Source organism: Pseudophryne corroboree, chromosome 3 (genome assembly GCF_028390025.1).
Source record: "Pseudophryne corroboree isolate aPseCor3 chromosome 3, aPseCor3.hap2, whole genome shotgun sequence".
NCBI classification, from domain to species: Eukaryota; Metazoa; Chordata; class Amphibia; order Anura; family Myobatrachidae; genus Pseudophryne; species Pseudophryne corroboree.
The window spans coordinates 368,704,178-368,776,266 of record NC_086446.1 but is presented as its reverse complement, the minus strand read 5'-3'; the positions used below and the strand labels follow the sequence as shown (position 1 = coordinate 368,776,266).

The window sequence follows — 72,089 nt, the reverse complement described above, 5'->3', positions numbered from 1 at the left end:
CAGTACGTGATCCAGTTACGCACCCTTTCCTCAGAACTGAACTGGAACGAGGAGGCTCTCATTGCAGCTTTCTGGAGCGGTCTCCCCGAAAAGATCAAAGATGACCTCGCAACTCAGGACGTACCTGATAAGTTGGATAAACTAATTTCTTTATGCAATAAGTTAGATCTGAGGTACAGAGAACGCTGTATGGAGAGGTTGCGGTCAGATCGCCCTAAGCCTAGAGTTGTTCTTCCACCAATACCATCATCACCAACTGTGGAAGAACCCATGCAGATTAATCGCTCCCACCTCTCCAATGAAGAACGTCAGAGACGGCGACAAGGGAACCTCTGCCTGTATTGTGGTGCATCTGATCACTTTGTTAAAACTTGCAGTCTACGTCCGGGAAATGCCCGCTCCTAGTTTGTGCTGGAGAGGTCAAGCTAGGAGAATTCTCAAAATTACATACCAAGAAAGAGTCTGTCCTGTTAACCCAATTGGAGCTCCCTTCTTCTTCTCTTCTCATCCCTGCACTACTCGACTCCGGAGCCGCCGAAAGCTTCATTACGTCAGCTCTGGTCAAACGATCTGGAATACAAACGGTTCCTTTGGATCGTACCATTTCTGTTACCGCAGTGGATGGAAGTTATATCCCAGAGGGTATTATATCCTTTCGTACTATTCCTCTCAAGATGAAGGTCGGAGTTCTCCTTTCAGAAGAAATCTCTTTCCTTGTAATTCTTAAAGCCTCTCATGAACTAATCCTAGGGTTTCCATGGTTAATCAGACACAATCCCCACATTGATTGGCAAACTATGGATGTTCTCTCTTGGGGACAAGACTGCTTTCAGAACTGTTTACCTTCAGTTAGACCTCTCTGTTCTTCCAACCCTTCCAGCCTTCCTGTGGAGTACCAATCTTTTCAAGATGTTTTCAGTAAGCATGGGGAGGACACCTTGCCTCCGCATCGTACTTGGGATTGTCCCATTGAGCTAGTACCCGGTAAGACTCCTCCCCGAGGTCGAATTTACCCTCTCTCACTTCCCGAGACACAGGCCATGTCGGAGTATATACGGGAGAACTTGGAGAAAGGGTTCATCAGGTCTTCTACATCTCCGGCGGGAGCAGGGTTTTTCTTCGTCAAAAAGAAGGATGGGGGGTTGCGGCCCTGTATTGACTATAGAGGTCTCAATGACATAACAATTAAGAACAGATATCCGTTACCTCTGATTCCAGAACTGTTCGACCGTGTTAAAGGAGCTACTGTATTTACTAAGTTGGACTTACGGGGGGCCTACAATCTTATATGTATTCGCCCAGGGGACGAATGGAAGACGGCATTTAATACCCGCGACGGCCATTACGAATACCTGGTAATGCCTTTTGGCCTATGTAACGCCCCAGCCGTCTTTCAAGAGTTCGTTAACGAAATCTTCAGAGATCTCCTCTATGACTGCTTGGTAGTGTATCTGGATGACATCCTCATTTTTTCTAGGGATCTGAAGACCCACCGGGAACAAGTCAAAGAAGTGTTAACTCGTTTACGAAGGAATCAGTTATTCTGTAAATTAGAGAAGTGCACCTTTGAAGTACCCACAATTCCATTCCTCGGTTACATTCTTTCAGGGCAGAGGTTACAGATGGACCCCGCTAAAGTCCAGGCGATTCAGGATTGGGCACTTCCAGCTACCCTTAAAGGAATTCAACGTTTCCTGTGGTTTGCTAACTTCTACCGAAGATTCATTCAAAATTATTCTTCTGTCATAGCTCCTATAACCGCATTAACTAGGAAGGGAGCTGATCCTGCCAAGTGGTCTCCGGAGGCTTTTTCATCTTTAAAGGAGGCCTTCATGACTGCTCCAGTTCTTCGACAACCCGATCTCAGCCGTCCGTTCTTGGTGGTGGTTGATGCCTCTACTGTAGGAGTAGGAGCAGTATTATTCCAGCTTTTCGAGGACAAGAAGGTCCATCCTTGTGTGTTCTTCTCACGAAGATTCTCCCCCGCTGAACAGAATTACGCTATTGGGGAACAGGAATTACTGGCAATTAAGTTGGCCTTTGAGGAGTGGAGGTATTTGTTGGAGGGAGCTCAGCATCCAATTTCGGTGACCACGGATCACAAGAACCTCCTGTATCTACAGTCAGCCCGATGTCTGAACCCACGCCAAGCAAGATGGGCACTCTTCTTTACCCGTTTTAATTTTAAACTCAGTTACCGACCAGGTTCCCTCAACAAAAAGGCAGATGCATTATCTCGCTCCCTAAGTTCAGAAGAACCCTCTGACCGTTCAAAAAAGCAATTTATCCTGGAATCCACCTCTTTTTCTGCAACTAATACCTCTCCACTTCCTCCTCCAGAGAAGATCTTCGTTGCACCAAATCTTCGCAAAAAACTTCTTACATGGGCTCACTCCTCCTCCTTTATGGGCCATGCGGGCGGTCATAAGACACTTAAATTCATTCAGCGCTCCTACTGGTGGCCTCATCTCAGGACTGACGTTCAGGAATTCGTAGCTGCCTGTCCAAAATGTGCCCAGCATAAAAGTCCCAAAGGTCCACCAGCCGGGTTACTCCATCCTTTGTCGGTACCACTAAGACCATGGACGCATATTTCTATGGACTTTATTACAGATTTACCTATGTCTGGTGGGCGGAACACCGTATGGGTCATAGTTGACCGATTCTCTAAAATGGCACACTTTGTTCCTCTGGCTAATCTTCCATCTGCATCCCAGTTGGCAAAATTGTTTATAGCAGAGATCTTTCGACTCCATGGTCTACCCCAGGAAATCGTGTCTGATAGAGGTCCTCAATTTGTGGCCAGGTTTTGGAGATCCCTATGTTCTGCTCTTGGCGTGAAATTAAACTTCTCCTCAGGATATCATCCTCAAACGGATGGTCAAACAGAGAGAGTGAACCAGGATCTGGAGACTTTTCTGTGTTTATTCATGTCCTCCTCACAGGACGACTGGCTGGACTTCCTCCCGTTTGCAGAATTTGCCCATAACAATCTTTATCACTCTGCCACAAAATCTTCTCCATTCTTCATTAATTATGGTTACCATCCAAGAGTTCCTGACTTCCAACTTCTGCCTACGCTCGAGTTTCTGGCCGCAGAGTCAACACTTCGTCAATTTACTGAAGCCTGGAAACAAGTTCACAAGACTTTGCTCAAGACATCCAAGAGATATAAGACCTATGCAGATCTGAAACGAAAAGCTGTACCAAACCTTAAGGTAGGAGATCGGGTTTGGGTTTCCACACGTAACCTAAGATTAAAGGTTCCTACAAAAAAGTTTGCTCCCAGATTTATTGGGCCTTACCCAATCGAAAGAGTGTTGAATCCTGTGGCTTACAAAGTGAAATTACCTCCGCAGTTAAGAATTCCTAATGCATTTCATATTTCTCTCTTAAAACCACTGGTACTTAATCGGTTCAGAGCCGCTCTGCCTAAATCACCCAAGATCCAATCAGCACATGGAGATGAATTTGAGATTCACAAGATCCTCGATTCTCGCAGACGTTATGGTCGCATCCAGTACCTTGTTGATTGGAAGGGGTATGGGCCAGAGGAGAGATCTTGGGTAGATGCAGAGGATGTCCATGCTCCAAGACTTCTTCGGACATTTCATGCCAAGTTTCCAACTAAACCACATAGGTGTCCGGAGTCCACCCGCAAAAGGGGGGTAGTGTCAGCGTCCGGAGTCTTACCGGTACACTGGGGCCGCGGGGCTGGCTTCCTTGGCGTTGTGCGGGCAGTGGCGGAGGTGGGCTGCTGCGCCGGATCCGTGGGCAGCAGTAGCGGCGGTGAGGGGGTCCGCTCGTGGCGGCGGGACGCCGCTACAGCGGGTCGCTCTTGCTGAACCGTTGCTTGGAGGCCAGGGGCAGTGAGCAATGTGGCTTTGCAAAAAGGCCTGCATTTCTGGGCGCTGCCATGTTGGAGACCAAGTTTTAAGCATAGTTCCTGTTTCCTGTTTCTTCCAGCCAATCCAGGGGAAGCTCTCCCTATAAAAGGGGGCTGGTTTAGGACAGGGATGCCAGTGCTTCAAGTTACAACCCTGTTGTAGGTGCTTTAGCCTGTGCTCCCAGGATTCCTGCTGTATCTTGGTTCCTCCTGATCCTGCTTGGTCGGTTCTCTGTTGCTGCTGCAGCCCTGCCGTTTCTTGCCTGCTACTGCCTGTGGAAGCGCTCCTGGAAAACCGGTCCAGTAAGACTCTTTGGGCACAGTCGGCCCCGGGTCTTCTGCCTTGTCTTTCAAGCCACACTCCACAGATCTCCTTCACCAGCCACGCCTTTGTACCACTGACCACAGCCTGCAGATTATCATCTTCAAGCCTCGTTTTCCAAACCACAGTCCACAGTCCTTGTCTCCAGCCACGTTTTCAACTACCATCCACAGTTCCACAGTTCATCATCTACAGTCTCGTCTTTCGAATCACAGTCCGCAGTTCTTCACCTCCAGCCACGTCTTTAACCATTGTGCTTCAGCCTCGGTTCTCTACCTCAGCCCTGTACATAATAAATACTTTCCATTGACTCTCAAACCTCGCCTACGTTCTTCATTGCTCCGTGTCCCATGCGAAGGAACTATATCCAGCCCCCTCATCTGGTTCATTCACAGCCTGCTACCTCCTCGGGAAAATCTCAGCTGCCGGATCCTCAAACCCTGCCAGGCGTGACAATTCAGACCCTTTTCCATTAAGTTAATGGAAGCCCTGGACAACAAAATTGCATTCATGTCCTCCTCCCACTCCCTTCCCAAACACTAATTTTTTTTTTTTCTATACAAATGTACAATATATCACAAGTATGATGAGCAGGCAGGTAGCGGGCATTGGCGGCATTGGACTGAGATGCAAATTAGTGGCGGAGGGCTGGGTCAGTTGATGGTGGGTGAGTTTGTAAGCCATTGGCGGTGGCAGCAAGCAGCGTCTCAGGGCAAGTAGCGGGCATTGGCTCGGCGGCGGTAGGGGCCATCGGCAGGATTCGGCGGACATTATGGCTATAGTGCCTCACCAGCCACTAACCTCACCGCACGCCACTGTTAGCCATTAACTGCCTTAGATGCCCATTTATCATGGATGACATATTGAATGCGATCTGGGCGGGATCTTAACATTGAGGCTAAATATAGTATTAATGGCACTACACTGGAAACTTCTGAGGAGGAAAGTGATCTAGAAGTTACTATTTCAGGTGACTAAAAGGCAGGTAAGCAATGTAACAAAGCAATGAGGAAGGCTAGTCAGATGCTTGGCTGCATAGTGAGCGGAATCAGCAGCAGAAAGTAATAATGCCACTGTATAGGTCATTGGTACGGCCTCATCTAGAATACTGGGCCTAATTCAGACCTGATCGCTAAGCTGCGTTTTCGTACAGCCTGCTTTCAGGTCTGAACTGCGCATGCGTATGCACCGCAATGCACAGGTGCGTCGGTCCGCAGTGACGGGGATTGACAGCCAGAGACGGGATGGGTGAAAAGAGCGATCGCACGGGCGATTGCAAAGTGACTGACAGGAAGAGGCCGTTTGTGGGTGGCAACTGACCGTTTTTAAGGAGTGTCAAGAGAAACGCAGGAGGGACCAGACGTTTGAAGGGACCCGATCATCGCACTGGAAGAGTAACTACTGGCTGTGCAGAGACTGCACATACTTCTGTTTGTGCAGCTCTCCCGCACATGCGATCGCACCCCCGCACATGCGATCGCACCCCTGCACAGGCGGCGACTACCTGATCGCAGGGATGCAAAAAACGCACCCTAGCGATCAGGTCTGAATTAGGCCCAAGGTGTGTTCTAGATGAGGCTGTACAGACTATACAAAGAAGGGCAACTAAAATAATACATGGCCTACATCACAAAACATACCCAGAAAGACTAAAAAAATCTCAATATGTATAGTTTGTAGCAGAGAAAGGAAAGGGGGGACAAGATAGAAACTATCAAATATATCAAGGGTTTTAACAAAGTTCAGGACATCATTCTTCAAATGAAGAGAAGTAGTAGAACACGAGGACTTGCACTGAAACTGGAGGGAGGTACGTTCAGGGGAAATTGAGGAAAAATGACTTCACAGAAAGGGTAGTGGACAAGTGGAATAGCCTCCCATTAGAGGTGGTAGGGGCTAAGACAGTAGAGCAATTTAAACATGCATGGGATAGACATAATCATATCCTTACACAGAAATGAGGATCAAATAAGGGTTGAGGTAACAATATTGTAAAAAAACAGGATTTTAATACCTACCGGTAAATCCTTTTCTCCTAGTCCGTAGAGGATACTGGGGTTCACTTCAGTACCATGGGGTATAGACGGTTCCGCAGGAGCCATGGGCACTTTAAGACTTTTCTAGAGTGTGAACTGGCTCCTCCCTCTATGCCCCTCCTCCAGACCTCAGTATAGGAACTGTGCCCAGGGAGACGGCCATTTCGAGGAAAGGATTTACGTTAAAGTTAACGGTGAGATTCACACCAGCTCACACTTCAACCATGCCGCACAGCATGGCATTCAACATAACACACGCCAACGGGCATGAACTATTGCAGCAACATGCTGAAAATAATTTTAACACAACACCTGTGTAACTACAACAACTAACCACTGCAGGTAAAGAACGCACTGGGCCGGGTGCCCAGCATCCTCTACGGACTAAGAGAAAAGGATTTACCGGTAGGTATTAAAATCCTGTTTTCTCATACGTCCTAGAGGATGCTGGGGTCCACTTCAGTACCATGGGGTTATACCAAAGCTCCAGTACGGGTGGGAGAGTGCGGATGACCCTGCAGCACCGATTGACCAAACTTGAGGTCCTCATCGGCCAATGTGTCAAATTGTAAAACTTAGCAAACGTGTTTGCCCCTGACCAAGTAGCTGCTCGGCAAAGTTGTAACGCCGAGACCCCCCGGGCAGCTGCCTAGGATGAGCCCACCTTTCTAGTAGAATGGGCATTCACCGAATTCGGTATCGGCAATCCTGCTGTGGAATGAGCGTGCTGAATCGTACCCCTGATCCAGCGCGCAATGGTCTGCTTAGAAGCAGGACACCCAATCTTGTTGGGAGCATACAGGACAAACAGAGCCTCTGTTTTCCGTCTCCGAGCTGTTCTCGCGATATAAATTTTCAAAGCTCTGACCACATCCAGAGACTTTGAAGCAGCGAAGGTGTCAGTAGCCACTGGCACCACAATAGGTTGGTTTATATGGAAAGAAGAAACCACCTTCGGAAGAAATTGCTGACGAGTTCTTAACTCAGCCCTATCTTCATGGAAGATCAAGTAAGGACTCTTGTGAGACAAGGCCCCTAACTCAGACAACCTCCTTGCGGATGCCAAGGCCAACAGCATCACCACTTTCTGTTAGGGTCTCCTGCCCTGTGCTGCCACGTCGTCATGGCAACCGGGAGACAAGTGCTAGTGGAGTAACCTGAGCGCAGCTGATACTCCGGTTCGGGTCTTTTGCTGTGCAGTGGTTATAGGCTCTGTGCACAGCAGGGGATCCGGTGCTGGTTTTTGTGCTCACAGTCTGTGAGGTCTGAGTGGGGCGTGGACAGCACCTGCTTTATAAGGCCTCTTTTCAGGGTAAGCAGATGCTGCTGAATCTTTGTTGGTTAGTCAGTTCATGAAAGTTAGCCAGTGCTGTGTAGCTTTGTATTTGTTTGTTGCTTACTGCAAATAGGCCTGGGGATTTGGTATTACACTCTGCCAATCCAGACCTAGCAGTAAGACTGGAGTCAGTCGTTTAGCTTGCTGGGGTTCTGTTACCACTCTGTGAACTTAGCAAGTTTGCGGCTGTATTCTAAGACTTGCCTGTCTAATCCTGTCTCACTGTGCTAGGTGTCAGGGGTCAGTTTAGTGGCAGTAAGCTAAAACCTGTGCACTGCAAGTGAGAAATAGGATTGTGGAGACTCTCCTTGTGTCTATCATTCCATCTCTGACCAAGGAGTTTACTGCCACACCCGTTGGTAACCCTTTAGGGTTTTGCTGTTGCCCTTAGCAACAGCATTTCGGGTTCTCTATGTATTAAAACACAACATCTTGCTTTTTCCATCTGTGCAGTTCTAATACAAAGGAGATACCCAGTTCCTTAGCCTCTGGGCTTCTCTGTTCACTTTGTGTGTATTTTGTTACCCTATTACCTTCTGTGTACGTTATGTCATATTCCCCAGTTTGTCTGTGAGTCCATTTGTTTTGCATAACAGTTCAAACACCAGTACATTCCTGCAGACACTGGAGTGCATAACAGTTCTGACACCAGTACTTTCCTGCAGGCACTGGTGTGCATAACATATTCAGCAGCCTAATACTCCTGTTGAAATTTTGTGGGAATATGGAGCATACCCCTCAAAATACGTTGCAACAGGTGGTCGATCAGGTGCAGGTCCTGACTCGACAATTTAATGATTTGTCCATTAAAATGCACACCTCCCAGGCTGCTGGTGGAGCTCCCGCAGCAGCAGCACCTGCAGGGGTTAAGGAGCCGAAAGTAAATCTCCCGGATCGTTTTTCTGGAGATCGCTCGCAGTTCTTTTGTTTCAAGGAGAGCTGCAAGCTATACTTCCGGCTTAGGCCTCAGTCTTCTGGGTCGGAGATTCAGCGGGTGGGCATAGTGATTTCCTTGCTACAAGGAGACCCACAGGTCTGGGCATATGGGTTGCAGCCTGACTGTCCGTCGCTTAAAAGTGTTGATGCTTTTTTTACGGCACTGGGCATGTTGTATGATGACCCTGACAAGACGGCCTCAGCCGAGGCTCAGATTTCGATCCTTAAGCAAGGGCGAAGGCCAGTTGAGGTTTACTGTACGGAGTTTCGGAGGTTGGCCCATGATACCCAGTGGAATGACCCAGCCCTGAGACACCAGTACCGAAGAGGTCTTTCTAACCAGATAAAGGACCAACTGGTACAATATCCCTTGCCTGATAGCTTGGATCAGCTCATGCAGTTATCCATCCGGGTGGATAGACGGCTGAGAGAGCGTAGGCTTGAAAGGGAGACTGAGATTTCCTTCCTTCCCAAGGGAACCTCAGACTCTGAGGAATTTTCTGAGGAGCCTATGCAGATTGGGGCTACCCGCCTCTCCTCGCGTGAGAAGACGCGGAGGAGACAGCAGGGGTTGTGTTTGTACTGTGGGAATAAAGGTCATGTGGTAGTATCATGCCCAGAAAAGCCGGAAAACTTCAGGGCCTGAGGGTGATGGGAAATATCCTGTCAGGCCAGAAGTCAGAATTTCCCAAGAAGACTTTTATCATTCCGGTGACCTTGAAGATCCTCGGTCAAACTGTCAAGACTGAGGCCTTTGTGGACAGTGGGGCCGACGGGGTTTTTATGGACCGCCAATTCGCCCTGAAACACTCTGTTCCCTTAGTACCCTTGGCATCGGAAATTGAGATTTGTGGGTTAAACGGGGAACCATTATCCCAAGGTAAAATTACCTCTTGCACTAGCCAGATTTCTTTGTTTATTGGAGCCACACACTCTGAAAAATTGTCCTTTTATGTGACTGTCTGTACTTTTGCCCCATTGGTGTTGGGGTTACCCTGGTTAAGGGCCCACAATCCTCAATTTGACTGGGTCTCTAGGGAGATTCTTAGTTGGGGTACTGATTGTTTCAGGAGTTGCTTGAGCCTTCCAGTCAGGCTCTCGCAGCTAAGTTTGCCAGGATTGCCAGGGTGTTATGCAGATTTTGCGGACGTGTTCTCCAAAAAAGTTGCAGAGGTACTACCTCCCCATCGCCCCTATGACTGTGCCATTGATTTGTTGCCAAATGCTAAGCTTCCCAAGAGCAGGTTGTACTCCCTGTCACGTCCTGAGACTCAGGCTATGGCAGAGTACATTCAGGAGAACTTGGCTAAGGGATTTATCAGACCTTCACAGTCTCCAGTTGGGTCGGGGTTCTTCTTCGTGGGTAAAAAGGACGGTTCGTTGCGACCCTGCATCGACTTCAGGGAATTGAACCGTATCACGATTAAAAACTCATACCCACTGCCTCTCATTTCGGTCTTGTTTGACCAGCTTCGTACTGCCACCATTTTTTCTAAGATTGACCTACGCGGTGCGTACAATCTAATCCGAATAAGAGAGGGGGATGAATGGAAGACTGCCTTTAATACCCACTCAGGGCATTATGAATATTTGGTGATGCCTTTTGGGCTCTGTAATGCCCCGGCAGTCTTCCAGGATTTCATGAATGATGTGCTCAGGGAATATTTGGATAGATTCTTAGTTGTATACTTAGATGACATCCTAATCTTCTCCCATTCCCTGGAGGAACATCGGAAGCATGTACGCTTAGTCCTCCAGAAACTCAGAGACCACCGGCTTGGGGCGAAGCTGGAGAAGTGCGAATTTGAAGTTCAGCAAATCGCATTTCTAGGATATATTATCTCCCCAGAAGGTTTCCAAATGGAGGGTTCCAAGGTACAGGCAGTCCTGGATTGGGTGCAGCCCACTAGTTTGAAGGCGCTTCAGCGTTTCCTGGGCTTTGCAAATTTTTATAGACGATTTATCGCTGGATTTTCGTCTATAGTGGCGCCCTTGGTGGCACTCACTAAGAAAGGGGCGGATGTTGCTCACTGGTCTTGTGAGGCTAAAGCGGCTTTTGCCCGTCTCAAAAGGGCATTTGTTTCGGCCAAGGTGCTGCGACACCCAGATCCAGAGCGTCCTTTTGTGGTGGAGGTGGATGCCTCTGAGATGGGTATTGGGGCAGTGCTTTCTCAGATGGGAGTGTCTGATAATCGCCTTCATCCCTGTGCTTACTTTTCCCGTAAATTTTCGCCTGCCGAGATGAATTATGACGTGGGTAACCGGGAATTGTTGGCTATTAAGAATGCACTCGAGGAGTGGAGACACTGGCTTGAGGGGGCTAAGTTTGTGGTCTCAATTCTCACTGACCATAAGAATCTGGCATATTTAGAGTCAGCGAAGCGTCTCAATGCCAGGCAGGCACGATGGGCTTTGTTTTTTGCTCGCTTTAATTTTTTGATAACATATCGCCCTGGGTCAAAAAACATCAAGGCTGATGCGCTCTCGCGGAGTTTTGCTCCAATCCAGGAGACCACCGAGGAGCCGTTGCCCATTGTTTCCCCATCATGTATTAAAGTGGGCATTACCCAGGACCTCTTATCTTTAGTCCTTAGAGCACAGGAGCAGGCTCCTCCAGACCTTCCGGTAGGTCTTTTGTTTGTGCCTCCTAGGTTAAGACAGCGAGTGTTCCTGGAATTCCATGCCAAGAAGTCGGCAGGTCACCCGGGTATTGCCAGAACTCGGGAGTTGCTATCTAGGGCGGTGTGGTGGCCCTCGGTGGCTAAGGATGTGGATCAGTGGGTTCGGGCATGTGACATCTGTGCCCGAAATAAGACTCCTAGAGGGGTTCCTGTTGGCCCATTACATCCACTCTCTATCCCATCTAAGCCATGGACCCACATTTCAATGGATTTTGTGGTGGACTTGCCCAAATCCTCGGGGATGACAGCCATCTGGGTTGTCGTTGACAGGTTTTCGAAGATGGCGCACTTCGTTCCACTGGTTGGGCTGCCATCAGCCAGACGCCTGTCTGAATTATTTATGCTGCATGTTGTGCGTCTCCACGGGTTGCCACTTGATGTGGTCTCTGACCGCGGATCCCAGTTTGTGGCCAAATTCTGGAGGGCATTTTGTTCCGATCTCCAGATTTCTGTCAGCTTGTCGTCAGGCTACCATCCGCAGTCTAATGGGCAGACTGAAAGGGTGAACCAGTCCTTGGAGCAGTTCCTCAGGTGTTATGTCTCCAAGTGTCAGACTGACTGGGTTGCTCATCTGTCCATGGCGGAGTTTGCCTATAACAACGCGGCTCACTCTGCTACAGGGATCTCTCCCTTCCTTTGTGTGTATGGGCATCATCCTAAGGCCAATTCTTTTGACCCCCTGGACTCCACGCCTGGTGGTTCCTCTGTGGTTTCGGTCCTTAGAGGTATTTGGCGGAAAGTGAAGAAAGCCCTTGTGTCTGTGTCATTAGTGACCAAAAGGGTTTTTGATAAGCGGAAAAGACCCTGCAGCTTCAAATTAGGAGACTTCGTCTGGTTGTCTACCAAGAATTTGAAGTTGAGACAGCCATCTCATAAGTTAGGGCCCCGGTTCATCGGCCCTTATAAGATCACCAGGGTTATCAATCCGGTGGCATTTCAGTTAGATCTGCCCCGTTCTTTGGGTATCAATAAAACATTTCATTGTTCCCTTTTAAAACGGGCGATTAGTAATCCTTCTTCCAGTGGAAGACCTTCCCCTCTTCTGATACGTGGCCAGAGGGAGTTTGTTGTTGAAAGGATTCTTGACTCCAAGGTGGTTCGGGGTCGGCTGTCATTTTTGGTGCACTGGAAGGGGTATGGCCCGGAGGAGCGGTCGTGGGTGCGCAGTTGTGATCTTCATGCCCCCAGACTGATACGCTCTTTCTTCTCGCAGTTCCCCGATAAACCCGGTGGTAGGGGTTCTTTGACCCCTCGTCAGAGGGGGGGTACTGTTAGGGTCTCCTGCCCTGTGCTGCCACGTCGTCATGGCAACCGGGAGACAAGTGCTAGTGGAGTAACCTGAGCGCAGCTGATACTCCGGTTCGGGTCTTTTGCTGTGCAGTGGTTATAGGCTCTGTGCACGGCAGGGGATCCGGTGCTGGTTTTTGTGCTCACAGTCTGTGAGGTCTGAGTGGGGCATGGACAGCACCTGCTTTATAAGGCCTCTTTTCAGGGTAAGCAGATGCTGCTGAATCTTTGTTGGTTAGTCAGTTCATGAAAGTTAGCCAGTGCTGTGTAGCTTTGTATTTGTTTGTTGCTTACTGCAAATAGGCCTGGGGATTTGGTATTACACTCTGCCAATCCAGACCTAGCAGTAAGACTGGAGTCAGTCGTTTAGCTTGCTGGGGTTCTGTTACCACTCTGTGAACTTAGCAAGTTTGCGGCTGTATTCTAAGACTTGCCTGTCTAATCCTGTCTCACTGTGCTAGGTGTCAGGGGTCAGTTTAGTGGCAGTAAGCTAAAACCTGTGCACTGCAAGTGAGAAATAGGATTGTGGAGACTCTCCTTGTGTCTATCATTCCATCTCTGACCAAGGAGTTTACTGCCACACCCGTTGGTAACCCTTTAGGGTTTTGCTGTTGCCCTTAGCAACAGCATTTCGGGTTCTCTATGTATTAAAACACAACATCTTGCTTTTTCCATCTGTGCAGTTCTAATACAAAGGAGATACCCAGTTCCTTAGCCTCTGGGCTTCTCTGTTCACTTTGTGTGTATTTTGTTACCCTATTACCTTCTGTGTACGTTATGTCATATTCCCCAGTTTGTCTGTGAGTCCATTTGTTTTGCATAACAGTTCAAACACCAGTACATTCCTGCAGACACTGGAGTGCATAACAGTTCTGACACCAGTACTTTCCTGCAGGCACTGGTGTGCATAACACTTTCCAAGTGAGAAACTTCAACAATATCTCCTGTAGAGGTTCAAACCAATCCGATTGAAGGAACTGCAACACCACATTAAGAACCCATGGTGCCACTGAAGGCACAATGGAGGTTGGATGTGCAGAACTCCTTTCACGAACATCTGAACTTCTGTAAGGGAGGCCAATTGTTTCTGAAAGAAAACGGACAAGGCCGAAATCTGTACCTTGATTGAACCCAATCTCAGGCCCGCATCCACACCTGCCTGCAGAAAATGGAGAAAACGTCCTAACTGAAACTCTTCTGTAGGAGCCTTCTTGGATTGACACCAAGACGCATATTTTCTCCAAATACGGTGGTAATGTTTAGACGTTACTCCTTTCCTGACCTGAATCAGAGTGGGAATGACTTCTTTGGGAATACCCTTTCGGGCTAGGATCCGGTGCTCAACAGCCATGCCGTCAAACGTAGCCGCGGTAAGTCTTGATACACGCACGGCCCCTACTGCAGCAGGTCCTCGCGAAGAGGAAGAGGCCGAGGATCTTCTATGAGCAACTCCTAAAGATCTGGATACCAAGCTCTCCTTGGCCAGTCTGGGACAATGAGGATCGCTCGAACCCTTGTTGTTCTTATTATTTTGAGAACTTTTGGTATTAGTGGAAGTGGAGGATAAACATACACCGTCCGAAACACCCACTGGGTCACCAGTGCATCCACTGCTATTGCTTGAGGGTCTCTCGACCTGGAACAATATCTCTGAAGCTTCTTGTTGAGACGAGATGCCATCATGTCTACTTGAGGAACTCCCCAAAGACCTGACACCTCTGCGAAGACTTCTTGGTGGAGGCCCCATTCTCCTGGATGGAGATCGTGTCTGCTGAGGAAGTCTGCTTCCCAGTTGTCCACTCCCGGAATGAAAATTGCCAACAGAGCTCTTGCATGTCTTTCTGCCCAGAGGAGGATCTTTGTCACCTCTGCCATCACCACTCTGCTTTTTGTTCCACCCTGACGGTTTATGTACGCGACTGCTGTTACATTATCCAACTGGATCTGTACGGGTTGTTCTTGAAGAAGATGCCCTGCTTGTAGAAGGCCGCTGTAAATGGCTCTCAACTCCAGAACGTTTATGTGAAGATAGGTTTCCTGACTTGACCATCTTCCTTGAAGCTTTCCCCCTGTGTGACTGCACCCCAGCCCAAGAGACTTGCATCCGTGGTTACTAGGACCCAGTCCTGAATCCCGAACCTGCATCCCTCTAGTAGGTGAGAACTGTGTAGCCACCACAGGAGCAAAATTCTGGCTTTGGATGACAGGATTATCTTCCGGTGCATGTGTAGGAGGGATCCGGACCACTTGTCCAACAGGTCCCACTGGAATACTATGGCATGGAATCGGCCAAACTGTATGGCTTCGTAGGCCGCTACCATCTTCCCCAACAACCGAATGCATTGACGAATCGACACTCTTGTTGGTTTCAGAATTTGTTTGACCATTCTCTGGATTTCCAGAGCCTTTACTACTGGAAGAGATACCCTCTGTACTTCTGTGTCCAGTATCATCCCCAGAAAGGACAATCTTGTCGTCTGTTCCATCTGTGACTTTGGAAAATTTATGATCCAACCGTGTTGTTGAAGTACTGTCAGGGAGAGTGCAATGTTCTGCACCAACTTTTCCCTGGACCTCACTTTTATCAAACGATCGTCCAGGTAAGGAATTATATTGACTCCCTTCTGTTGAAGGAGGACCATCATCTCCGCCATCACCTTGGTGAACACCCTCGGTGCTGTGGAGAGTCCAAACGGCAACGTCTGAAATTGGTAATGACACTGCTGTATCGCAAATCTCTGATAAGCTTGATGTGGAGGATAAATAGGAACATGTAAGTAGGCATCCTTTATGTCCACAGACACCATGAAATCCCTTTCCTCCAGACTGGAAATCACTGCCCTCAGAGATTCCATCTTGAACTTGAACCTTTGCAGGTAGAGATTCAGATTTTTCAGGTTTAGAATCGGTCTGACCGAGCCGTCCGGCTTCGGAACTACAAAGAGGCTTGAATAAAACCCTTCCCCTTGTTGTGACAAGGGAACCAGGACAATGACTTGATCCTGACATAATTTTTGTATTGCTGCAGCTACTACTTCCCTGTCTGGGAGAGAAGCTGGTAAGGCCGATTTGAAAAATCGGTATGGGGGAACGTCTTGAAACTCCAGTTTGTACCCGTGAGACACAATTTGTAAGATCCACGGGTCCAGGCCAGATTGAACCCAGAACTGACTGAAAAGTTTCAGACGTGCCCCCACCTGAGCGGACTCCTGCAAGGGAGTACCAGCGTCATGCTGAAGATTTGGCAGAAGCAGGGGTTGATTTCTGCTCCTGTGATCCTGGAGACGCTGCAGACTTTTTTCCTTTTCCCCTTCCTCTACCTGCAAAAAAAGGGGAACCTTTTCCCTTTTTGTATTTATTGGGCCGAAATGACTGCATCTGAGAGTGATGTGTCTTTATCGCCGGCGCAGGAGCATGAGGCAAGAATGTCGACTTACCTGCGATAGCCGCAGAAACTAAAGCATCCAGCCCATCTCCAAACAAGGCCTCACCTTTATACGGGAGAGCCTCCATATTCCTTTTGGAATCTGCGTCAGCATTCCATTGGCGAATCCACAACGCCCTCCTTGCTGAAACAGCCATGGTAGCGGCTTTTGATCCCAAAAGCCCAATATCTTTCATGGCTTCTAGCATATACGCAGCAGCGTCTTTCATATGACCTAACGTTAGGAGAATCTTGTCTCTATCTATTGTGTCAATGTCTGATGACAAGTTTCTGACCACTTTTCAATAGCACTAGTCACCCACGTACAGGCAGTGGTAGGCCTGAGTAGTGTCCCATTGGCCACATAACTAGATTTTAACGTAGTCTCTAACTTGCGGTCTGCCGGCTCCTTTCGGGAAGCCGTCCCAGGCGCAGGGAGAATCACCTTTTTTGTTAATCGTGACAGGACACTGTCTAAAACGGGGGGGGTGACTCCCACCTTTTCCTGTCCTCTGCCGGGAAAGGATAAGCTACCTGAATTCTTTTGGGAATCTGAAATTTCTTTTCAGAGTTTATCCACACTCCCTCAAAGAGAGTGTTCAGCTCATGAGATGGAGGAAAAGTTACGTTAATCTTCTTTTCTTTATAAAAGTAAGCCTTCTCCTGAGGTAAAGGAGGGGGCTCCGTAACTTCTAAGACCTCCTTTATAGCCACAATCATGTACTGAATGTTTTTCGCTAATTTTGGATCTATTCCCCTGGAATCACTAGTGTCGACACAGGAATCAGAGTCCGTGTCGGTATCAGTTTGTACTACTTGTGCAAATTACCTTTTATGTGACCCAGGGGGTCCCCTGTGGATGAAAAGGCAGAACTATTAAAAATCACATCTTCCACGGATTTTCTCCAGGTTTCTGCATGAGACTCAGACTTATCCAATCTCTTACTGATATGATTCACACTATCACGTAATTCTTTCACCCATTCAGGCTCGTGGTGTGCCGGCAGCGCCACCACATTACAACTCTGTGTCCCTAAAATGGCTCCCTCAGGGGAAGAGCTCCCTGCCTCAGACATGTCACACACATGCACAAACACACCACAGACACACCGGGACTGGGGACAGACCCACAGTAAAATCTGTCAGAGGTACACAGAGAAGATTTGCCAGTTCACAACTCAGCGCTATTTATAAAATCCCTGTGTAATATAAAATGTCCATAGAGACCTGTAGTGCTTTTATAATGTCAAATTTACAATACAGCACCAATTTACACTATGCCCCCCCTTATTTGCCCCTGATACTTGGTTCAGAAGTGGAGGAGGACCAGCGTTTTCTTCCCCTGCAGCTTGCTTGGAGAAAATGGCACTGAGCAGTGTGCTGGCTGACTGAGGAGGATGCCCCACCCCCTGTAATGGCGCGTTTCCCCTCAGACTTTTTCACTGAAATATTTATACTGGCGGGGGTGTAGGCTTGTGCCACGGCCCAATATGCTACTTATTGCCAGTTAGAGTAGGTTTTCATGCTGCCCAGGGCGCACCCCGCGCCCTGCTGTGCGCTGTGTATGGGTAGCATGGCCGCGCAGCGTTCCCGCTCGCTGCGCGGTACCTTGAGCCGTCACGATGACTGGAGGTCCCTCTTGCAGATCTCCGGTTCTAATACTCACCCGTCTTCTGACTTCTGGCTCTGTTAGGGTGGTGATGGCATGCTGTGGGAGTATGCGCATAACCGCAGCTAGTGTTCAGTACCCTTCAGGAGCTAATGGTGACCTGTCAGCAAGAAGCAGAGCCATGAAACTCTTCAGGAAGTTGGTTCCTACTTCTTCCCCCTAAGTCCCACGAAGCAGGGAGACTGTTGCCAGCAGTCTCCCTGAAAATAAAAAATCTAACATAAAGTCTTTCAGTGAAACTCAGTAGAGCTCCACTGGAGTGCGACCAGTCTGCCTGGGAACATTTTCTAAACTGAGGTCTGGAGGAGGGGCATAGAGGGAGGAGCCAGTTCACACTCTGAAAAAGTCTTAAAGTGCCCATGGCTCCTGAGGAACCGTCTATACCCCATCATACTGAAGTGGACCCCAGCATCCTCTAGGACGTATGAGAAAAAGGATAGACTAGATGGGCCAAGTGTTTCTTAACTGCCATCAAATTCTATGTTTCTATGTAGCATACATATATGATTAAATATATGGGGGCAGATTTATTAAGCTCAGTGAAGTGATAAAGTGGAAGGTGATAAAGGGATAGAAGCAGTATCTTATTTTCTTGAATTATCCGATTATTGCGTGGATTTAAAGGCTTTTATCTTGGAAGGTATAAAGCTTATATTAAGAAATAATTATTTTATATTTAATGGTAGTTATTATTTTCAGCGTGTGGGGATTGCTATGGGCACCATGTTCGCCCCCAGCTACGCGAATCTCTTTATGGCCTACTGGGAAGATCTTGTAGTATGGCCTGGAGATGAGCTAGGGGTGGGCCTGGTGCTGTGGCGTCGGTACATTGATGATTTACTGTTTATATGGGATAGGAGTCTAGAGGAATTAAATTCCTTTATTGAGTCCCTTGGGAGAAATTCATTCAATATTAAATTGACCACAATAGTGAGTCAGAAAGAGATAATGTATTTGGATATATACATTTATATAGAGAATGGATGCTTGAATACGAAACTATATCGAAAACCCATTGACTCTAATAGTCTCATTGAGCGCTCTAGCCAACATCATAAGCACTGGCTCAATGGGATACCATATAGTCAACTGTTAAGAGTCAAACGGAATTGTACTGATTCAAATGTTTGTGAGGAGAATTGAGCAATCGTTTCCTTGAGAAAGGGTATACCATCGAGACGTTAACAAAAGCTCAGGAGACGGTCAATAGAATAAATAGAAATTACCTAATATATGGTACAAAGAAAGAGAAATTAAAAGATAGTTTTAAATGGTCCTTTATTTCCAATTTTAACTCTCAGTATAAGGAAATTGAATCCACAGTGAAAAAACATTGGAAGGTACTTACTAAAGACCCTATACTAGGTGGTCTATTACCGGATAAACCAAGTTTTATCTATAGAAGATCTAAATCCCTAAAAGATAAATTGGTACACAGCTCCATTAAAGCTACCAAAAGAAGTAGTGTTAGGCGCAAAGGATTTTGCAGGTGTGGACTGAGGAATGAGCAAAATAAAAGAATTTACAGTTAATGGTATCACGTACCCCATAAGCGATTTCATTACCTGAAATTCAAGAAACGTTATTTATGCGTTGGAGTGTGACTGTGGCATGATTTATGTCAGAAAGACTGGTAGACTTGAAAGACTTGAAAACCAGACTATCCGAACATTTATATAATGTAAAAATAGGATTTTAATACCTACCGGTAAATCCTTTTCTCCTATTCCGTAGAGGATGCTGGGGACTCCAAAAAGACCATGGGGTATAGACGGGATCCGCAGGAGACATGGGCACACTATAAGACTTTGAATGGGTGTGAACTGGCTCCTCCCTCTATGCCCCTCCTCCAGACCTCAGTTATAGGAACTGTGCCCAGGGAGACGGACATTTCGAGGAAAAGGATTTTTGTTACACTAAGGGTGAGATACATACCAGCTCACACCACAAACACACCGTACCACTGGATTAGCAGGAATACCAGATAACAGTATGAACAAAAAAACAGCAACAAGCTGAACATAACCGATACACAACCTTCGTGTAACCGAAAACAACAACTAACAATACAACTGCAAGTAACAGTCCGCACTGGGATGGGCGCCCAGCATCCTCTACGGACTAGGAGAAAAGGATTTACCGGTAGGTATTAAAATCCTATTTTCTCTTATGTCCTAGAGGATGCTGGGGACTCCAAAAGGACCATGGGGTCTATACCAAAGCTCCAGACCGGGCGGTAGAGTGCGGATGACTCTGCAGCACCAATTGAGCAAACATGAGGTCCTCATCAGCCAGGGTATCAAACTTGTAGAACTTAGCAAAAGTGTTTGAACCCAACCATGTAGCTGCTCAGCAAAGTTGAAGTGCCGAGACCCCTTGGGCAGCCGCCCAAGATGAGCCCACCTTCCTGGTAGAATGGGCCTTCACTGACTTCGGCAACAGCAATCCAGCCTTAGAATGAGCGTGCTGAATCGTATTACAAATCCAGCGTGCAATAGTCTGCTTGGAAGCAGGATTTCCAATCTTGTTGGAAGCATACAGGACAAACAGAGCCTCCGTCTTCCTAACAAGAGCCGTTCTGGCGACATACATTTTCAAAGCTCTTACGACATCGAGAGATTTTGGCACCGTCACGGCATCCGTAGCCACAGGCACCACAATAGGTTGATTTATGTGAAACGAAGAAACCACCTTCGGCAGAAATTGTTGACGAGTCCTCAATTCCGCTCTATCTACATGGAAAATCAAATATGGGTTCTTGTGAGACAGAGCCGCCAATTCCGACAACCGTCTGGCGGACGCCAAGGCCAAAAGCATGACCACTTTCCAAGTGAGAAATTTCAACTCCACCTTCCGCAAAGGTTCAAACCAGTGAGACATAAGAAATTGTAACACCACGTCAAGATCCCACGGTGCGACGGGTGGCACAAACGGAGGATGGATATGCAGCACTCCCTTCACAACAGTCTGAACTTCAGGAAGGGCGGCCAATTCTTTTTGAAAGAAAATAAAGCCGAAATCTGCACTTTGATGGAACCCAATTTCAGGCCTGCATCCACGCCTGCTTGCAAATAATGGAGGAAACGACCCAGCTGAAACTCCTCCGTAGTAGCTTTCCTGGCTTCACACCACGACACATATTTTCTCCAAATACGGTGATAACGCTTCGCCGTGACCTCCTTCCTAGCCTTAAGGAGAGTGGGGATGACTTCCCCGGGAGTACCCTTTCGAACTAGGATTTGGCGTTCAACGTCCACGCTGTCAAACGAAGCCACGGTAAGTCTTGAAATACGCACGGTCCCTGCAGTAACAGGTCCTCTCTGAGAGGAAGCGGCCAAAGATCTTCTATGAGCAATTCCTGAAGATCCGGATACCAGGCCCTCCGTGGAGCGACGAGTACTGCCGGAACCCTTGTTCGTCTTATGATCCTCAACACTTTTGGAATGAGAGGAAGTGGAGGGAACACATATACCGACTGAAACACCCACGGAGTTACCAGGGCGTCCACTGCACTGGCTTGGGGGTCCCTTGACCTGGAACAATACCTCGGAAGTTTTTTGTTGAGGCGAGACGCCATCATGTCTATTTGAGGAATTCCCCAACGCCTTGTCACTTCTGCAAATACCTCTAGATGAAGAGCCCACTCTCCTGGGTGGAGATTGTGTCTGCTGAGGAAGTCTGCTTCCCAGTTGTCCACGCCCGGAAAGGAAGACTGCTGACAGAGCGCTCACGTGCTTTTCCGCCCAGCGGAGAACTCTTGTGGCCTCCGCCATCGCCGCTCTGCTCTTTGTTCCACCCTGGCGGTTTACGTACGCCACCGCTGTGACGTTGTCCGACTGAATCAGGACAGGTAGATCTCGAAGAAGGTTTTCCGCTTGCAGAAAACCATTGTAAATGGCTCTTAACTCCAGAACATTTATGTGGAGACAAGTTTCCTGGCTTGACCATTTTCCCTGGAAACTTCTTCCTTGTGTGACTGCTCCCCAGCCTCGGAGACTTGCATCCGTGGTCAGCAGGACCCAATCCTGGATCCCGAACCTGCGTCCCTCTAGAAGGTGAGAACTTTGCAGCCACCACAGGAGAGAAATTCTGGTCCTGGAAGATAGACTTATTTTCCGGTGCATGTGTAGGTGAGACCCGGACCACTGAAACACCCGGGCATGAAACCTGCCAAACGGAATGGCTTCGTAAGCCGCAACCATCTTCCCTAGCACTCGAGTGCATTGATGAATCGACACTCTTGCCGGTTTCAGAATCTCTTTGACCATGCATTGGATTTCCAGAGCTTTTTCCGCCGGAAAAAACACTTTCTGCAGTTCCGTGTCCAGGATCATGCCCAAGAAAGGCAGCCGAGTTGTCGGAATCAACTGAGACTTTGGCAAATTTAGAATCCAACCATGATGTTGCAGAACCGTCAGGGAGAGTTCCACATTTCTTAGCAACTGCTCCTTCGATCTCGCCTTTATCAGGAGATCATCCAAATACGGGATAATTGTGACACCCTGCTTGCGTAGGAGTAGCATCATTTTTGCCATGACTTTGGTGAAGACCCTCGGGGCCGTGGAAAGCCCAAACAGCAACGTCTGAAATTGGTAATGATAATCCTGCACCGCAAATCTCAGGAAAGCTTGATGTGGAGGATATATCGGGACGTGTAAGTAGGCATCTTTTATGTCGACTGACGCCATAAAATCCCCCCCTTCTAGACTGGAGATCACTGCTCGAAGAGATTCCATCTTGAACTTGAAAGTTTTCAAATACAGATTGAGGGATTTTAAGTTCAGGATCGGTCTGACCGAGCCGTCCGGCTTTGGCGCGACAAAGAGGCTCGAATAAAACCCTTCTCCCCGTTGGGACGGGGGGTACCTTGACAATGACACTCTGTTGACACAGTTTTTGTATCGCAGCACTCACTACTTCCCTTTCTGGGACAGAAACTGGTAAGGCTGATTTGAAAAATCGGTGGGGGGGCGCCTCCTGAAACTCCAGTTTGTACCCTTGGGACACTATGTCTAAGACCCAAGGATCTAGGCCCGAGTGAAACCAGACCTGACTGAAGAGTCAGAGACGGGCCCCCACCGGCACGGACTCCCGTAGGGGAGCCCCAGCGTCATGCGGTGGACTTGGCAGAGGCCAGGGAGGACTTTTGGTCCTGGGAGCCTGACACAGCAGGCAACCTTTTTCCTCTCCCTCTACCTTTTGAAGCAACGAAAGACGAGCCTCTTCCTTTTTTGTATTTATTAGGCCGAAAGGACTGCACCTGATAATGGGGTGTCTTTTTCTGTTGTGTGAGAACATACGGAAGAAAGGATGACTTACCCACTGTAGCTGTAGACACCAGGTCAGCGAGGCCGTCACCAAACAAGACACTACCTTTATACGGGAGGGCTTCCATAGCTTTCTTGGAGTCGGCATCCGCATTCCATTGATGAATCCACAGCGCTCTCCTGGCCGAGACTGCCATGGCATTGGCCCTTGATCCCAAGAGGCCAATATCCCTCGCCGCATCCTTTAGGTAAGCTGCAGCGTCCCTGATATAACCGAGAGTCAAAAGAATGTTATCCCTATCGAGGGTATCCATGTCAGATGCCAAATTATCAGCCCACTTAGCAATAGCACTACTCACCCATGCCGACGCCACGGCAGGTCTGATGCGTGCACCCGTAGTGACATAAATCGCCTTTAATGTCATTTCCTGCTTACGATCCGCAGGATCCTTGAGGGCAGCAGTGTCGGGAGACGGAAGCGCCACCTTCTTGGATAGCCGGGACAGAGCCTTGTCCACATTGGGAGATGACTCCCACCTTTCCCTGTCGTCAGAGGGGAAAGGATATGCCATAAAAATTCTCTTGGGAATTTGCCACCTTTTAACAGGCGATTCCCAAGCTTTTCACAAAGAGTGTTCGGTTCATGAGAGGGGGGAAACGTCACTTCAGGCTTTTTTCCCTTATACAAACAAACACACGTATCTGGAACAGCAGGCACTTCAGAAATATGTAAAACATCTTTAATTGCCACAATCATGTACTGAATACTCTTAACCAATTTAGGATGTAAACTGGCCTCACTAAAGTCGACACTGGAATCAAGAGTCCGTGTCGGTATCAGAATCCGCCATCTGGGTGAATGTACGCTTTTGTGACCCTGGGGGGGTCTGCACCTGGGATAAAGCGTCCTCCCACGTTTGTGTCTGAGAATCAGATTTATCCAGCCTCTTAGACAGCAATGCCACATTCGCATTCAATGTACCCAACATATTCACCCAATCAGCAGTCGGCGGTGCCGACAGAGTCACTCCCAAATCCTCCTCTGCGCCCCCAGTAACTTCCTCCGGGGAGGAGCACTCAGCCTCAGACATGTCGACACACTGTACCGACACACACACACTCACACTGGCAATAGGGGACAGACCCACAGGAAAGCCTTTTAGAGAGAACACAGAGGGAGTATACCAGCTCACACCCCAGCGCCCATATACTACTGAAAAAATACTATATAATCACTGCGCTGCTTAAATGGCACCAATTGACTGTGCCCCCCCCCCCCCGTTTTGCTCCCTGTACTTGCTAAGGAGAGTGAAGGTCCGGGCCAGCGTCTCTGCAATGTCTGTGAAGAGAGAAAATGGCGCTGGTAAGCTGTGAGGGCTAAGCCATGCCCCCTCCTGGCGCGCTGTAGTCCCGCTCAATTTCAAATAATTATACTGGCGGGGGTCTTATATTCTTATATTTAGTGCCTAGGCACTTATATATGCTCTTTTGCCAGTTTAAAAACTTCAGTAACCTGCTGCCCAGGGCGCCCCCCCCTGCGCTCTGCACCCTGTGAGTGCCGTTGGTGTATGTGTGGGAGCATGGGGCGCAGCGCGACCGCTGCGCTGTACCTCCGATACTGAAGTCTTCTGCCGTCACTGAAGTCTTCTTTCTTCTTTATACTCACCCGGCTTCTTTCTTCCAGCTTCTGTGAGGGGGATGACGGCGCGGCTCCGGGAACAAGCAGCTAGGCGCACCAAGTGATCGAACCCTCTGGAGCTAATGGTGTCCAGTAGCCTAAGAAGCAGAGCCTTTAACTCAGAAGAAGTAGGTCTGACTTCTCTCCCCTCACTCCCACGAAGCAGGGAGCCTGTAGCCAGCAGGTCTCCCTGTAAATAAAAAACCTAACAGAAAGTATTTTCAGAGAAACTCAGGCGAGCTCCCTTAGTGTATGTCCAGTCACTCCTGGGCACAGAATCTAACTGAGGTCTGGAGGAGGGGCATAGAGGGAGGAGCCAGTTCACACCCATTCAAAGTCTTATAGTGTGCCCATGTCTCCTGCGGATCCAGTCTATACCCCATGGTCCTTTTGGAGTCCCCAGCATCCTCTAGGACGTAGGGGAAAAAAAGGCTTGGATACTCATACGGTCTCAAAGCACTTCAAGCTTAAACATTCATGTAATCCATGTCATTTTAAGTATTTTTGGGGGATTCAAACAATCCAACACCACGGAACAAAGAAATTGATGTTGTTCTTTCAAAAACTGAAATGAAATGGATTTATAAACTAAGACCTTAGTGCCCTTACGGTTAAATAGTGACTTTGAACTTAATTGGTTCTTGTAGATTCCATATATATATATATACCTATGTCTATGCTTATATATATTTTTATACCTCCATTTTTATATTGTATTTGATCCTTATATTCATGTCCCATGAAATGTTGTTTATTGTGTTTTATTTGTTTTTTATGTTTGGTGTATTTGGACGGACCTATTTTGAGTGACGTTATCCATATGTTATGGTGGAACGCATATACCGCGAGTTGGAACGCACACCCATTTGGGTGGAAATCTATGTGGCCCGCACACGACACTTCCGGTGACGCCTCTTTTCCAGGAATACGATTGGAACGCAGAAGTGTCACTTCCGGTGACGCGGAAATGACAGCAGGGAGGTGATCTGTGATGCGCCCATCCACAGGTATTCCTCGTTTTGTAAATCGAGTTGGTATTTAAAGCAGGAAGTCTATCTATCCCCTTATGCTTCAGAAGAAGGATTCACACCCGAAAACGCTCAAGCAGGGGGGTCATCTATGCTGTTCCAGGGACCGAGATGCCGGAGGCTGCGACAAATAACTTCATGGACACCGGAGTAACCGGAACTTTTGGTGACTACACTCCTAAATTGTGAATTGCAGTATCTTGCCCCATGGATGGTTATTCAGCATATTAATACATGATATTTTTTAATCTGTGTTTGTGAGTGTTTTTTATTGACATTTTTTTTAACCATATTCACAGACAGTATTGCACTATTATTATCATTTTATATTTCTAAATGCCTGATGAAGAAAAGAGCACATCTATGAAGTGGATTTGTGCACATTTAAAGATTTGATATCTACATGCAATTACATCCTATTCTATATGTGAGTGGGACCAGTAACAAATAAAAATTCACCTTTTTTACCAACAGGATTTCACTATTTTTGTGTGTTCTTTTTTTATTTTTAGTGTTGTTTATCCTAAAAGGAAAAAATATGCCAACCTATTTGAAGTGTATTTGAGATGTATACATCAATATTGTGTAAGCAATTTGTTATTACTGGGTGTGTAAAGTTGTGCCACTTGGGATCACTATATTCTATCTGTATATTGTGTATGAAATCCACGGTGAAAGGTTTTTTTATTGGGGGATATTCAATTGTTTGAAAAGTCAGTTGGGTGTCTGTTTTTTCCTATCTAACAGACAGGAAAAAACAGACACCCAATCGACTTTTCAAACATTTGATTTCTCCCCATTGTGTTACCAAGGGCTGCCACTGTCATTAAGCGCTTAAGGCAGGCATTCCCAACCGCGGTCCTCAAGGCACACCAACAGTGCAGGTTTTAGTGATATCCAGGCTTCAGCACAGATGGTTAAATCAAAATAACTGAGCTACTAATTAAGTCACCTGTGTTCAAGCCTGGATATCACTAATACCAGGACTGTTAGTGTGCCTTGAGGACCGTAGTTGGGAAACACTGGCTTAAGGGGTCGCTATTCCTTTGTTTGAAAAAGGACCAGCCAATCAGATCCTTACTACCATGTCACAGGCTGGGTTTGAAACATGACAGGAGCTGACTGGCTGGTCCATTATCACCTTCCACTTTATCACTTCACCGAGCTTAATAAATCTGCCCCTCAGTTACATACTTCTCCAAATATATGTTTATATGTGTGCAGACCCTCCAACATGACCCGCCCCACTAGGTACAAAAGGCTCTGTTTCTGGACTTCCCTCTTAATTTATGATTTCCATCACCTGTGTTGAACTGGTAAATGATAAGAAAGCTGTTTCTTCACAGGTGATGGCAATAATAAATTAAGAGGGAAGTCCAGAAACAGAGCATTTTGTACCTAGTGGGGTGGGTCATGTTGGAGGGTATGTGTGTGTAGTGCGCCCCCCCTTCCCCTGCACTAGGTAGTTGGTGCTGCAACTGCCACTGGTGCACACTCCCCCCTCCCTAATGTCCCCTCCTTCTCCCCACAGCTGTGCAGGAGAACAAGCAGCCGAGCAGGGGGGAACATGTCCTGAAAACTCACCTCTTCAAACAAGCTTTTCACATTCCGCACCCATCCACATAACCTTCAATGTCTTCCTAATTACATCCTCCCTGTGCAGTCCACACATAACCTCACATATTTGGGGGTCCATTTGTCATACAATATTTGCGGCTAACGGGTGTTTACAGGGGCTAGTCGCAAATATTATGTATCCCCCCAATGTAAGAAGGGGGATGGCAGCAAGTATCTCCGATACCTGCTGCAATTCACCCATTGCTGCCCACAGCCGCATCCCCCATAGGTGTCTTTGGGGATGCGATGCTGCAGATGTATCAATATAGGGAATGCGAAAATGGCCCCTGTGCACAGCAATCACTGTGACTGCAAATGCATAACGGCCCCAGCACCTCACTTGGTGCATCGCAGGGAAGTAGCCCCTGTCCCTGCCTGTGCCAGATAATACATCCACCCTATATGCTCGCATTCTACAATTCGATCTGGCCGCGATATTAACTCCCAGGATTGCATTGCATTTGCAATCATTGGTAAATGGGCCCATTTGTCTTTCTTCACTTTCAAATCCTCCTGACCCCTGGCCCACATTGCTGGGTGACCGTATCATACAGCGCATTAAGAACCTTTACAATGTGGCCAGACAATTATGCAATAGGTAGCACATTTATTAACTGAAAGATATCTAAAATATTTATTTATTACCAGTTATTTATATAGCTCACACATTTTCCGCAGCGCTTTTACAGAGGGTATTTGGCCATTCACATCAGTCCCTGCCCCAGTGGAGCTTACACTCTATGGTGGTCATTCCAAGTTGTTCGCTCGCTAGCAGTTTTTAGCAGCCGTGCAAACGCTATGCCGCCTCCCACTGGGAGTGTATTTTAGCTTAGCAGAAGTGCGAACGAAAGGATCGCACAGCGGCTACAAAATAATTTTATGCAGTTTCAGAGTAGCTTCAGACCTACTCAGCGCTTGCGATCACTTCAGACTGTTCAGTTCCTGTTTCGACGTCACAAACACGCCCTGCGTTCGGCCAGCCAAGCCTGCGTTTTTTTGAACACTCCCTGAAAACGGTCAATTGACACCCAGAAATGCCCACATCATGTCAATCAGTCTGCGGCCAGCAGTGCAACTGAAAAGCTTCGCTAGACCTTGTATGAAACTACATCGTTCATTGTAATAGTACGACGCATGTGCGCATTGCGCTGCATAAGCATGCGCAGAAGTGCTGATTTTTTGCCTGATCGCTGTGCAGCGAACTAAAGTAGCTAGCGAACAACTCAGAATGACCCCCTATATTCCCTACCACACAAACATGGACACACACTTACATGCTAAGGTTAATTTGTAGGGATCCAATTAACCTACCAGTATATTTTTCGGATGGTGAGAGGAAACCGAAGTACCCCCACACAAGTACGGGGAGAATATACAAACTCCATACAGTTAGGGCCATGGTGGGAATCGAATCCATGACCTCAGTACTGAGACAGTAATGCTAACTATTACACCATCTGTGCTGCCTAAATTACTATTTTCTCCTTGTTTATTGTAATTGCCATCACTCTATTATCAAGTCACTAACATTTTATACTTATAATTTTTAATTTTGTTTGCATATATAATTGGATTACTTTACAAGTTTAATATTATTTAGTGAACTTCATATTCCATTTGATTTACATTTTAATTGTTTCATTTATTCAAGTGAGTAATAAAGAAGCTGAACTTAAAAAAAAAAAAAAAGTGTCATTATGTTAATTTCTATCTAATACTAATGTCACCAAGGGCTACAAAATGACATTCCAAAAAACTTCCACTTTTGGATTAGGATTTAGGACATGTTAAAACACATCTGACTGAGTCGCGCATACGCAGTAGCCTCGTGCAGCCTCAGAGACTCGTACGCGTTGACGTCACGGCGCCCGGGCACCGGGCCTGAGCACGTTCTATTAGGGGGTGGCGCGGGCGACCTATGTGACGTGGGAGTTCCATAGCCGTTGGTGCTGTGTTTTGCAGCGGGTGCTCCTGCTGGATGGTTGCGTTGATCTGCTCCGTAACCGTGAGATGGAGCCGTGAGTTGTATAAACGGTAGGTGTAACCTAAAACAGTATAGGGACAGTGCGCATGTGCGACTACCTTGCCATGTTCACTGCGCATGTCTGCTGACAGTTCCGACAGCGCTTGCGCCGGTTCGACAAGAACCCCGTATTGCGCCTGCGTAGCGTCTAGTGTCCCTGTATGGCGGAAAGAGCACGAATTGTCTGCGCATGAGCGGTACCGCCTCTGGGCTGACGCATGCGCTGTGCTGCTCTGCAGGGTTTCTCTCTTGCCAGATAGTGAGCATTCCTGGTCTCCCATATGCTGCCACATTATGATCTGCCCTGCCTGTTAGGGTGACAGGGGCGCTAAGGCGTAGCTCCCCAGGGGGTGGTGGTGGCGGCGGCGGCACGGGATATTGGTTCCGCGTACTTCGAAGGGGAGGAAATAGGGGCCCCTGGGATCCTGAGGGGGAGGGGCTACGAACCAGGAACTGACAGCTGATGAACACTTGGAATGAATATTTCCTGTAGTTGTGTGGTGATCCGTATTCTATAATACTGTGAAAACAGAGGTATAGTGTGTAAGTAGCATGTGTAGGCTTGGTGTGTGCAGGAATAGAGAGTGTATGTGTATGTCTGTTTACAATGTTACCACCGATGTGCACACATAGTAACAGCCATTGCTTTCCATATAATCTAGTTTCTTGAGTTATACATTAGTGTATAGCATAATTAGGTATGTATGATGTTCTGTATAACTTTTTAATGGCAAGTGCCTTTTTTCTGTTAACTCATGGTGGTAGTTTTATATGTGATTACGTGATAGCTCATTATACACTAAAGGGGCCCATACATCAGCAATCACAGAAAAAGATTCACAAATTCTGATTTGTTTTTCCCCAGATTTGACATTTCTCCAGTCCACCAATATGTGCCCAACATTTTGGATAATCTGATTTACCAATTCTGATCACATTTTGGTAAGAATTGTCGATTTGTGAACCCCATGCATTGTCTTGTATCTTCTTTTCTCTTACGTCCTAGAGGATGCTGGGGACTCCGTAAGGACCATGGGGTATAGACGGGCTCCGCAGGAGATAGGGCACCTAAAAAGAACTTTGACTATGGGTGTGCACTGGCTCCTCCCTCTATGCCCCTCCTCCAGACCTCAGTTAGATCTTGTGCCCAGAGGAGAATGGGTGCACTGCAGAGAGCTCTCCAGAGTTTTCTGTGGAAAAATAATTTTGTTAGGTTTTTTATTTTCAGGGAGTCCTGTTGGCAACAGGCTCCCTGCATCGTGAGACCGAGGAGAGAGAAGCAGAGCTGGCTTGTAAAGTTGGGCACTGCTTCTAGGCTACTGGACACCATTAGCTCCAGAGGGAGTCAGAACACCGGTCTCACCTGGGGTTCGTCCCGGAGCCGCGCCGCCGTCCTCCTCACAGATGCCGAAGATAGAAGCCGGGTGAGTATTGAGGAAAAGACTTCAGGCGGCAGAAGAAATCGGATCTTCATGAGGTAAGCGCGCAGCGGTAAGCTGCGCGCCATTGCTCCCAGTCACACACACAAAGCAGGCACTGAAGGGTGCAGGGCGCAGGGGGGGGCGCCCTGGGCAGCAATAAACCTCAATTTGGCCATAAATACGATGGATTAGGCTGTGGGACAGTAAATCCGCGGACCCCGCCATTTTATTACTATATGATGAAGGGACCGAAGCCCGCCGTCGGCTGGGCGGGGCTTGATCCTCAGCACTAACCAGCGCCATTTTCTCCACAGAGGCTGCATGAGAAAACGTTGGCACCCTGTTCTCTCCCCTGCTGAGCTTCACAGGTTGGAAAAAGGAGGAGGGGGGCACTTTGGCGACGCAGTGAGTGGAGATTACAATTATAAACATATAATAGCGCTATCTGGTCATATATTCCAGTGTTTTTAAGCGCTGGGTGTGTGCTGGCATACTCTATCTCTCTGTCTCTCCTAAGGGCCTGGTTGGGGTTTTGTCCCCTTATAGGTAACTCCCTGTGTGTGCGGGGTGTCGGTACGTGTGTGTCGACATGTCTGAGGCGGAAGGCTTCTCCAAGGAGGAGGTGGAGCAAATGAGTGGTGTGTCTCCGTCAGTTGTGCCGACTCCAGATTGGATGGACATGTGGCATGCAAGTGTGGCATCTTTACATAAAAGGCTTGATAAGGCTGGTTTAGGGGGGACATCAGGCGGTCAATCCTCAGATTGGACCGACTCGCAGGGCCCGTCGGGGTCTTAAAAGCGTCCCTTAACACAAGACACTACTACCGACACGGATTCTGATTCCAGTGTCGACTATGACGAAGTAAAATTGCACCCTAAGGTGACTAAAACTATTCAGTGTATGATTGTGGCAATAAGGGATGTGTTGCATATTGTGGATGAACCCTCAGTCCCCGACACAAGGGTACACATGTTTAAGGAAAAGAAACAGATTATAAATTTTCCCAGATCTCATTAATTAAATGAGTTCTTTGGAAAAGCTTGGGAGACTCCGGATAAGAGACCGCAGATCCCCAAAAGAATTTTTATGGCATACCCTTTCCCTAAGCAGGACAGGGAGATTTGGGAATTACCCCCCACTGTGGACAAGGCCCTGATGCGCTTATCCAAGAAAGTGGCGCTACCATCTCCTGACACAGCGGCCCTTAAAGACCCAGCAGATCGCAGGCAAGAAACTACCTTAAAGGGTATTTATTCTCATACGGGTGCTGTGCTAAGACCGACGATTGCGTCGGCATGGGTGTGTAGCGCAATTGCAGCTTGGACAGATGAGCTGACAGATCAATTTGATACTATGGATAAGGATACTATATTCCTAACTCTAGCCCATATAAAAGGCGCAGTCTTATTTATGAGGGATGCTCAAAGGGACATTGGATTGCTAGCTTCTAGGGCCAATGCCATGTCTATCTCAGCGAGAAGATCTTTATGGACTCGCCAATGGACGGGTGATGCGTATTCCAAGAAACATATGGAAGTACTACCCTATAAGGGGGATGTATTGTTTGGGGATGGGCTGACGGACCTGGTTTCCACAGCTACAGCAGGTAAATCAAATTTATAACACCCTATCAGATGCAGTCCTTTCGGTCGCACAAGTCCAAAAGAGGTCGGGGATCCTCTTTCCTCGCCAGAGGTAAGGGCAGAGGCAAGAGAACACCTGCTTCGGCAGGTGCCCAGGAACAAAAGTCCTCCCCGGCTGCTCCAAAACCCACAGCATGACGCTGGGGCTCCCCTGAGGGAGTCCGCATCGGTGGGGGCACGTCTTCGACTTTTCAGTCAGGCCTGGGTCAGTTCGGACCTGAATCCCTGGGTGTTGGAAATAGTTTCCCAGGGTTACAAATTGGAATTCGAGGAGGTGCCCCCGCGCCGATTTTTCAAATCGGCCCTACCAGCTTCCACATCGGACAGGGATGTAGTGTTAGCTGCAATTCAAACGCTGTGTATACAGCAAGTGATAATCAAGGTTCCCCTGCACCAGCAGGGAAGAGGTTACTACTCAACCCTATTTGTGGTCCCGAAACCGGACGGTTCGGTCAGACCGATTTTGAATCTGAAATCCCTAAACCTGTACATAAAAAGATTCAAATTCAAAATGGAATTACTCAGGGCGATAATAGCCAACATGGAGGAGGGGGAGTTTATGGTGTCTCTGGACATAAAGGATGCGTACCTTCATGTCCCCATATGTGCCCCCCATCAGGAATACCTGAGATTCGCTGTACAGGATTGTCATTACCAATTTCAGACGTTGCCGTTTGGACTTTCCACGGCCCCGAGGATTTTCACCAAGATAATGGCGGAAATGATGGTGGTCCTGCGCAAGCATGGGGTCACAATTATCCCATACTTGGACGATCTCCTGATAAAAGCGAGATCAAGAGAGAAATTGCTGAGCAGTGTGGCGCTCTCTCTGAGAGTGCTCCAGCAACACGGTTGGATTCTAAATCTACCGAAGTCACAGTTGATTCCGACAACTCGACTACCGTTCCTAGGTATGATACTGGATACGGAACAAATGAAGGTCTTCCTCCCAATAGAGAGAGCCCAAGACATCCAGAACATGGTCAGAGACCTGCTAAAACCGAAAAGGGTGTCAGTTCACCAATGCACTCGAGTTCTGGGAGAAATGGTGGCGGCCTACGAGGCCATTCCCTTCGGAAGGTTCCATGCAAGGACTTTTCAATGGGACCTTCTGGACAAGTGGTCCGTGTCCCATCTGCATTTACATCGGAAAATAACTCTGTCCCCAGGAACCAGAGTGTCCCTCCTGTGGTGGTTGCAAATTGCTCACCTGCTGGAGGGTCGCAGGTTCGGGATTTAGGACTGGATCCTGGTTACCACGGACGCGAGCCTCCGAGGATGGGGAGCGGTCACACAGGGAAGGACTTTTCAGGGTCTTTGGTCAGACCAGGAGTCCTGTCTACACATCAATGTGTTGGAACTCAGGGCCATTTACAACGGCCTTCGACAAGCGGAGAGTTTTCTTCGAAACCTTCCGGTTCTGATTCAATCAGACAATGTCACAGCAGTGGCTCATGTGAACCGCCAAGGCGGGACAAGAAGCAGAGTCGCGATGGCGGAAGCCACAAGGATCCTTCGCTGGGCAGAAAATCATGTAAGCGCTCTGTCGGCTGTCTTCATTCCGGGAGTGGACAACTGGGAAGCAGACTTCCTCAGCAGACACGATCTCCATCCAGGAGAGTGGGGACTTCATCAAGAAGTCTTTGCAGATGTAACACGTCTTTGGGGAACTCCTCAAATAGACATGATGGCGTTACGCCTCAACAAAAAACTTCGTAGGTATTGCGCCAGGTCTCGGGACCCTCAGGCAGTAGCAGTAGACGCACTGGTAACACCGTGGGTGTTCGACTCGGTCTACGTGTTCCCTCCTCTTCCTCTCATCACGAAAGTGTTGAGGATCATAAGACGAAGAAGAGTACAGACGATACTTGTTGTCCCAGACTGACCTCGAAGGGCTTGGTACTCGGATCTGCAAGAGATGCTCATAGGAGACCCTTGGCCTCTTCATCTGAGGGAAGACCTGTTGCAGCAGGGGCCCTGTGTATTTCAAGACTTACCGCGGTTACGTTTGACGGCATGGCGGTTGAACGCCGAATCCTAGCAAAAAAGGGGATTCCGGAAGAGGTCATCCCTACTTTAATAAAGGCTAGGAAGGAGGTGACGATAAAACATTATCACCGTACCTGGCGAAAGTATGTGTCTTGGTGTGAGACCAAGAATGCACCTACGGAAGATTTTCATTTGGGTCGTCTTCTCCACTTCCTACAGACAGGAGTGGATATGGGCCTGAAATTAGGCTCGGTTAAGGTACAGATTTCGGCCCCCTCGATTTTCTTTCAGAAGGAATTGGCTTCTCTTCCAGAAGTCCAGACGTTTGTAAAGGGAGTGCTGCACATCCAGCCCCCTTTTGTGCCTCCAGTGGCACCATGGGACCTGAACGTGGTGTTGCAGTTCCTAAAATCACACTGGTTTGAACCGCTTAACAAGGTTGAGTTGAAATTTCTTACCTGGAAGGTGGTAATGTTGTTGGCCTTAGCATCAGCAAGGCGAGTGTCAGAATTGGCGGCTCTATCACACGAGCCCCTACTTGATTTTTCATGCGGATCGAGCTGAATTGAGGACACGTCCGCAATTTTTGCCTAAAGTGGTTTTGTCGTTCCATATGAATCAACCTATTGTGGTGCCTGTGGCTACTGGTGACCTGGAGGATTCCAGATCCCTGGACGTAGTCAGGGCCTTAAAAATTTATGTAGCCAGGACGGCTAAAATTAGGAAAACAGAGGCTCTGTTTGTCCTGTATGCGGCCAATAAGATTGGCGCGCCTGCTTCAAAGCAGACTATTGCTCGCTGGATCTGTAATACGATTCATCAGGCTCACTCTACGGCTGGATTGCCGGTACCAAATTCGGTTAAGGCCCATTCCACTAGGAAGGTGGGCTCTTCTTGGGCGGCTGCCCGAGGCGTCTCGGCTTTACAACTTTGTCGAGCGGCGACGTGGTCGGGGACAAACACTTGCTAAATTCTACAAGTTTGATACCCTGGCTGATGAGGACCTAGCGTTTGCTCAGTCGGTGCTGCAGAGTCATCCGCACTCTCCCGCCCGATTGGATGCTTTGGTATAAACCCCATGGTCCTTACGGAGTCCCCAGCATCCTCTAGGACGTAAGAGAAAATAAGATTTTAAACCTACCGGTAAATCTATTTCTCCTAGTCCGTAGAGGATGCTGGGCGCCCGTCCCAGTGCGGAAACTCTGCAAGACTTGTATATAGTTGTTGCTTACATAAGGGTTATGTTACAGTTGACATCGGTCTTGGACCGTTACTATTGTTTTTTGTTCATACTGTTAACTGGTTATGTAGGTTCCAGGTTACATGGTATGATTGGTGTGGGCTGGTGTGAATCTTGCCCTTGGATTGCTAAATCCTGCCTTGTATTGTCCATCTCCTCTGGGCACAGTTCTCTAACTGAGGTCTGGAGGAGGGGCATAGAGGGAGGAGCCAGTGCACACCCATAGTCAAAGTTCTTTTTAGGTGCCCTATGTCCTGCGGAGCCCGTCTATACCCCATGGTCCTTACGGAGTCCCCAGCATCCTCTACGGACTAGGAGAAATAGATTTACCGGTAGGTTTAAAATCTTATTTTATTTTTTTTTATTTTTTTTTACACCATCATCTGCAAAACATAGAATTGCTCCAATTGACTGCAGATGTATGGGCCCCATAACTTTGTGGGATTTATGAGGCTGGCATTACAAAGACCTAGAGTAAAACAGAGTATGTATATCAGGGGTTTCAATATGTGGAACTACACATCCCAGCATGCCACAGTTTTAGCGTGTCCTAATATCAAAACAGTCAGGGCATTCTGGGATATGCAGTTCCGCAACAGCTGGAGATTCACATGTTAAATACTTCTGGTGTATATGCTTTAATCCAATAGGGGTCAATTCAATTCTGCGCGCATTGGACAGCGCCAGGAGAGAGCTCCCGCAGCTATCCAATTCAGCGCAATGCTAAGTCGGAGGATGCCCGTATTCCCGCACTAAACAGATGTAGTCGCGAGAACGGGTGTTCTCTGACTAAACTGCCTCGCCGCAATGCTGTTTGCGTGGCGCTAGGTCACAAAACAGCATTGCGGACATAGTTTTGTCGGACTTATGCTTACACCCCCGGAGGGGGCCAAGAAGAAATCCTCTAGTTGGGGACAGCATTGTGCTGAATTGAGTGTCTTTGTGAGCTCCCTCCCAGCACTATTCAATCTGCGTTGAATTGAATTGACCCCATTGTTCTAGATATTTGCCAGCATTTTCGTAATATTTATTAGTTTGATAACAGTGAATACCTGATTTGTTTAAACACATTACATTTATTTCCACTGTATTGCTAAGGAGTATTTGCTTGTTTTGGAAATGATGACATAATGGAGGCATTTTATGCTGTCATTAGTTACATTGCATTCGCACATATTTCTGAATACTCATTTCGATTACTTGTATATAAACTTTAACCTCTGTCTCTCTAAGGATAGAATATCTGAAACCGTGTGTTGGAATTATATAACCTATCGTTGTAGAACTGCTGACACTGTTTTGATATTCCTACTGTATCGACAGGTGAGTTCAAGGGGGTTTTAGGGTTATTGTAGGGATGTTCAAATACTTTAGGACTTAAGATCCAGCTAGTCAGATCTAATGGTGGGTAAACACTGTACAATATATATCTGCAGATATATCTAAAGCCGGATCAGGCAGTGTGTTGTGCATACACACTGCCCGATCCGTCATGGCGGGCATTTACATGCGTCCATCCAGTTCAGCCGTCGATCACCGCCGGCTGCTGCAGCATGTGTATGGGTGGTCGGCTGACCGCCCGTATACACACACACACACGGTGCAACCAATATATTTGTAGATATATTGGTCATCGTGAGTGCTGCAGGTCTGATATAGAACAACCGATATATCGGCCAGTGTGTACCCAGCATATGAGCCAGTAAGTACTTTTTAAGAGAAGGTGTGCATACATAGGCATCTGGGTTATAGTCTTTTCTTTATTGTGCATGGGATAAATGATACATTGTTTTGGTGTTGGTGTAACAGACCCCAGATAAAAGCAAGGATTTATTCACTTTGTGTTTGCGTTCCATGTACACCGTGCTTGCATGCTAAATTAGAAATAAAGGTGGCTTTTAGAATCATGGGCTAATATGGTCACGTCTGAACTTGGGGCAGCGAGTTCAGAGTTATGAGACACCCAAAGGAACACAATGGAATTTTATCATATCAAAATGCCAATTATGCATGCACTGCATGGAAACTATTTTACAGATGTACAAAAGTGAACAGTCCCTTAAGATCAGTGTTGTTTTTGATGTTTTGTTTTGTCCTGTTATTTATAGAAACTGATGCAGAAAAAATAAATACCACGCCTCACAAATGCAGGAAAATCCAATACATAGAATGTATTCTCTATAAATACACACACGCACACTATAAAGTGAAAGTGACAGTGTTTTGGCTAGACTAAGAATCAAATTGAATTTGTTATGAACCAATCCCAGGAGTAACATTATACTCAAACTGCTGGAATTTATTCAGTCTTGTAATAATTATGATTTATTTATTTATTATCAGTTATTCACATAGTCCATACATATATTGCAGCGCTTTACAGAGACTATTTGCCCTTTCACATCAGTCCCTGCCACATATATTCCCTATCGCATGAACACACATACACACCTACCAGTGGGAGGAATCTCACGCATGCTTGGGGAGAATATACATCTCTACACGGTTAGGGCCGTGTTCGTGTTTGGAACTGAATCCAGGACCTCAGTGCTGTGACACTGTAATACTAACCATTACAAGAAAAGTGCAATATCGTGGAAATGATGTAGAGAAATAAAGAGAAAATAAAATAAGGGTCAGCTGGATATTAACAATATGCTCAATCAGATACAGGGAACAGGGACATCCCAATGTATGTGTAGCTTATTTGCCACCAACTCCACTACACCCCCTCCAACATGTTACATATCATAGGGTAGGTAGTGTGAAACTTGGAAATGTCCATATACCACTGTATGTACAGTTTGTAAGAGGTTTCCTTAATAGCCGTAATTATAGATTACACTGGATCTGTGTTGTGTTACGAGCAACCATCCCTCACGATACAAGGTCTGCCCCCACATCTCTTCCAAGCCATTCCATAACATTCCAGGGAATGACCCACTGGCGCAAGGACACTGTGATACAGTAGGGATCTAATTCTGTGGCTGCTTGCAGAGTACATACATCATATTTAACCTTAGCTTGGGTGAATCCTTTATTCTGTCAGTACTTTAATTGGCGTCTTGTCGAATGTCATATTTCTCACACTGGCCAGTGAATGAGATTGGAGCAAACACTTACTTAATATTTAAGAATCTGGTGCTGCCTTCTCGGATTCAGAGTGAAGCATATTTAGTACTATTACCCATAGGAATGAGTGTGTGCCTCACTATCAGGGTGAGAGTACTGTAGATGGGTAGTCGGTGAGTTTGTCATTTCGTGAATCTCACAAATATCCTAAGTAAGATGTACAGTAGGCATAGAGTATGTCGCAGTTGGTCAGTAACTTTTGGGGAGCCATGGTAGGAAATTTAATGTGCTCTCTGGAATGGGGAGATACTCTATTGATTGCTTGGTTTGCATGTTAGGAGATAACATGGTAATCCCATTCAAATATGGGCTGGACAAACCCGTTCACTTTGGTTTTTAAGTCATTAGTTGTGTTTCATATTAGAGTTCACTTTTTTAAGGTGGTGTTTTTCTGCCAGGAGAAGGCCCCTTGGGCTCCTTCCTCCGCCTCGCTAAAGCTGTCAAACTGGCGATGTCGCGAGTACCAAGTCCCCCTCCCCCGGCTGAGATGTCCAGTGGTCCTGTGGCTGAAAGCTGGTGTTATACACAGGTGAGTTACCGTGTACTGTCAATGACGTAATGTAAAGTTTCATTATGTAAATGGATATGCTGACGTTTTGGAAGGGACTGACACAGCGTTGTTTATTTTCCATCACAGATAAAGGTTGTAAAATTTTCATACATGTGGACAATCAACAATTTCAGCTTCTGTCGTGAGGAAATGGGCGAGGTGATAAAGAGCTCCACCTTCTCCTCAGGAGCCAATGATAAACTGAAATGGTAAGTAGCAAATAGCTGTTGTGTGCATGGTTGCTGTACTATGGACATCTCTCAGTTTAATGTTTTAGGGCCAGCTGAGTAAGTGCTAGATTAAGGTCCACATGAGCTTGGAGTTGAGATTCCTGAAGGGCCTATTGTGTGCCTCCACAGGGGGTGTGACTAGTGATATGTGGGTCATGACCATTGGTGTATCTGTAATGGGTGTGGTGTTCATGGGCCCCTGGGTCCAAGGGGGCCCACACCGCACAGACTGCACCCCTGTTTAAATACTTACCTTTCTGGAGTCTTGAGTCAGCGCTGCATCCACAGCAAATGTTCACTGGGAAAATGGCTGCCGTGCATGTGCAGTAATGATTCGACTCTGGAAGATGGCAGACGTGGCGCTTCTGATTGTGCTTATGCCTTCTTAGTAAAAGCGTTGCCCTTTTTAGATTTTGGACATGAACACAATCAGACACACTGGGTTTTACAACCCAACACTTTGTAAATAAATACCCTACTTCTCATCAAAATACATCAGTCAATCAGTCTTACCATTAACCTCTTCATTACCTCCCTCTTTTTCACCAAAAATCCTTAATAGAGTAGTTATTAACTACATTATGATTATTAACCTTTCACCCGTGGACAAGTGCACAAGGGTCGGAGCCAAATACAGGAGGGGTGGGGCTTAAAATGCGGTCCGCGGCAGCTTCAGCCGCATGCTTCCTACCTACCTGACTTTACACAGCTTTTTATCATAGCTGTCCGTTCAGCCTGGCTTCCATCCTAGCTCCGCCCCTGGGGTGGAACCTTTATGATGTCATGCGGTGCAGGGAGGGTTGTGAAGCTCTTCACTGACTGCACTGCTATTTTTTATGCCGGGAAGTGGGGACCCGGCTCCAAGAAAAGAGAGGCATTCTCCCGGGCAGGTAAGAGGTGACTCAGCAGGGTTTGGGTGGGGGGCCTAGTAAGACGGCCGCTGGCAGCTGATAGGAATTTTTTTTTCTGCAGCGGGGTACACTGGTATTCCACAGGGAATAACATAGGGGTGTAGAGTTGGATCTTGATCCGAGGCACCAACAGGCTAAAGCTTTGGCTGTTCCCAGGATGCAGTGCACCGCCTCCTCTATAACCCCGCCTCCAGGCACTGGAGCTCAGTTTGTAAGTTGGTGCCTGCAGTGCAGGTCACTAACGGGGGGGCTGCGCTAAGCAGTCCTGAAAAGAGCTTTTTAAGAAGACTTCAAGGGCCGCAGCACTGTTTATGTCAGTCTGACATTCTGTGCTGCGGCTCCATCACCTCCCCAGCAGCGCTGCATACTCCCGCAGCCGGGTTCCCGGGTACTTGCAGCGGAGGCGCACCGGTCATCAGGCACAACACCACTAACGCATGGCTGCACATCAGGGAGGAGGTAAGAGGGTCCCCCAGGTGGGACCCGCCAGTTAATAGCGGTCCCAGGAGATGGACCACGCCGCTGGCGTGGACACTGTACTGCACAGGGACCCCACTATATCCACCAGGGCAAGGGAGCACAGGTCCGATTTATTAAAATCTGTTTGATATAGGCTCCACAGTACCCGGTGGTGAGGACCAGCATAGGGGATAAGGCGCTGACCTGTAGCCCCTCCCCCAGCTCCGGGCGCCATCTACTTCTGGTGTTCCCGCCCTGGAGCTGCATTTCACTCTCCCTCACTCCCTGACAGAGATTTTGGCGCCATCTTCATTACTAGCTGGGCTGATCTCCAGGACTGCAGGGCTCTCTCCTCTGTAAAGCCGCCTGTATCATCAGCGCTATGCATTTACAGGCACTTAAGTATTCTACATGTCATTTTAGACAGTGTTAGTTAAGAACAAGTGTACTGCTGTCTGAATATTTTAGTACAATTATTCTGTGATATACATCCAGTAGCTACTGTGCATTGTTATATCTATACTTACTAATTTACTAGTCCAGTGCAGTTTTATTGTTTACATGTAACAACTTCTGCATTGTACATGTGACTTGAGTTTGCCTGTAGTTGTTGTGTGGGATTCCACTCTCCAGTATCGCATCTAGCTATCACTATATTATGTACCCTGAGGGGCTAGGTGCGTCAGGGTTGATATATATTATGAGATTTGGTATTTTTACTGTGTGATTCAGTCACCTCATACTGCTTAATTCCTCTGTTTTGTGTCCTGTGTCTTCTGTCACATAATATAGGGGGTTATTTGCAGGTATTGTTTGTCTGACTATATTGTACTGTTATGGGCCCTACACACTGGCAGATCCGCCACCGAGCTGCCCAACGGTGGATACGGGCGACCCGGTGGGGTGGGGGAGTGAAGTTTCTTCACTCCCCGCGTCACCCGGCTCCATAGCAGTGCAGGCAAATATGGACGAGATTGTCCATATTGGCCTGCATGCACAAGCGACGGGGCACCAGCGATGAATCGTTCATTGCTGGTGCCTCCACACTGAAAGATATGAACGGTATCTCGTTCATATCTTTGAGTATTATCGCCCAGTGTGTAGGGCCCATTACGCCCTAAGGCTACATTCCTTATAATGTCTGCCACACAGGGCAGGAAATCCGTGGACGCTTCTGCATCCTGCAGTACTGGCACCACGGATTTACCTGAGGGAGAAATTTTAGCTGCTGGTTCAGGCGCTGAGTGCCATACACCCAGTCAACCTGCAGCACCTGTGGCCAATCAGGACCCACCTTGGGCGGCGTTCTCAAGTATGCTGACTACACTTGTTACACGTCTTACGCCCCCTGTGGGACCTCCTGTGCCATTGCAGCCACATATTGTCCCTGTAGTTAATCCGACCTGCGCGGATACTCTGTCTACCCAATTACAACAATTAAATCAATCTTTGGTTAGACAAAAGTCTTCCCCACGCCCCTCTGGGGCCAGGGGGTCATCTAAACGGGCCATTTTTTCCTCACAATACACTTATTTCGGATAATTCTTCCGATGAGGATGGGAAATATACCGACACGTCAGACACTGATACAGTTGCTTCTGATTAGGAATCTACAACCCAGGTTGATGTTCCTGACCTAGTGGAGGCTATTAAGCTAATTCTTCATATAGATAATGACATTGAGCCTACTACTGCGTCTAAGAAACCTAAGTTCAAACGTCAGAAGGTTGCTAAAGTAGTCTCACCACATTCTGACCATTTAATTGACATACGTCAGGAATCCTGGTCGTCTCCAGGAAACCTGTAAGATGCTAGCTCGTTAACCTATCCCTGCTGAGTTGAGTAACAAGTGGGAAACTCCAACGCCGGTGGACTCTAATGTCGCCCATCTTGTGGTGTCATCTAATCTGCCTGTCACCTCACTGAAGGAACTGATGAATAAGCGTGTGGAGGGATGCCTGAAGTCTATTTACTCTCTTACTGGCGCTGTACATAGACCCACTATGGCAGCCTCCTGGGCTGCGAAAGGAATTGAAGCATGGGTTCAGGCAATTGAGGATGAGCTGCCTCAGGATTTTTCTGACACTGCCAGACAATATCTGTCTTATATTACCACAACCTCCCACTATATTCAGGAGGCAGCCTCTGATGTAGGTGTAATGGCGGCCAAGGCATCTACTACGTCTATCCTGGCTCGTCAAATTATGTTGTTGAGGTCCTGAAAGGTGGACCTGGACTCCAAAAAGACCTTGGAGGTGCTCCCTTTTAAAGGAGACATCCTATTTGGGGAGGATCTGAACAAGATTGTAACTGACTTGGCTACTGCCAAGACTGCGTGTCTCCCAAATACTAATCCTTCTGCTCCGAAGGCTAAGAGTACCACCTTTCGTTCCTTTCGACCTCCAGGGAAAGCAAAGGGTCAAGCGTATCAGCGACACAGGCTCATGCTTCCAAAACCACTAAGCCTAAATCTAAACAATCCTGGGCCGCCCGTCAGCCTGCTTCCAAACAAGAGAAGCCTGCTGCATGACGGGTCGGGCCTCCTCCTAGGGGACCTCAGGGTGGGAGGCCGACTTCTGCAATTCGCCCAGGCCTGGTTAAAGACCACTTCGGACGCTTAGGTGCGGGAAGTTGTCTCTCACGGGTACGCAATCTCTTTAAAGAGACGTTCCCCTCACCAGTTTTGCACAGTGGTTCCGTTAAAAGCGCAAGCTCTACACATGGTTGTACAATCCCTTCTGGACACAGGAGTGGTAGTGCCGGTACCTCTGTCTCAGAGAGGCAGGGGATACTATTCGACCCTGTTTCTAGTTCTGAAGCCAAATGGGTCCTTCCGGCCTATACTCAACCTCAAATCATGGAACAAGTTTGTGAGAGTATCCAAATTCTGTATGGAAACTCTGCGCTCTATAGTGCTGGCCATGGAACCCGAAGATTATATGGTTTCCCTGGACATACCTATTGCCATGTCGCATCAGCAATATCTGCGGTTTGCTATTGGCAACCTACATTATCATTTCCAGGCACTGCATTTTGGATTGGCCACGGCCCCTCGGATCTTCACCAAGGTCATGGCCGTAATGACGACTCTTCTCCGCCGTCAGGGAATCAGGATCCTGCCGTATGTGGATGACTTGCTGATCCTGGCGAACTCCCAAGAGGTTCTCCTCAGTCATCTGGAACTGACGGTCCAATTCCTATTAGCCCACGGGTGGCTCTTCAACTGGAAAAAGTCCTCGCTGGTCCCTGCTCGGAGCATGGTGCACCTGGGGGAACTACTGGACACACACAGCCAAAGATTGTTTCTGTCTCCAGAGAAAGTCCTGAAACTTCAGAACAGAATTAGATATTTCCTCTCCCGCTCATGAGTGTCTGTACACTTGGCGATGCAAGTACTAGGCCTCATGGTGTCTGCTTTCGACATGGTAGAGTACGCTCAATTTCATTACCGCCCTCTGCAGAGATTAATCATTTCCAAGTGGGACGGCCTGCCTCATCGGATCAGGTCTCAAATTCCCTCCTTGACTCCGGAGGGTCGTCTGTCACTAAGGTGGTGGCTACAGGACCAACAGTTGAGCAGGGGCCGTCCCTTCTGGATCTCCGCCTGGGTCCTCCTGTTGGAGCAACATTCTCTCCAGGGTCAGTGGACCAGGGAGGAATCTCTCCTCCCGATAAACATTCTGGAATTGCGGGCAGTGTTCAATGCGTTGACATTGGCCCTGCCTCTAGTACAGAACAGGCCTGTTCAAGTACAATCAGACGCCACCACGGTGGCGTACATAAATCATCAAGGCGGCACTCGAAGCCGCATGGCAATGCTGGAAGTATCAAAAATCCTCCGTTGGGCGGAACGCCATCTGCCAGCAATATCGGCAGTGTTCATCCCTGGAGTCCTCAAATGGGAAGTGGTTTTCGTCAGCACGTTCACGCCGGAGAGTGGAGTCTTCATCTGGAAGTATTTGAACTCCTGGACAAGTGGGACCTACCAGATGTAGACCTGATGGCGTCTCGACACAAATCACAAGGTTCCGGTATTCGGACCAAGGACAAGGGATCCTTAAGCAGCGTTTGTGGATGCACTGGCAATTCCATGGAACTTTCGGCTGCCATACGTGTTCCCTCCAGTGTCACTCCTGCCAAGGTTTCTACGGAAATTCAAGCAAGAAAGAGGAATACTACTTCTAGTCGCTCCAGCATGGACCAGACTGCATTGGTTCTCAGACCTGCAGGGTCTATCGACAGAGCATCCTCTTCTACTTCCTAAACGCTCAGACCTCCTTGTTCAGGGCCCTTGTGTCTATCTGGACCTGGCCAGACTGGCTTTGATGGTGTGGCTTTTAAAGCTTCACTCCTGAGGGCCGAGGGATTCTCTGAGGCGGTTATTCAGACTATGTTGAAGGCCCACAAACCGGCTTCTGCACGGATTTATTACAGGGTCTGGAACTCTTACTTCACATGGTGTGCTTCTATGAATTATGATGCCTATTCATTCAGAACGTCTAGGCTTTTGGCCTTTCTGCAACAAGACCTAGATTTAGGCCTTCGTCTGACCTCCCTCAAGGTTCATATATCTGCCTTGGTGTGGTTTCAGAGGAAAATTGCGTCTATTCCTGAAGTACATACTTTCACTTAGGGAGGCTGAATCTGTAAAACACCCTATGTCTCTCCTATGGCTCCATGGGATCTATCTGTGTTCTTAAATGCCCTACAAGAGTCTCCATTTGAACCTCTTGAGTCTGTGGATCTTAAATGTCTTACACTTAAGATCGTGTTTTTACTGGCTATTACCTCTTCTAGGAGGGTGTCGGACTTAGGTGCCTTTGCCATGTCGTCCACCCTTTCTAATTTTTCACCGTGACCGGGCAGTTCTTCAAACTCGCCCTGGTTATCTACCTAAGGTGGTATCATCTTTTCATCTTAACCAAGAGATTGCGGTTCCAGCCTTTATCTCTTCTGGTTTGTCCTCCAAAGAGCGGTCTTTGGATGTGTTACGGACTCTCCATATTTACGTAGAGAGGACTGCCTCCCTCAGGAGGTCAGATACCCTTTTTGTACTTTTTGGGTTTCACAAACGTGGCTGGTCTGCGAATAAGCAAACCTTGGCCAGATGGATTAGAATGGTGATTGCACAAGCTTATGCACAGGCTGGTATTCTAGTCCCTGCTGCTATCAAAGCCCATTCTACCCGGTCTGTTGGCTCTTCTTGGGCGGCCCACCGAGGCGCGTCTGCTGAACAATTGTGCAAGGCGGCTATGTGATTCTCTTTGAACACGTTTATCAGGTTCTATGCCTTTGATACTTCCGCCTCCCAGGAAGCGTCCTTTGGCCGCCTGGTTCTTGTACCCGCTACAGTGCTCCCCTCCCATGAGGAACTGCTTTAGGACATCCCCAATGTTATTCCCTGTGGAATACCAGTGTACCCCGCTGCAGAAAAGGAGATTTATGGTAGACTTTACATGGTTAAATCTCTTTCTGCGAGGTACACTGGATTCCACAGGGCGTCCACCCTGACGCACTTGGCTTCTTTGGGTTTGTATGGCATTAGCAGCTAGTTCCTTCTCCTGTCATGATAATGTGTTTCTATGTGACTAACATATACCGGCTCTTTACCTACTACTGCATTGGACTGGTTAACGAAACTGAGCTCCAGTCCCTGGAGGCAGGGTTATAGAGGAGGCGGTGCAATGCATCCTGGGAACAGTCAAAGCCTTAGCCTGTTGGTGCCTCGGATCAAGATCCAACTCTACACTCCGATGTTATTCCCTGTGGAATCCCAGTGTACCTTGCAGAAAGAGATTTAACCATGGTAAGTCTACCATAAATCTCCTTTTTTCCTTTGAATGCTGCCAACCTCTGGTGGGCCTATTTTTAGGAGAAGGCTTGGAGCTTCAGCTCCACCCACCCCATGGTTAATCCAGCTCTGGTCACATACAAATATTTGAAACTTTCTTAATGCTGGACAGTATCTGCAGAATGCCCATAATAGATATGTGACCTTTATTTTACATTTATTTTTAATAAATTGGGCTCATACCGTGATCAAGTTGAACAAACTGATTTGTTAATATTTCTGGATTCTTTCATTACCTCCAGGTGCCTACGAGTAAATCCTAAAGGATTGGATGAAGAGAGCAAGGATTATTTGTCCCTCTACCTGCTTCTGGTCAGTTGTCCAAAAAGCGAGGTGCGCGCTAAATTCAAATTCTCCATCCTCAATGCCAAAGGGGAGGAGACTAAGGCAATGGGTATGTAGTTTATACGTTTCTTTAAGCTTTGCTACATTATCATTGACTGTCATTTATTTTAATATGCTTTTACATGTTGTCTTTTAGAGAGTCAGCGGGCATACCGCTTCGTACAGGGAAAGGACTGGGGCTTTAAGAAATTCATCCGCAGAGATTTTTTGCTTGATGAGGCAAATGGCCTGCTCCCAGATGACAAGCTGACACTGTTCTGTGAGGTATGCACTTGTAGTGAGACACATGCCTACAAAAAGTTCATCATTCCCCTGCATAAAAAGGCCTAATTGGCCTTAAAACAACAGTGCTTGGTTGTATGCCAAACAGGAACACTATGTTTAAAAAGAACAAAACTACATTTGCGGGATATTCATCTAGCAGGGAAACGGAGTGCATGTAACCTCTAATAACTGAGACAATATTGTCTATTTTTTGGTTTGTTTTTTATTTTTATTTTTTTAAATCACTATTTCTTTCTTCCCAGGTTAGTGTTGTCCAGGACTCTGTAAACATCTCCGGCCAGAATACAATGAACATGGTTAAAGTACCAGAATGTCGCCTAGCCGATGAGCTTGGAGGACTGTGGGAGAATTCGCGTTTCACTGACTGCTGCCTGTGTGTGGCCGGACAGGAGTTCCAGGCACACAAAGCCATCCTTGCAGGTCTGCTGAAAATACATTTCTTATTGTTTGTGGTGCTAGATCATATGGCAGGGAATCTCTGTGCTGAGACTGTTGACTTGCTGTTAACTTAAGGGGTGAATACATCAGCAATCACAATGTATTGTTTCACAGATCCTGTGATTCCCCCCCCCCCCCCCCCCCAAGATATATTTTTTCCCCAATCCATCTAACTTTGCCCCAGCTTTACAGATATTTTTCAATGATTTGCAGATCATTTTCGGTTAAACAGATCTGCCAGTCTTGAAAGACTCATTCGTTTACTAGAAATGGTTCGCAGATCTGCCGATTGTTACCCATACACTAACATTCTACAGTCGCAATTGATCTGTAAAAATGAAACATGGTAAAAATCTGAATTAACAATCCCAGTTAGTTGATGGGCAATATATGCGATCTGTGAACTCCATACATTGCAGACTTATTGACTCAATCCTCTGTAAAATCATCAGATTTTCCCAATTGATTGGTGATGTATGGGCCCCTTAAGAGAAAGATGGAGAAGGTTTTACTTTTTGTTTATTTTTAAAGCCATTTTCCACCTTTGTTTGTTTGTTCGTTGCTCTTCTGCATTGCTTTTTGTTTGTCTTTCCTCCTGTATTGTATTTGTTTTGTACGATTTGTATTTCTTTAAGGTATCACTCCTTTTTCATTTACTTTTTATCTAGTGCAGAGCTTCAGTTTGGGTACATTTCTATCCGATGTCTTATTCTACGGCAACATAAAAAAAATATATAATTCTGTCTGTTATAAATACTTCATTTTAAGAAAGAAAATGAAGACTGAAAAAACAATGACTTTAGTAATTCTCATTTCATTGTGTAATGGACTTGAAGCTGAAACATGCTCCTGGCAAATAACTTGTGAAAAGTAACTATTACTAAAACAGACGTCTAGTGACTATTGAGTATGTGTTTTTATTTTGAACAAAAATGCAACTGAATCCTCTTTTGTTCTGGAAATATTGCATTAACCATGCTCATCTTACTGCCAGGCTGCGGCTATTCGCAGCTGGCCATTGCTCCATCGATCTTCTAAAGGAGTTATATTCGCAGCCTGGCATGACATGCAGCCTGCCGCATTGCTACATCTGTAATTTTCCAATGATCTCATTTGGCATGACAAATCACTGGCTATAACTGGCAACTTGATACAACGTTGCTCAAGCCTAGTATATTCATATTCGTATCTGAGGTACTGGTCTTTAAAAATGGCTGCTTAGCATTCTGCTTTAGTAGTCACATGTTCAAGCTGCCTCCCCGCCGGATATTAATCAGGATTGTTGGTCACAACAATCCTTTATTGCCAGTAGTGTTTACAACCACCATTTTGCCATCCAGTTTGCAGCTAGTACATTATGGGTTAAAGTCATGTTTGTGCCCAATTAGTCTGCATAAAGTAGAAGTGTTATGGCATCCACAATGCTTTCCTAGAATCTCAGCTTCTTCAGTTTGATTGGCTGACAGCTGATATCCTTTAATGTAAATCTACACAGCGCTAAATTATTCCATGAGTTTGTAGAGTGCTAGATTCACTGGTGGCAGTGTCAGAGGTACTTAGGGTATTGTGCTTTGTGCATCTTTTAAATGACAATATAAAATATACCAATGTCTCCCATTGTTTGTTGCAAGTAATTAATTATAAGCCTACACTGAAAAGTGGTAGATTTTGACACAGGAAGGATATTGTGTGTGTGTGTGTGTGTGTGTGTGTGTGTGTGTGTGTGTGTGAGAAAAGGGCCCACGGCTAATAGATTTGCAAAAGTGGAAAAGAAGAAAATACATTGTGATTAAAAGGGAAAGGTCAAATAAACACAATTAGAATTAGTAAAGGTCTTGTAGACTTTGTAATTTTCAACCCATTTAGTTATGTAAAGTTGTTGTGACTAAAGTGTCCTATATACAATATAAGAAGATTCAGAGCGTTTACATGTCATGCCTTTTCACACCTTCTATGGTATATGCTACTGATGGGTCTATTCATTAAGCAGTGACAAGTGTGGAGAAGTTTCCCGTGGCAACCAATCAGTATTGAAGTAACATTTATCATTTGTATACTATACAATTGTATGGAGCAGCTGATTGGTTGCCATGACCAACTTCTCCACTGGCTCACTTCTACACCCTTTTTCACTGCTTTTTGAATAGACCCCTATATGCTTCACACTCTAGATGCCTCGTACGGTCTCCTCAACGTCCGTTAGCCAGCTTGAGATTTGTCTTCCAGAAAGAATCCACCCTTGGGGTCTGATTCAGAGGTGGACACTACTTTGCCCACAGTAGCGACTAGTAGGAACCTCTTGAGCTCTAATACACACATGCTATTTTCAGCCTTCCCCTTGTGCACCAGCATGCGGCGGAAAGTACAAGCAATGAGATGCCCTCTTACAGTATCCGTGGACAGTGCAACTGTGTCTGTGTCCAGAATTCTTCACTATTACGTGGCATGACACATGCAACAGCCTATGACCTGCTCAGTGTTTCCTCCTGAAATTCCTCTAAACATGGCCTCTGTGCTGTAAATCTACACTTGGGAACACAGCCGCGTTCACTGACATGGCCGTGACTTTTCCGCAACACACACATGAAACTGACTTTTATTACGAACGCTTCAGGTCACCAACCAGAAATGCCCATGGTTGTGTGCTGCCTTTTCTGTTGCACGCTACTCCGTACATAACAGCGGTCTCTGCATACAGTCATGGGAATGCATGCACTGTGGGGGGGTTTCTGGAGTTTTTGTGTGTGCGCAGTAGCAAAAGATTGCTCAACTACATAAACCGCCACAGTGTCCGCCTCTGAATCAGGCCCATAATCCATACCAGAAGAACTGTGCATTATTGTATGAACCCACACTCTGTCTGGCTATTAATATTAGTAGGCTACCCACTTGTTACCAATTCTAAGTTGGCACCTCTGACAGATGATGCACAAGTAAAATGTGAGACAAAGTAATTTTACTTTGAAGTAAAACCTCAGAATCCGTTTCCTGTTCATCGCTATGATATTTTGTATTGCGTCCTTTTAGCAGCTTAGGACAGGCCATATATATTTGCGGATGGCCAGGGCACTCCGATCTCTAACTACCATAAATAAATGAAACCAGCTATTTTGTGTTACCTTAAACATTCATTTTAAATCTGCATTTGCCCTAATAGCTAGAGAGCATCCTGGGAGTGATGCATGTATCACTGGGGCCCAGTTTTATCAAACCTTGGAGAGTGATCAAGTGCACATTGATAAAGTACCAACCAATCAGCTCCTAACTGTCATGTTACAGGCTGTGTTTGAAAAATGACAGGAGCTGATTGGTTGGTAGTTTATCACCGTGCAATTTATCACTCTCCAAGGCTTGATAAATCTGGGCCTATTTTTTTCTTGATTTGTTGAGGCAACGTAAAATCTTGTCCATAAATAAGCAGAAAAAACGTGCAAAGCAATAGCATTGAAATGAAGACCGTTTAAGACCTATTACTTTGTTTTACTTGGCATAGAGATACATGCAAAACCAGTTTTCAAAATGTCCAGTCACTATATTCTTTATGATGTATGACTTCCTAATGGGGGAGGAAAGTACACTTTATCCCAACTTGTGCATCTTATCAGTCTAAATAAGAAGATAGGGATTGGAAGCAATGTGACTTTGCTCTGCACAGTTTGTTTGCTTCTTTTGTTTTTTGCTTTTCGTCAGACATCACTAATTTACATTTCTTGAAAGTGCGGACAATGCAGACTGGTTGAGGGGTTGATGCATTAAATGCATTTTATCATCATCTTGGTGATGGCAGACATTAACTGTCTTTCCCATTTATGTACATAATAAAAGAAAAAAAATCGACTTATGGGTGGATTTAGACAGTCGGCCTAATTGAAGGTTGATTGCAAAACAACATTTTCCTCTAATGGGCAAAACCATGTGCAGAGCAGGTGGGGCAGATATAACATGTGCAGAGAGAGTTAGATTTGGATGGGGTGTGTTCAAACTGAAATCTAAATTGCAGTGTATAAATAAAGCAGACAGTATTTACCCTGCACAGAAACAAAATAACCCACCCAAATCTAACTCTCTGCACATGTTACATCTGCCTCCCCCTGCAGTGCACATGGGGGGTAATTCTGAGTTGATCGCAGCAGGAATTTTGTTAGCAATTGGGCAAAACCATGTGCACTGCAGGGTTGGCAGATATAACATGTGCAGAGAGAGTTAGATTTGGGTGGGTTATTTTGTTTCTGTGCAGGGTAAATACTGGCTGCTTTATTTTTACGATGCAATTTAGATTGCAGATTGAACACACCCCACCCAAATCTATCTCTCTCTGCACATGTTATATCTGCCTCCCCTGCAGTGCACATGGTTTTGCCCAATTGCTAACAAAATTCCTGCTGCGATCAACTCAGAATTACCCCCATGGTTTTGCCCATTAGAGGAAGATTTTGCTTTTGCAATTAGGGCCAGTGTGCCTAGAACAGGGGTGAGCAATAAGCGGTCCTCCAGTTACTGTTGAACTATCCCAGCATGCTCTGCCACAATTTAGCTATTTGGCCATTCTAAAAAATTTACAGGGCATGCTCTGATTTCTATTGCATGGCATACTGGGATGTGTAGTTCAACAGCAGCTGGAATGTACAGCCTGAATAATAAACTATCTTGTTTTTCTACATGCTCCACACCCCTACCAAACGTTCCCTTTATAAGCTGGTATAAGCCACAAACAGCATAATTATTGGCACTGCTAGTTAGCTTAGCAATGGCTGCTGTGCCATAGCTGACAGCAGCTGTGATTGTGTGCGAACAGTCGGATTACAGCTGTTAATTACAGAAAATTAAGTTTGCAAAGCTTAACATTTAGCATAGTGTTTTTATTTATCCCATTAACTTGTTCCGCACTGTTCTCGTCAGTCTTGTCTTTTTTTTTATTTTTTTTATTTGTGTGAGAATTCTCATACAATATGTTAGGGAGATTGTTTGTTTGACATCACCTGCATTGGGTTATGATTTGTAGTAAACGTGCATACACACTAGGCAATGTCACTCCGGGCTGCCAGACTTGGGCATACACACTGTGCAATATCGCTAGCAATATCGCGCAGTGATGTCATTCTGCAGCTGGCCCGAACATGGAGAATCTGACGATATTATCAGATTGAGCTGCACACACAGCCGATGAAGGGGGGCATTAATGACCCCTGCAACTGCGCATTGGCGGTCATCCGCGGCATACACACTGGGCGATATAGTAAGCAATAACACTCAGGAGCATAAAAAGGAGTGATATCGTTTACTATATTGCCTAGTGTGTATGGGCCTTAAGGGGAGCTTGGGCCAAGTGACAGACTAGTTTGCAGATAGCTTGCACATAGGGATTATATAAAACTGTGGCAAGCATATCATTGTCCAGAATATAACACTGTCTGAGATCAAGCATAAACATTTTACTGGGTGTGTCCATCCAGGACACTGCTACATAGTAGCGCATGGTTGACAGCAGTTTTGAATAATAAAGATCTGTGCAAAATATCTTTTAAACAAAATATGGTAAATTCTTCTTTAAAACAGATTTTTTTGTTTTTATTTTATTTTATGGTGTAGAAAGCAAACTAAAAAAGTGTACAGCTGCATTTATGAAGTAGGTGTGGAGGAAAGAAAGTAGCCAGTTATCTGATTATGGTCGTGGATTCCAAATGAGAGAACCAATAATTCAGCTGCCTTGGATCACAGCCAATGAAAATCTTCAGTCTGGCTTCACACAGACAACTAATAAGAATCATCAATTTGGCTTCGGGCAAAGCATCAGCCTTCTGTTTTCTTAATATAGATATACACAGACATGGTTGGCCAAGTAGAAATGCACCTATGTTAATTAGCTTAGTCAGTGAAATGAATGTGTAATGGATTATGATAAGTATCAGATCATGTTGTGCTTTTTTTTTTTTCTCCTTCCCCAGCACGATCTCCAGTGTTCAGTGCAATGTTTGAGCATGAAATGGAAGAGAGTAAGAAGGTACAAAATTATATTTAAATATTGTTGTGTGTGTATATACATACATACATACATACATACATACATACATTTATTTATACAGGATAGACAATGCGGCATTTCCAACGGTCTTGTTTTAGAGAAAATGTGTTTTAATGCTTCATATGCCTAAATTTCAAGGCCCTGCGGCCTTTTCATCAGGGTGTGACAAATATAATACACATGTGTGCCAGATTGTATATTTATGCACTTATGCTAAACTGTACGCATCTTGATATGTGTCTGGCTCTGCATGGGCGACATATATGCCAAGTGAACACACAGGTTGCACATGCGTATATCCACACCTGTAACCCATAGGCATTGCATATTGTGTTATGCGATCGCGGTGCGTATAGTGGCAGCCAGGTGCACTAAGTTGCTGGCGTGGTGCGTGTGCTTGTGAGCACGCATTGTGGTAACGAGTCTGGCTACATTTGTAATTGCTAGACTTAATCTGTCTACCTTGCGTGAACACATCCTTAATGAACTTTGCCCTTCGTGAGAAAGCTCTTTCGCGCCCCTCTTCAGTCTCTGATCTGTAAGGCTTGTTTGTCCAGAATGCATTCCACTCTGCATTTGAGTTTATTTGAGGTATGGGCATGTACAGTGGATAAATATGCCACACTAATCAGCTTAGTGCTCACTCTGCATCAGCCTCCTATGATCAGTAGTGTTGCACCATTCTGTTTCGACTGCCACGTCAGCAGAAAGCACACTAAGGATTCAGCAGCTCCATTGCTTGGCACAAATGGAGGCACAGGAAAGATAATACCCTGGTGGTTCTCATTCAGTTGATTTGAAATCTAGTATGCATTCGCTGTGTAGACTTAATGTTAACAATATATGGTTCAGGATTGTTACTATGAGTTATTCATTCTAGAATCGCGTGGAGATAAAAGATGTGGAACCGGATGTCTTCAAGGAAATGATGTGTTTTATATACACTGGGAAGGCATCCAACCTTGACAAGATGGCTGATGATCTTCTTGCTGCTGCGGACAAGGTACCATATGTTATTCAACAAAAGAAGATGTACACTATTAAAATGTTACGAATCAATATCAGTATGGGTATTTCTTAACCCCTTCAGTGGTATGCCCGGAAATCTTCTGGGGTAGCCAGCACTGACAACCCCGGAAGATTTCCGGGTATACTACTGACTGATTCCCCGGGGACAGCTGTGCAGCGTGCACGGCGCCCAGGATTCGGCATACTCCATTATGGAGTTTAGCCAGCCCCCCGGACTCCTATTGTCTGGGGGGCGGGCTTAGCTGTAAAATGGCTTATGCTGTTTCCCGAGCTCCGGAAGGCGGCCGGGAATCAGCACTGGGGCTGGCGATCCCCTAGCACTGCCCCATCACTCCCCCCCCCCCCCCACCCGCTCCCACTTCAATTTAAAAACACCCCCTCCCAGGCTGTGTTTTAAATTGAAAATCGACACTGAAGGGGTTAATAAAGGTATGACCGGGAAATAAGAGACCTTGGGTTTCATGTGCTAAGCAGTGATAAAAGTGGAGAAGTGAGCCAGTGGAGAAGTTGCCCTTGGCAACCAATCAGCTGCTCTGTATACTTTTATAGTATGCAAATTATAAATGTTACGTCAATGATGATTGGTTGCCATGGGCAACTTCTCCACTGGCTCACTTCTCCACTTTTATCACTACTTAGTACATGTCCCCCCTAGAGGCCTATTTAATAATGTGGTGTAAACTGTAGCAACTTTTAGCAGTCCATACTAATGAAATCTAATCTTATATGACTTGTTGCTATTGGTTACAACTGCTTATGTCTTATACTATGTTTTAAATGGCAACCATAATAAATCAGTACCCTAGCTAATATAATGCTTCTTACTGCAAATTCTGATATTAAAAATCTTATTGTTTCCTGAAATTGCCTGCTGAAAGGTCTGAAGCACATTATTACTTGTCATCTGACAGCTTAGAAGAGCTGTCCCTACCTAGCTGCCTCTGCAGATCTGGGAACAAACTGTGCAGCAGCAGTGGTTGTTTCCATTGTTGGAGAGGTTGGTTCTAAAAAAGAAACCGTTCTTAACAGGCCTGCCAATTGTGCATTTCAGGCACAAGTCCTATGTCACGCAACTTTGTTTGCTTCTCATTTATTATGTCTGTGCTCTCTTAAGTAGTGATGGCGCAGGTCAGATAATTTATCAGGCTTTTTTACACTCACCCCAAAGTACATTGGTATTTATCAGTTTGGCAGGTAATTTATGTATTCACTCTTAATTGATACATTAATGGCAAAAAGATCAAGGCATCTGCTCAATGACTATTCTTAGCACCGACTGTCGCACGCTGTAAGTATCCCTAGTTGATGGAATACAGTAGACAAGTGAAAATAATGTACAGTAGTTAAGTGGTCTACATGCATCAAAATATTGGCATGTATTTCTTACTTAGTGTCTAGCTGATTGATTCTATGGCACAGAGTAATAAAGTGAGAGATATTAGGCCACAGCATTATAAATAAGGAAGGATCGTAGAAAAGGAATTTATTTCAGTAACAAACAGGTTTGTCAGCAGTGTCAATAATGCAACAAAGTTGTAGTAATTACAGCGGTATGAGGAAAAGATCTCCAGGAGCCTTAAGAAAGCCGCAGGGACATGGTGTAGGTGCTATAAAGCAGATATATTCTAAGAGGCAGTGATTAAATTGAACTAGACAAACCTTTTTCTTGTGCGCATTAACTGAATGCCTTGCAACAGCAACCATTTCCATAGAAAACCAGTAGTCATACATGTATATTCATGCGTGTTAGGCAGATCTCTTATTTTAGGAACCAAACACAAAACATGGTTCAGTGTCACTTAAGGTCCCTATAATCCACTTTGCAGTACCTATTAGTATACTGATTATTAATCTGGTTAACTATTACTTACACTCCTTTCCCCACGAGCATTTGGCCCATGTATAGGTGTGAAAGGGTGGACCCGGGTTAGGTGTCCATACCCACGACCCTGATAATTGCCAGGGTTATTCTCGAGTTATGCTTTATAAGGTGCTTATTGGGGCACACTTTTCATGAGTCTTTATGTGTCTGTAATGGCTACTTTTAATGACTCGCACAGTTTTGCAGGGCAGACACGGGCGCAGTGTGAAAGGCGATGACTCTGGTATAACCTGGGTTCAGCGTGCGGTGTGAAAGGGGTTTGAGCAGCTGGTTGATACAGTGTTCATTAACCCCGATCAGACATGGGATTTTGGTGCGAAAGTGTTATTATGTATTTCTCTGACGTCCTAAGTGGATGCTGGGGACTCCGTCAGGACCATGGGGATTAGCGGCTCCGCAGGAGACAGGGCACAAAAGTAAAAGCTTTAGGATCAGGTGGTGTGCACTGGCTCCTCCCCCTATGACCCTCCTCCAAGCCTCAGTTAGATTTTTGTGCCCAGCCGAGAAGGGTGCAATCTAGGTGGCTCTCCTAAAGAGCTGCTTAGAGTAAAAGTTTTGTTAGGTTTTTTTATTTTCAGTGAGTCCTGCTGGCAACAGGCTCACTGCTACGAGGGACTTAGGGGAGAAGAAGTGAACTCACCTGCGTGCAGGATGGATTGGCTTCTTAGGCTACTGGACACCATTAGCTCCAGAGGGAGTCGGAACACAGGTCTCACCCTGGGGTTCGTCCCGGAGCCGTGCCGCCGACCCCCCTTGCAGATGCCGAAGTTGAAGAGGTCCAGAGGTCCAGAAACAGGCGGCAGAAGACTTCCAGTCTTCATAAGGTAGCGCACAGCACTGCAGCTGTGCGCCATTGTTGTCAGCACACTTCATACCAGCGGTCACTGAGGGTGCAGGGCGCTGGGGGGGGGGCGACCTGGGCAGCAATGTATTATACCTTTTTTATGGCTAAAATACATCACATATAGCCCTTGAGGCTATATGGATGTATTTAACCCCTGCCAGATCTCACAAACTCCGGGAGAAGAGCCCGCCGTTTTAGGGGGCGGGGCCTATTCTCCTCAGCACACGGCGCCATTTTCCTGCTCAGCTCTGCTGTGAGGAAGGCTCCCAGGCTCTCCCCTGCACTGCACTACAGAAACAGGGTTAAAACAGAGAGGGGGGGCACTTATTTGGCGATATGATTACATATGTGAAAATGCTATAAGGGAAAACACTTGTATAAGGGGTTGTCCCTGTATAATTATAGCGTTTTTGGTGTGTGCTGGCAAACTCTCCCTCTGTCTCCCCAAAGGGCTAGTGGGGTCCTGTCCTCTATCAGAGCATTCCCTGTGTGTGTGCTGTGTGTCGGTACGTGTGTGTCGACATGTAGGAGGACGATGTTGGTGAGGAGGCGGAGCAAATTGCCTGTATTGGTGATGTCACTCTCTAGGGAGTCGACACCGGAATGGATGGCTTATTTAGGAATTACGTGATAATGTCAACACGATGCAAGGTCGGTTGACGACATGAGACGGCCGGCAAACAAATTAGTACCTGTCCAGGCGTCTCAGACACCGTCAGGGGCTTGTAAAAACGCCCATTTACCTCAGTTGGTCGACACAGACACAGACACGGACACTGACTTCAGTGTCGACGGTGAAGAAATAAACGTATTTTCCTTTAGGGCCACACGTTAAGGGCAATGAAGGAGGTGTTACATATTTCTGATACTACAAGTACCACAAATAAGGGTATTATGTAGGGTGGGAATAATCTACTTGTAGTTTTTCCTGAATCAGATAAATTAAAGTGTGTGATGATACGTGGGTTTCCTCCGATAGAAAATTATTGGAGGTATACCCTTTCCCGCCAGAAGTGAGGGCGAGTTGGGAAACACACCTTAGGGTGGATAAGGCGCTCACACGCTTATAAAAACAAGTGGCGTTACCGTCTCCAGATACGGCCGCCCTCAAAGAGCCAGCTGATAGGAAGCTGAAAAATATCCTAAAAAGTATATACACACATACTGGTGTTATACTACGACCAGCAATCGCCTCAGCCTGGATGTGCAGCGCTGGGGGGGCTTGGTCGGATTTCCTGACTGAAAATATTGATACCCTTGACAGGAACAATATTTTATTGACTATAGAGCATTTTAAGGATGCATTTCTATATATGCGAGATGCGCAGAGGGATATTTGCATTCTGGCATCAAGAGTAGATGTGATGTCCATATCTGCCAGACGATGTTTATAGACACGACAGTGGTCAGGTGATGCAGATTCCAGACGGCACATGGAAGTATTGCCGTATAAAGGGGCGGTCCATCGGACCTGGTGGCCATGGCAACAGCTGGAAAATCCACTTTTGTTACCCCAAGTCACATCTCAGCAGAAAAGGACACAGTCTTTTCAGTCTCAGTCCTTTCGTACCCATAAAGGCAGGCTGGCAAAAGGCCAGTCATATCTGCCCAGGGTTAGAGGAAAGGGAAGAAGACTGCAGCAGGCAGCTCATTCCCAGGAACAGAAGTCCTCCACAGCTTCTGCCAAGTCCGCAGCATGACGCTGGGGCCATACAAGCGGACTCAGGTGCGGTGGGGGGTCATCTCAAGAGTTTCAGCACGCAGTGGGCTCACTCGCAAGTGGACTCCTGGATCCTACACGTAGTATCCCAGGTGTACATTGGAAATTCGAGACGTCTTCCCCTCACAAGTTCCTGAAGTCTGCTTTACCAACGTCTCCCTCCGACAGGGAGGCAGTATTGGAAAAAAATTCACAGGCTGTATTCCCAGCAGGTGATAATCAAAGTACCCCTCCTACAACAAGGGAAGGGGTATTATTCCACACTATATTGTGGTACTGAAGCCAAACGGCTCGGTGAGATCTAAAAGATTTGAACAATTACATACAAGGGTTCAAATCAAGATGGAGTCACTCAGAGCAGTGATAGCGAACCAGGACGATATGGTGTCACTGGATATCAGGGACGCTTACCTACATGTCCAAATTTTGCCCTTCTCACCAAGGGTATCTCAGGTTCGTGGTACAGAACTGTCACTATCAGTTCAGACGCTGCCGTTTGGATTGTCCACGGCACCCCGGGTCTTTACCATGGTAATGGCCGAAATGATGATTCTTCCTAAAAGAAATATGGACGCTTTCCTGATAAGGGCAAGGTCCAGAGAACAGTTGGCGGTCGGAGTAGCACTATCTCAAGTAGTTCTACGACAGCACGATTGGATTCTAAATATTCCAAAATCGCAGCTTTTTCCGACGACACGTCTAATGTTCCTAGGAATGATTCTGGACACAGTCCAGAAAAGGATGTTTTCTCCCGGAGAAGAAGACCAGGGAGTTATCCGAGCTAGTCAGGAACCTCCTAAAACCAGGAAAAGTATCAGTGCATCATTGCACAAGGGTCCTGTGAAAAATGGTGGTTTCTTACAAAGCGATCCCATTCGGTAGATTTCACGCAAGAACCTTTCAGTGGAATCTGCTGGGAAAATGGTCCGGATCGCATTTTCAGATGCATCAGCGGACAACCCTGTCTCCAAGGACAAGGGTGTTTTCTTCTGCGGTGGCTGCAGAGTGCTCATCTATGAAAGGGCCGCAGATTCGACATTCAGGACTGGGTCCTGGTGACCACGGATGCCAGCCTGAGTGGCTGGGGAGCAGTCACACAAGGAAAAAATTTCCAGGGAGTGTGATCAAGTCTGGAGACTTCTCTCCACATAAATATACTGGAGCTAAGGGCAATTTACAAGGCTCTAAGCTTAGCAAGACCTCTGCTTCAAGGTCAGCCGGTATTGATCCAGTGGGACAACATCACGGCAGTCGCCCACGTAAACAGACAGGGCGGCACATGAAGCAGGAGGGAAATGGCAGAAACTGCAAGGATTCTTCGCTGGGCGAAAAATCATGTGATAACACTCTCAGCAGTGTTAATTCCGGGAATGGAAAACTGGGAAGCAAACTTCCTCAGCAGGCATAACCTCCACCCGGGAGAGTGGGGACTTCAGCGGGAAGTCTTCCACATGATTGTAAACCGTTGGGAAAAACCAAAGGTGGACATGATGGCGTCCCGCCTGAACAAAAAACTAGACAAATATTGCGCCAGGTCAAGGGACCCTCAGGCAATAGCGGTGGACGCTCTGGTAACACTGTGGGTGTACCAGTCAGGGTATGTGTTCCCTCATATGCATCTCATACCAAAAGTACTGAGAATCATAAGAAGGAGATGAGTAAGAACGATACTCGTGGTTCCGGATGGGTCAAGAAGGACTTGGTACCCGGAACTTCAAGAGATGCTCACGGAAGAACCGTGGCCTCTACCTTTAAGAAAGGACCTGCTCCAGCAGGGGCCTTGTCTGTTCCAAGACTTACCGCGGCTGCGTTTGACGGCATGGCAGTTGAACGCCGGATCCTGAAAGGGCATTCCAGATGAAGTCATCCCTACCCTGGTCGAAGCCAGGAAGGATGTAACCGCAAAACATTTTCACCGCATTTGGCGAAAATATGTTGCGTGGTGTGAGGCCAAGAAGGTCCCTACAGAGGAATTCCAACTGGGTCGTTTCCTACATTTCCTGAAAACAGGACTGTCTATGGGCCTAAAATTAGGGTCCATTAAGGTTCAAATTTCGACCCTGTCAAATTTCTTCCAGAAAGAACTGGCTTCAGTGCCTGAAGTTCAGACGTTTGTAAAAGGGGTACTGCATATACAGCCTCCTTTTGTGCCCCCAGTGGCACCTTGGGATCTCAATGTTGTTTTGAGTTTCCTAAAGTCACATTGGTGATCCACTCACCACTGTGGAATTAAAATATTTCACATGAAAGGTGAAGATTCTATTAGCCCTGGCTTCAGCCAGGCGTGTGTCAGAATGGGCGGCTTTATCATATAAAAGTCCTTACTTAATTTTTCATTCTGACAGGGCAGAATTGAGGACTCGTCCTCAATTTCTCCTTAAGGTGTTTTCTGTTTTTCACATGAACCAACCTATTGTGGTACCTGCGGCTACTAGGGACTTGGAGGACTCCAAGTTACTTGACGTTGTCAGGGCCCTGAAAATATATGTTTCCAGGATGACTGGAATCAGAAAATCTGACTCGCTGTTTAGCCTGTATGCACCCAACAAGATGGGTGTTCCTGCTTCTAAGCAGACGATTGCTCGCTGGATTTGTAGTACATTCTGTGGCAGGCTTGCCACAGCCAAAATCAGTAAAAGCCCATTCCACAAGGAAGTGGGCTCATCTTGGGCGGCTGCCCGAGGGGTCTCGGCTTTACAACTTTGCCGAGCTGCTACTTGGTCAGGGGCACACCCTGACTGAGGAGGACCTGGAGTTCTCTCATTCGGTGCTGCAGAGTCATCCGCACTCTCCCGCCCGTTTGGGAGCTTTGGTATAATCCCCATGGTCCTGACGGAGTCCCCAGCATCCACTTAGGACGTTAGAGAAAATAAGAATTTACTTACCGATAATTCTATTTCTCGTAGTCCGTAGTGGATGCTGGGCGCCCATCCCAAGTGCGGATTGTCTGCAATACTTGTACATAGTTATTGTTACAAAAATCGGGTTATTCTTGTTGTGAGCCATCTTTTCAGAGGCTCCTTCGTTGTTATCATACTGTTAACTGGGTTCAGATCACAGGTTGTACGGTGTGATTGGTGTGGCTGGTATGAGTCTTACCCGGGATTCAATATCCTTCCTTATTATGCACGCTCGTCCGGGCACAGTATCCTAACTGAGGCTTGGAGGAGGGTCATAGGGGGAGGAGCCAGTGCACACCACCTGATCCTAAAGCTTTTATTATTGTGCCCTGTCTCCTGCGGAGCCGCTAAACCCCATGGTCCTGACGGAGTCCCCAGCATCCACTACGGACTACGAGAAATAGAATTATCGGTAAGTAAATTCTTATTTTTTCCTGAATCAGATAAATTAAATGAAGTGTGTGATGATGCGTGGGTTTTCCCCGATAGAAAATTATTGGCGTTATACCCTTTCCCGCCAGAAGTTAGGGCGCGTTGGGAAACACCCCTTAGGGTGGATAAGGCGCTCACACGCTTATCAAAACAAGTGGCGTTACCGTCTCCAGATACGGCCGCCCTCAAGGAGCCAGCTAGTAGGAGGCTGGAAAATATCCTAAAAAGTATATACACACATACTGGTGTTATACTGCGACCAGCGATCGCCTCAGCCTGGATGTGCAGCGCTGGGGTGGCTTGGTCGGATTCCCTGACTGAAAATATTGATACCCTTGACAGGGACAGTATTTTATTGACTATAGAGCATTTAAAGGATGCATTTCTATATATGCGAGATGCACAGAGGGATATTTGCACTCTGGCATCAAGAGTAAGTGCGATGTCCATATCTGCCAGAAGATGTTTATGGACACGACAGTGGTCAGGTGATGCAGATTCCAAACGGCACATGGAAGTATTGCCGTATAAAGGGGAGGAGTTATTTGGGGTCGGTCCATCGGACCTGGTGGCCACGGCAACAGCTGGAAAATCCACCTTTTTTACCCCAAGTCACATCTCAGCAGAAAAAGATACCGTCTTTTCAGCCTCAGTCCTTTCGTCCCCATAAGGGCAAGCAGGCAAAAGGCCAGTCATATCTGCCCAGGGATAGAGGAAAGGGAAGAAGACTGCAGCAGGCAGCCCATTCCCAGGAACAGAAGCCCTCCACCGCTTTTGCCAAGTCCTCAGCATGACGCTGGGGCCGTACAAGCGGACTCAGCTGCGGTGGGAGGTCGTCTCAAGAGTTTCAGCGCGCAGTGGGCTCACTCGCAAGTGGACCCCTGGATCCTACAAGTAGTATCCCAGGGGTACAGATTGGAAGTTCGAGACGTCTCCCCCTCGCAGGTTCCTGAAGTCTGCTTTACCAACGTCTCCCTCCGACAGGGAGGCAGTATTGGAAACAATTCACAAGCTGTATTCCCAGCAGGTGATAATCAAAGTACCCCTCCTACAACAAGGAAAGGGGTATTATTCCACACTATATTGTGGTACTGAAGCCAGACGGCTCGGTGAGACCTATTCTAAATCTGAAATATTTGAACACTTACATACAAAGGTTCAAATCAAGATGGAGTCACTCAGAGCAGTGATAGCGAACCAGGAAGAAGGGGACTATATGGTGTCCCTGGACATCAAGGATGCTTACCTCCATGTCCCAATTTGCCCTTCTCACCAAGGGTACCTCAGGTTCGTGGTACAAAACTGTCACTATCAGTTTCAGACGCTGCCGTTTGGATTGTCCACGGCACCCCGGGTCTTTACCAAGGTAATGGCCGAAATGATGATTCTTCTTCAAAGAAAAGGCGTCTTAATTATCCCTTACTTGGACGATCTCCTGATAAGGGCAAGGTCCAGAGAACAGTTGGAGGTCGGAGTAGCACTATCTCAAGTAGTTCTACGACAGCACGGGTGGATTCTAAATATTCCAAAATCGCAGCTGTCTCCGACGACACGTCTGCTGTTCCTAGGGATGATTCTGGACACAGTCCAGAAAAAGGTGTTTCTCCCGGAGGAGAAAGCCAGGGAGTTATCCGAGCTAGTCAGGAACCTCCTAAAACCAGGAAAAGTGTCAGTGCATCATTGCACAAGGGTCCTGGGAAAAATGGTGGCTTCTTACGAAGCGATTCCATTCGGCAGATTTCACGCAAGAACTTTTCAGTGGGATCTGCTGGAAAAATGGTCCGGATCGCATCTTCAGATGCATCAGCGGATAACCCTGTCTCCAAGGACAAGGGTGTCTCTTCTGTGGTGGCTGCAGAGTGCTCATCTACTAAAGGGCCACAGATTCGGCATTCAGGACTGGGTCCTGGTGACCACGGATGCCAGCCTGAACGGCTGGGGAGCAGTCACACAAGGAAAAAATTTCCAGGGAGTGTGATCAAGTCTGGAGACTTCTCTCCACATAAATATACTGGAGCTAAGAGCAATTTACAATGCTCTAAGCTTAGCAAGACCTCTGCTTCAAGGTCAGCCGGTATTGATCCAGTGGGACAACATCACGGCAGTCGCCCACGTAAACAGACTGGGCGGCACAAGAAGCAGGAGGGCAATGGCAGAAACTGCAAGGATTCTTCGCTGGGCGGAAAATCATGTGTTAGCACTGTCAGCAGTGTTCATTCCGGGAGTGGACAACTGGGAAGCAGACTTCCTCAGCACGACCTCCACCCGGGAGAGTGGGGACTTCATCGGGAAGTCTTCCACATGATTGTGAACCGTTGGGAAAGACCAAAGGTGGACATGATGGCGTCCCGCCTGAACAAAAAACTGGACAGGTATTGCACCAGGTCAAGAGACCATCAGGCAATAGCTGTGGACGTTCTGGTAACACCGTGGGTGTACCAGTCGGTGTATGTGTTCCCTCCTCTGCTTCTCATACCTAAGGTACTGAGAATTATAAGACGTAGAGGAGTAAGAACTATACTCGTGGCTCCGGATTGGCCAAGAAGGACTTGGTACCCGGAACTTCAAGAGATGCTCACAGAGGACTCATGGCCTCTGCCGCTAAGAAGGGACTTGCTTCAGCAAGTACCATGTCTGTTCCAAGACTTACCGCGGCTGCGTTGACGGCATGGCGGTTGAACGCCGGATCCTAAGGGAAAAAGGCATTCCGGAAGAGGTCATTCCTACCCTGGTCAAAGCCAGGAAGGAGGTGACCGCACAACATTAGCACCACATGTGGCAAAAATATGTTGCGTGGTGTGAGGCCAGGAAGGCCCCACGAAGAAATTTCAACTCGGTCGATTCCTGCATTTCCTGCAAACAGGAGTGTCTATGGGCCTCAAATTGGGGTCCATTAAGGTTCAAATTTCGGCCCTGTCGATTTTCTTCCAGAAAGAATTGGCTTCAGTTCCTGAAGTCCAGAAGTTTGTCAAGGGAGTACTGCATATACAACCCCCTTTTGTGCCTCCAGTGGCACTGTGGGATCTCAACGTAGTTCTGGGATTCCTCAAATCACATTGGTTTAAACCGCTCAAATCTGTGGATTTGAAATATTTCACATGGAAAGTGACCATGATGTTGGCCCTGGCCTCGGCCAGGCGAGTGTCAGAATTGGCGGCTTTGTCTCACAAAAGCCCATATCTGATTGTCCATTCGGACAGGGCAGAGCTGCGGACTCGTCCCCAGTTTCTCCCTAAGGTGGTGTCAGCGTTTCACTTGAACCAGCTTATTGTGGTACCTGCGGCTACTAGGGACTTGGAGGACTCCAAGTGGCTAGATGTTGTCAGGGCCCTGAAAATATAGGTTTCCAGGACGGCTGGAGTCAGGAAAACTGACTTGCTGTTATCCTGTATGCACCCAACAAACTGGGTGCTCTTGCTTCTAAGCAGACGATTGCTAGTTGGATGTGTAGTACAATTCAGCTTGCACATTCTGTGGCAGGCCTGCCACAGCCAAAATATGTAAATGCCCATTCCACAAGGAAGGTGGGCTCATCTTGGGCGGCTGCCCGAGGGGTCTCGGCTTTACAACTTTGCCGAACTGCTACTTGGTCAGGGGCACACCCTGGCTGAGGAGGACCTGGAGTTCTCTCTTTCGGTGCTGCAGAGTCATCCGCACTCTCCCGCCCGTTTGGGAGCTTTGGTATAATCCCCATGGTCCTGACGGAGTCCCCAGCATCCACTTAGGACGTCAGAGAAAATAAGAATTTACTTACCGATAATTCTATTTCTCGTAGTCCGTAGTGGATGCTGGGCGCCCATCCCAAGTGCGGATTGTCTGCAATACTTGTACATAGTTATTGTTACAAAAATCGGGTTATTATTGTTGTGAGCCATCTTTTCAGAGGCTCCGCTGTTATCATGCTGTTAACTGGGTTCAGATCACAGGTTGTACAGTGTGATTGGTGTGGCTGGTATGAGTCTTACCCGGGATTCAAAATCCTTCCTTATTGTGTACGCTCGTCCGGGCACAGTATCCTAACTGAGGCTTGGAGGAGGGTCATAGGGGGAGGAGCCAGTGCACACCACCTGATCCTAAAGCTTTTACTTTTGTGCCCTGTCTCCTGCGGAGCCGCTAATCCCCATGGTCCTGACGGAGTCCCCAGCATCCACTACGGACTACGAGAAATAGAATTATCGGTAAGTAAATTCTTATTTTTAACTTAGACTAGTATTCTGTGGATTAAACCGATGTACATTAGGATGTAGTGTAAACCGTTTTCTAGAATACCGCCTACAAAAAAGTGCCTCCGTAATATTGCTGGTTTATTGTGTAGTGCTAGTTAAACAAATGCTTGCTCCACTGTGGGGGTTGAAGGGAAGTTGGGATGTCGGAGTAGAAGTTATTGTTCTCTGCTGCCAATCATTTTATGCATAATAATGCTAAAACGGTTTGGCAGCATTGTCCTTTTAATGAGATTCCTATCAGGAAGTCTGCTGTGTCCACAAACCGTTCTGAATTCACACTGAAACATTTCCATTATATATTTGTGACTATTGTTAGCTCCTATTGTATTTAAGAACATTTCATTTGAGGTGTAATGATTCTTTACACATGGCATGTTTTCTTGTTCTGTGACAAAAAGCGCCTCCTTAACCAAGCCAGAAAGTTATTTTGTTTGGCGACCAATCAGATGTCTAAAAATTAGCATCCTCTTTGAGCTTGATGTGGGTTATTGTACCAGTTTTCATAAATGTCCTTAAGTATTGTCATACTTTTTAGTGATTGATGCTGCACTACTTTGGGTTTCATCAAAGTTTATGCTACATTTTAGAATGATTTCCAGTTGGTAGTGCATATGATAATAGTTTGAGAAGCCATCACCAAAGCATTTTTTTATAAATTGTTTGTAAAACATTTTGATTTTGCTTGTGTTTACAGTATGCTCTAGAGCGTCTGAAGGTGATGTGTGAGGAAGCTTTATGTAGCAACTTGTCAGTGGAAAATGCTGCAGAGATTCTGATTTTGGCTGATTTACACAGTGCTGACCAGCTGAAAACACAGGCTGTGGACTTCATCAACTAGTAAGTGTGTTTTGTGATTTTGCTGTACTGTCATTGTTTTTGAATATCCTTTTGCAATTAATTTGTTCTTACACATTTCCCCTGATCTCTCTCTCCTCCCCCAGCCACGCCTCTGATGTCATGGAAACTTCGGGATGGAAATCTATGGTGGTCTCACACCCGCACCTGGTAGCAGAAGCATACCGTTCCCTGGCCTCTGCCCAGTGCCCATTCTTGGGTCCACCTCGAAAGCGCCTGAAGCAATCCTAAGAGTTATTCTTTAGATCAGTCACTCTCTCCTCTTCCTCATCGCATGAGAGACGCTTGTTGTGGAGGGGGTGAGAGCGGAGGTTTCTATCCTTTCCTCCCCCACGTTGTGTGTGTTGCCACCTACTCCTTTGCCACGTGGCCAGACTGAGCCTTTTGTCTCCCGTGTCCTGTGAGGAGCAGGGAGCATAATAGACTTGCATTTTCCCTGACGGAACTTTATCTTAATTTATAGGGGCGGAAAGCAGTTTCCGTTCTCCTGAAAGACTTTGGAGTGCAGACATTTAAGGGCTGAGAAATTTCCACAGCTGCCCTCCGGTCCCATTTTTTTTTTCCTGGACAGTGTGGAGGCTACACTTGTGTTTATAATCTCTGGGATGCATTTTAATTTCTTTTATTTTGTGTTCCCTTGTTTCCCCTTCTATATAATTTCCATTACAATTGCTCTTCCTTTTTTTTTTAACCTTTTTTAAATTTTGTTTTTATTGCCTTTTCTTGGTATGAGCATTTTCTCCATTCCTCCCACCAACTTAACATGGCTGTTTCCAAATTCTATATTGCTGACGTGTGAAACTGTGGCTTTGCCGCTGGATGCAGACTTCTACTGGAGTTCCCATTCCTCTCCCAGAGGTGACATATTGCAATTAAATCTGATTATTAGTTCAGATGGATCCTGCGACTGCAGCCAGTAAAATGTATAATGTTAATTAATTTTTGGCTAACATAGGTATTGGTTAAATTAATTTAGATGGTTACCAGATAAGAAGGTACTGTTTTGACCTTTGTGAGCGGTAATGAATCAGTTTCTCCTGTACAGATGCTGCATCCAGCTTTCAGGACTTTTTTTTTTTTTCTTTGACATATAACATTGTTTCCTTGTAATTTTATATTCTCACAATATTCTGTTTTGCTTTGACATTGTCCTTGCCCTCCTGTACTTGCAGAAGCTACTTTGTCATTGTGAGTCTCAACCATTGATGCTTCAAAGCCAGTAGATTTATTTTGTTTTTGGAGATTATAAATAATTCCTATTTTGTATTGTGTATCACAATCCTTTAAACACATTCCGTCCTACAAGAGTGCTATTGAATGTTATGCCTGATATTTGGTCATTTTGCTACTTACAGGGATGCTAGCATAACTCTGGTGCCCAAGGCCCATCCTCTGACAAATGGGCCCTACACACTTGCCGATGTGTGCGGCCGATATGCACGATCTCGTTCAGTAATGAACAAGAAATCGTTCATATCGCTCAGTGTGTATGCACCAACGATGAAAGATGCGCGGCCCCGTGGTCGTTCATTGCTGGTTCTCCGTCGCTTTGCAGTGCAAGTCAATTCAGATCGATCATCGTCAAAATTGCAAGCATCGCTGAGTATTTAGGACCCTTAATTTCTCTAAGGATATATTTTCAAGCTAAGCGGTTCCTCCTCCTTGTAGTTTGTGTCCTTGAGCATTAACATTTACACATGCATACACCGTACTGGCGTCTTGTGAATAAAAAGTTTGGCCTAGATCAGAGCTTCCCAAACGTTTTACGGATATCCATGCTTGAGCAGAGGTTACTTATTTAGTACCTCAGTCAATTTGATTTAACCATCTGGACTCAAATCTAAATATCCTTAAAACCTGGACTGTAATGCGGACCTTAGGAAACTCTGGCCTAGATTGCAATCTATCTCCATCTTATGGTGCCCATACACTTGTGAGATAATTGGTGCTAACCTTCGATTTCGACCGCATCTGTGAGAGAAATTTAAGGATTGTATACACATTTTAGGTACCTTTGGACGCGATGCGCGGGCACGCCGGTCGAATCTCACGTCTCAGGATATTATGTGCTGCACTTAAAATTTATTGAATCGCAGTGCGATAGCATGTGTTTTTAAAAACAGATACTATATATCACACTGCGATGTGCGATGGGCACCTGCCGGGAGCGGATGGAGGCCGCTCCCACACGGTGGTGACGTGCCCATCACGTAATTACCATGCGATCTATCGCATGGTAATCACTTTGGCAGCTCAGGTGCGGTTTCATCGCACCTGAACTGCCGGTGCGATGCCCCGCGATGTCGCGTCGCGGGGCATCGCACAAGTGTATGGGCACCGTTAGATGGTAGATTGAATAGGAAGATTCTGTCACTATTAAACTATAGAGACCTCTGCTTGGATATTTTATATCTGTTTATGAATATTACACTTTCATGTACTAGCAATGGAATTTAACCTTTTATACATTTATTGTTTCTTAAACCCCCATACTTTAAATGTCGTTAGGAAATATATTACATTTTAAATACATAAATAATAAAATATTGACAGCCTTTAGTTTTCCTCCCCCATCAAATTTTGAAAGCTGCAAAACTAACTGTGGCTATAAATTCCAGAAATGTGTTGTGGTCCTAGCTAGCACTGTGTGACCATCATGTTTTTCACCCATGTGCACTTCTAACACGCCAGCAGGGGGTACAGGAAAATAATTAAAGTTACATTTTCACTTTTTTTGTCCCTGGACTTTACAGCCATGTTCACTTTTGAAAAAAGTAAAAAACAAAACAAAAAACAATTCCATTGTAATTGGTTGAAGAAGCCAGGTGTATTGTGGGTCAAATTTAATTTGATAGGTTAATTGGAAAAATCTGTATTTCAATATTATTCCTAACACAAGACCTACTAATGAGATTGGGGTTAAAGCGTGGAGAGATGGATTATTTTATTTTGGTAGAATTTAGACTTCCAAAGGCTCCAAAACACAGCTATAACAGTTCATGAAAAAATCGTGAGCATTCCAGATAAAAAGGTAGCAATTTTGTACAGTATTGTTGTACAGCAGAATCATTATCCAATGCTAGTGGTGCATTTTTTGTGCTAATGTAAGTACACTCCTTTCTCTACAATTTTGCAGACATAAGGGCTCAGTCCTTGATTTCTAGAGGGACTAAGGGCGGTATCCTATTAGCCTCAGTGATTTCGGACAGTCAAAACGTCCGGAGATTGCGAGTAACCACTTAACTGACGATTTTTCCCTTTAAACAGTTCATAAAAAAATAGTATGTAGTTTAAAAAGTATTTTTAAAAATATTTAAATATTATATTATGCACAGCTGAAGAATGGATATCCTCATCAAAAACTGGGGGACACAGTGGGGTGACACGGTTGCATGTGATCTGACCATGCTAGTTAAGTGGTTAATGGCCGATGGTCATTAGTGCAGTATCCAATTAGAGACAGTTTTGATCGGCCGAAATTGGACCCGCGATCTCTCGAAAACACATGGGATCAGGGATAAGTCCCCGATCCCATGTTTTATCGTGGCTCCGACAGTCCGCTTATCGTGGATTTATGCTTTGGGTGCCTTGGGGGGAAGAGTGCGCCACATCGAGACTAATAGGATAGCCCCTGGCAAGCCTATTAGCAGCTGCACTGCTAATGGGATGGGATGCTGTCAATTTACCTACAATCAAAATCCCGACAACCATTGACCGACGGTCAAAATGCCAACATTTTAAAATGTTTACAGGACAAAAACTCGACATGAGTTTTTCATGATTTTTTCATTGAAACGACTTGTTCATACTTTACCATCCCAGTGGACCTGAAGGGGGGATATAATAGGCGCTCGGCACAGTGCCTGAAGCGTGCTCGCCAAGTAAGGAGATGTGGTGCACTTATACGGTGCTTATGTCGGCATATGTTGATGTACACACACAAAAACTCAGAAAAAGTTGTTGCATATTGATCTGTCGACATATTAAATGTCAGTATTTTGACCATCAGTCAAGCGTTGTCGGGATTTTGATTGTAGGTATTTCATACTAAACCCAATGGGATACCCCCTAAATGAGGTAAATTTAGTACATTGCATGTATATTAAAAGACCACTTACTTAAAATACAAGTTGTCTTCTTTAAAAGAGATTACTGTGAAAGGTAATATTTCCAATATCCCAGGCTTTTTTTCAGTTTTCCTGTAAAATAGACACTATTGCGCTAACAAACTTTTTACAGACACTGCTACTACAGATGTGTCACATTATCCAGGTAAGGAGCCATCTGTTCCATGTTTTCTGAGGAATCAAATGCTCTACAGAGAAACCGCAATTTGGGTCTGCCTGTGTTTTTAAAGCAGCAATCATTTAAGTCAACAATGTGGTTTTGCCTTTAAATTGTTTGTTGCTTTAAAAATATGGGTAGACTAGCTGGCATCTCACCAGAGCATGCATGTTGCAGGCTATTACATAAAGCCCCTCAGATACTATGACA

The 72,089-nt window shown here is 46.3% G+C and overlaps 1 protein-coding gene across 15 annotated transcripts; it reads left to right on the top strand.

Annotated features, from left to right (window-relative positions):
* The first annotated feature begins 29,022 nt into the window (after window positions 1–29,022).
* On the top strand, window positions 29,023–68,861 carry SPOP (speckle type BTB/POZ protein). 15 transcript variants are annotated; one of them, XM_063959870.1, is made up of 12 exons: window positions 29,023–29,201; window positions 30,056–30,132; window positions 36,723–36,807; window positions 39,015–39,145; window positions 39,254–39,375; window positions 46,860–47,011; window positions 47,099–47,226; window positions 47,490–47,667; window positions 53,631–53,686; window positions 54,588–54,710; window positions 67,435–67,577; window positions 67,682–68,861. In XM_063959870.1, exons 4-12 carry the CDS (start codon window positions 39,068–39,070, stop codon window positions 67,824–67,826), a joined length of 1,125 nt encoding a protein of 374 aa, XP_063815940.1. In that variant the 5' UTR covers window positions 29,023–29,201; window positions 30,056–30,132; window positions 36,723–36,807; window positions 39,015–39,067; the 3' UTR covers window positions 67,827–68,861. The 15 variants fall into 15 exon arrangements, with proteins under 15 accessions (XP_063815940.1, XP_063815934.1, XP_063815941.1 ...); XM_063959864.1 differs by having other exon boundaries at window positions 36,718–36,807; XM_063959878.1 differs by lacking the exon at window positions 29,023–29,201 and adding an exon at window positions 29,283–29,733 and having other exon boundaries at window positions 36,718–36,807; window positions 39,054–39,145.
* The last annotated feature ends 3,228 nt before the right edge of the window (window positions 68,862–72,089 follow it).

Bases quoted from the DNA above. Each gene is read 5' to 3' on its own strand.
- SPOP (XM_063959871.1), top strand. From the start codon at position 39,068: ATGTCGCGAGTACCAAGTCCCCCTCCCCCGGCTGAGATGTCCAGTGGT. The intron at 47,227-47,489 runs GTATGCACTTGT...CTTTCTTCCCAG, and splicing joins AGCTGACACTGTTCTGTGAG to GTTAGTGTTGTCCAGGACTC. The intron at 67,578-67,681 runs GTAAGTGTGTTT...CTCCTCCCCCAG, and splicing joins GCTGTGGACTTCATCAACTA to CCACGCCTCTGATGTCATGG.